Here is a 54,076-nt window from a genome sequence, read left to right on the forward strand (position 1 = left end):
CCTCCCCATATACCTTAAACATAATACCCAAGCCCGCTGGCATGGGCAAGGTTGAGCCGTGCTGTTTCTGTGGAATCACACCCCTATTGTGAATAGAGCCTTACCGATATGCCAAGTTCATATTTTTATATAAGTTTGATAGATATGTAAAACAAAATGTATATACCTACAGTATAGCTCATGTATGAAATTTGGTTTGAATGTAGACAAACAAAAGTTACACTACAACTGCCAGCACGAACTGTGTAACATCCTAACAGGGGAAAATGAACTCTAATCTCATACTATATCTTGCATGTATTTGCTTATATAAATCAATGCCATTCACAATTGTAGTTAACTACTAAGATACACATTAAAGAATTAGAAGATATTGCCAAATTTTATTAGAATTTTGCTTATAAAAAAATTGAATAATTGAACATTAAATTATACATTCAAGCCATTGAGTGCATTAGCAAGATTCTACAACGCATCTTACAATCGTCTGTGCCATTGGGTATTGCTGTGTTAAATTAGAACTTTCTTGTGTAAATAAAATGCAATGCTAGCATACCTTGGTTATAAACTGTACACTTATGTTTCTCTGTAAGCTATACTATACTGTTTGACTGCAGGTTTAGGCAGTTTGTGAATTTCTTATACATTTTTATTACAATCCATATATTTTTTCTCATTCGAAAATAAGTCATGTTCCTGATGACATCACTGACAGCTCCTTTATTGTTTAAAAACATATTATCATTGAGCCTCATGTACCAAAACTAACCAAAAACTGGCTTGTTGCCCACTGCATGAATAAAAATGTCCCTGTGATTGGTTGCTATGAGCAATAAGGGCAGTTTTAGCTATAGTTTTAGCTATCATTTTTGCAGGCTGCCATACAAATATTAAATGGCCTCAACAACTTCAATATGAAACTTAATAAAATATCCAACTAGTTTATTCTCTACATTACCAGCACGCACTGAACTATTTACAAGCACTGAACTGTTTACAAGTATTAGACTGGGGTTCACACACAGTATTTTGGTCAGTATTTTTAGCCAAAACCAGAAATGGAATTGACAGAAGTTGACAGAAGTGAGAAAAACTCTAATAAAAAAAAAAAAATTGCATTTTTTTCTATGTTTTGAATCAATTCCTGGTTTTGTACAAAAATATTGACCAAAATACCATGTGTCATTGGTTAGGGTGACACACAAGGCATTTTTCTGGAAAAATTAAAAAATCACATGGGCCACTAATTGAATTTTTTGTTGTGAAAAACGTCACATCCAGATGTTGGTTAGCATATGAATTAGTAGTAAATAGGGGGATATAAAACACCATATCTACAGTGCATTTTGTTTATGGTGTTTTTTTTTGATCAGGGACAGTTTTATGTTGTTTCTCTCACCTAGTTTGTGGTATTTTTCCTCCAATAGACCTCTATAGGTTAAAACGAGCATAGAAAAATCTAAGAGTGTGTCTGCGTTTTTTCAAGCATTTTTTTTCTTACATTCTTCTATAGAAATACTTCAATTACACAAAATTTAAAGAGATGTCTTATAATTTTGCGAAATCCGGAATCTCTGTGGCAGAATGTCCGCTGCGGAAATTCTGGTGTGTGAACATAGTCTTTGAATAAAAAAAACTGAAGGAAAAGCCACAAAAGCTGTTTGTGTGAATAGATTCAGGATAAAATGTGCCTGGTTCACACATGGGAGTTGTCTTATAATGTCTGTTGAGCAGAGCTGGGTATTCTTTTCTCCAGCTCAATCCACATGCCATCTTGTGGACGAAGAATGAGTTCTCCCACCAGACTGATATCTTCACGTTTCTGGCTTGCTTTCACAGTAAAATTTCTCAAAATAGCCGATAGCACCACTTTTTCCTCCATTAAAGCGAATCGCTGGCCTGTGTATGACAAGATATAAGCAAGAGATAAACATTAGTAATTTCATCAACATAAACACAAACATTTGTAAGCTTGACCAGAAAGAAGAACAGCACAGTAGACTCAGAGAGGAAGCAAATTCATGGTGAGTGAGGGTGACTGAGTGCTTGCCTTCGGACTTGTCCCTTCCTAAGCAGTTAATGTCAGAATGAGTGAGCAGCAGAATAGAGGGATTTGTGAGCTAAATACAACAGCTAGACACCTAGAAAAGACATGTAAAAAAATCTGTATATATATATATATATATAAAGGAGATTTTTTATTTACTTACCGTAAAATCTCTTTTTCGGAGGATCCATTGGGGGACACAGACCGTGGGTGTATGCTGCTGTCTCTAGGAGGTGTGACACTATGGTAATAAAAAAAAAGTCGGCTCCTCCCAGCAGGATATACCCGCCTCCAGGCCCTGAGCTAATCAGTTTTAGTTCCAGAGCAATAGGAGAGGACCGACAGGTCAAAGAAGAACCAAACTGTCCGAGAACCAGAAGAAAAAATACAACTGAACACACCCTCGGACAGAGAACCGAAGATAACCCCAAAAAAGGGTGGGAGCTGTGTCCCCCGATGGATCCTCCGAGAAAGAGATTTTACGGTAAGTAAATAAAAAATCTCCTTTTCTCTATCGTCTCCATTGGGGGACACAGACCGTGGGACGTACCAAAGCCGTCCCTTGGGTGGGCAGATAAACAGTCAGGCAGACGGCCGTTCCACTGCTGCCTGCAACACTTTACGGCCCAGACTAGCATCAGCCGATGCGAAGGTATGAACCCGGTAGAACCTCGAAAAAGTGTGCATAGATGACCAGGTAGCCGCCTTGCAAATCTGCGAGGCCGAGGCTCTGTTCTGGAGAGCCCAGGATGCCCCAACAGAACAGGGAGAATGAGCCACAACCCTGAAGGGAGGAATCTTCCCTTTACAGTGATAGGCTTCCAAAAAGGCAGACCGAATCCACCGAGAAATGGTGGCCTTAGAAGCAGGTTGTCCCCTATGACGACCTTCCGTGAGGACGAAAAAGGAATTACACTGACGAAACGAAGAAGTAATAGAGAGATAGGACCTAACAGCCCGAACCACATCCAGTTTGTGGAGTAAATGCTCCTTAGGATGAGAAGGAGCAGGACAAAAAGACGGGAGGACAATGTCCTCATTGAGATGAAAAGCCGGAACCACCTTAGGTAAAAAGGAAGGATCTGGCCGGAAAACAACCTTGTCCTGGTGGACCACCAGAAACGGAGACCGGCAGGAGAGAGCCGCCAATTCAGACACCCTCCGGATGGAGGTGATAGCAACAAGAAACGCCACCTCCCAAGAAAGTAAGCGCAGAGACACCTCTCTAAGGGGCTCAAAGGGTGCACCCTGGAGGGCACTCAGAACCAGATTCAAGTCCCAAGGGGGAGAGGGTGACCGGTAAGGAGGGACAGCATGCGCCACTCCTTGAAGGAAGGTCCGGACATGAGAATTAGAAGCCAGAGGACGCTGGAAAAGAAAAGAAAAGGTCGAAACCTGACCCTTAAGGGAACTGAGAGGCAACCCCAGTTCCAAACCCGACTGCAAAAAGGAGAGAAAACGGGGAACCGAGAAAGTCACAGGAGACAGGACCTGAGCTTCACACCAGCGAAAATAAGACCGCCAAGTACGGTGGTAAATTTTTGCAGAGGAGGGCTTACCAGCCCTGAGCATGGTGTGAATGACTTGGGAAGAGAACCTGCGGGCCCTCAAAACCGCGGTATCAACCGCCACGCCGTCAAATGCAGTGACTGTAAATTGGGGTGGCAAAGAGGACCCTGTGAGAGCAGGTCAGGACGAAGCGGAAGGCGCAGCGGAGCGTCGTCCAGGAGCCTGACTACGTCAGCGTACCACGACCTTCGGGGCCAATCTGGAGCTACCAGAATGGCGGAAACGCCCTCCGCTTTGAGCTTCCTCAGAACTCTGGGAAGGAGCAGATGGGGAGGGAACAGGTAGGGTAGGGCAAACCCCCCCCCAAGGAATCACTAGGGCATCCACGGCTAGAGCCTGAGGGTCCCTGGACTTGGACACAAAAGGAAGGATCTTTTGATTGTGCCGAGACGCGAAGAGGTCCACATCTGGAATGGCCCAGAGGTCGCAGACCCCCGGAATGAGAATCGCTGAAATGGCCGGAACCTTGCTTTACGCCCAGATGAGAATCTTTGTCACCTCGGCCATGGCTGCCAAGCTGCAAGTGCCGCCTTGACGATTTATGTACGCCACGGCTGTGGCATTGTCCGACTGGACGCGGACAGGACGGGACCGAAGCCGGGACTCCCAATGAAAAAGACAAAGAAGAATCGCCCGTAGTTCCAATATGTTTATCGGAAGAAGGGCTTCTCGGGGAGACCAGAGTCCCTGAACCGTCCAATCTCTGAACACACCGCCCCAGCTCAACAGACTGGCATCCGTTGTAACTACCTGCCAGTGAAGGGGAAGAAATGACCCACCCTGAAGAAGAAGGGGGGAGCGGAGCCACCAGAGACTGACGGATCCTGTGAGGGAGAACAATCTTGCGATTGAGGGACAGAGGAGATCTGTCCCATCGAGAGAGAATCGCCAGCTGAAGAGAGCGGTAATGAAACTGGGCAAAGGGTACGGCCTCCATGGCCGTCACCATCCGACCCAGGACTTTCATACAAGTGCGGATGGAAACTGGGACCTGAACCCGAAGGAAGCGGACTCCTGACATAAGAGTCAGACGTTTGTCCGGCGGAAGGCAAATTCCGGCAGAGGCCGTGTTGAAGTGAAGTCCCAAGAAGATCAGAGACTGGGTGGGAGAGAGGACTGACTTGTCCCGGTTGACCATCCACCCGAAGCGATCCAGAGTGTGAAGAGTGACATCCACATTCTCCAGAATCTGGGCTCTGGTGGGAGCCTTGATGAGAAGGACGTCCAGGTAGGGTATCACCGAGACTCCCCTTGACCGCAACAGGGCCATCACTGGCGCAAGGATCTTGGTAAAGACCCGAGGAGCTGTGGCCAGGCCAAAGGGGAGGGCTAAGAGTTGAAAATGCCCCTCCGGAATCGCAAAGCGAAGATACCGATGATGGCCTGGAAATATTGGCACATGGAGGTAGGCATCCTTGATGTCCACTGAAGAAAGAAACTCCCCTTGTTCTAGGTATGTCACTACCGAACGAGGAGATTCCATTCGGAAGTGGCGGATGAAAAGAGGACGGTTGAGACACTTGAGGTCTAGGATTAGTCGTACAGAACCGTCCTTCTTGGGGACCACAAAAAGATTGGAATAGAAACCCCGAAAATGTTCCCCTGGAGGAACGGGAATGATAACCCCCTGGAGAAGCAGAGACTGGAGAGCCTCTCAAAATTGTTTAGCCAGAGAAGGAGACCGGGGGGCCCGGGATCAAAAAAAGTGATCCCTTCGGGAGCGAGGCGAATTCGATTCGGTAACCGTTGGACACCACGTCCCTGACCCAGGAATCCTGAATGTGTGTGGTCCAGATGTCTCGAAAAAGTAAGAGACGACCTCCCACCCGAGAAAAAACTGCGGGTGGGGGCTTTACTTCATGCGGAAGTGGGTTTGCGGTTGCCTGATTTGGCTGCAAACCGGCCGGTACGGTTGGTGTCCGACTTCCAAGGGAGGGCGCGCCTGGAATGAGGGAGCCTTCTTGTCCCGCGAAGGTGCCTGCTCAGACCCCTTGCTGGGGCCAAGGGTCCAAAAGGACCAAAAGGACTTCCTTTGGGAAGTGGAGCCTGCCTTATTTTGAGGCAACAAGGAACTCTTACCCCCCGTCGCCTCAGAGATAATCTCGTCAAGGCGCTTGTAAAAAGACGGCCACCCTTAAAAGGAAGCTCAGTGAGAGACCTTTTGGAAGCGGCATCCGCATTCCAAGCTTTAAGCCACATAGAACGGCGGAGAGCAACTAGGTGACCTACAGCAAAAGCAGAACGGGCTGACTGCATGGAAGCTGTGCACAGAAATTCCCCAGCTTTAGGGCATTGGAGAACCAGAGCAGACAGATCCTCTGAGGGGGATCCCGCTAGGATACACTGACGGAGTTTTAGGCACCACTCCGATTGGGCCTTGCACGCCCATGTCGAGGCGAAGATGGGAAGAAGCGAAAAGCCAGCTGCTTCAGAGGCAAACTTCGCTAAGGACTCCACCTTCTTGTCCGTGGAATCCTTGAAGGCAGCCGCATCTGCCAGAGGCAGTGTAGTAGCCTTAGAGATTTGGGAGATTGGTGGATCCACTGAAGGAGGGGAAACCACCTTAGTGACAAGATCCTTGTCAAATGGATAATGTTCTTGAATCGTCTTTATTCCAGGGAACCTCTTGTCTGGATGTTTCCATGCAGATTCCAGAATGGTGTCAAAGTCAGCGTGAGAGCTGAACCTTTGAGGTGCTGGCTTAGCACGATGAAAGGATACTTCAGGAGTTACATCCAAAGATCCTGGGTGCTCTTAAGTGAAAGGTGTCTCTTATGGCTGAGACCAATGAGTTCACTGTTTCAACTGTACCCGAGCGGTCCTCTGAGTCAGATGCCGATTCGGAAACCTTGTTAGCCAGTCCACCAGGAGAATGTGAACGAGTGGAGGCAGTCCTGGAGGGTGGTGACCCTGACCGGCTACGCGGCTCTGGCGTGGCAGAGCGGCGACTCCGAGAACGTCCTCTGGAGGAGCGACATTAGTGACCAGATGACAGGGGGGCGGGACCCACGGGGGAAGCGCCCACGCCTATCTGAAGACTCAATGGAAGAGTTGAACAAGGCACCCCAGTATGCTTGTGAGAGCGTGAAGATGTGGGGAAGAGGAGCGGGCCCCCAGAGAGGGCCGGCGCAGGGCAGACCCCTTCAAGGCGGACGCCACTTCCCGGGAGGCCTCAGCCACCGAACGGGAGACTTGTATCAAGTCAGCCATATACTGGGTCAGAGAAGAAAGCCAGACTGGAGGGGTGGCTGAATCCACCAGAACCAAAAGGGTATCCGGGGGTACCATGGGGTCTGGGGGAGCAGTGGAGCAGGCAGAGCAAGTGGGCTCAGTAGAGCCAGGTATCTTAGCATTACAGTGCTTACAGACAAAATAAGACATTGACATTCCAGTTTTCTGTTTAGAGGGAGGAACAGCTCTGGGTACGGACATAATGAGAAAAAGACAGGAACTTTCTCACCCTAGTCTGTGTCCCCTGGCAGTTGCAGTGAGGAGAACTCGGCTCCGTGCAGCTAGAGTGTAAAACGGACCAGCCAATAGCCAGAGAGGGGCGTGCCTGAGGCAGAGGCACTAACTGATTGGCCCCTACTGAAATTCGCGCCCACGGCGCTGATTGGAGGCCACTTCGCGCCTCTAGGGAGCTCCGACAGCCCAGGGGGCAGAGCTATGAGAAGAGCGGAGAAGAAGCTGTAATGGCGCCCGCTCCTTGTCCAGAGCGCACATGTCAGCCGCATATGCGCTCGGGGGGAAGTGAGTGGGCGGCCAAACGCCAGCAGCGGCTGCCGGAGAAAACGAAAGTAAGCCGGCGCTCAGAGCGCCCGGCCAGAACGAGCGCCACGGCTGTCAACCGCATATAAGGCGCCGAGGTTATAGCCGCACAGTAAACACCACACACACAGTGAAGCAGTAAAAACACATTCACACAGTGTGAAAACAGAATGTATGCCCACTAAGATGCCACTGCTCGCCCCAGCTCAAGCCCCAGTATAAGCCAGCCCCATAAACCTGAAAAGATGGGCCAAAAACTGAGGGTCTCCAGAGGTTGCAAATCCGCACCTAAGGGAGAAAAGGGAAATGTACTTACCTCAGTCAGAAGAACTTACCTAATGGAGTCTTCCATGAAGTCTTCAGTCAGCTTTTTGTCGCCTGCATCACGTCTAGCTGCTATGCGCGAGTAAGGCTTGTCGGGGAATAGGGGGACCCGGACCCATGAGGTACCAACCCAGGCGCTGACAGTTGGCGAGAGGGGGGGGAACAGCGCATATATACGCAATGTCTGTGCCCCTTACTCGCAATGGGGAAACAGGGAACCGGAGTCCCCACCTGAAAACATGAAAGAAAAAGGAATAAAAAACTAACACGTCCCTATACTAGGAAAACAATAAATCAGAAGACCTGGTCTGGAGAATTCCAGACCATGTCCCCCTCCTGCAAGACACTAAGCTAAAACTGATTAGCTCAGGGCCTGGAGGCGGGTATATCCTGCTGGGAGGAGCCAACTTTTTTTATTACCATAGTGTCACACCTCCCAGAGACAGCAGCATACACCCACGGTCTGTGTCCCCCAATGGAGCCGATAGAGAAAGCATTTTTTTTTTCTGTGATATGACAGGTACGCATTTAGGTAACACCAATGGAGACCCATGATCTCAGACTACCACTCATTCCCAAAAGGAGGGCCCTGGGACAGAAGGAAACTGTATTTTTACAGCAATAGTTCAAAGCCAATATGTAATAATTTCTATAGTACTGAGTAGACACATTTCTGAAATTGAGAATTTCTTCAGTATGCAACAAATCGGCAATGAAATAAGCCCCTAAACACATTTATAACACTGCTTAACAGCTCTTAAAGGGGTACTCTGCCCCTAAATATCTTATCCCCTATCCAAAGGGTAGGGGATCAGATGTCTGATATCGGGGGTCCTGCCGCTGGGGACCCCCACAATTTCGGCTGTGGCACCCCAGACATCTGGTGCACGGAGCGAACTTCTCTCTGTGCCGGATCACTGGCGATGGTGGGCAGAGGCTTGTGATGTCACGATCATGCCCCGCTTGTGACTTTACGGCCACACCCCTCAATGCAAGTCTATGGGAGGGGGCATAACCACCGTCATTCCCCCTCCCATAGACATGCATTTAGGGGGCGTGGCCTTGATGTCATGAGCGAGGCGTGGCCTTGATGTCACGAGCGGGGTGTGGCCGTGACATCATGAGCGGGGCATGGCCGTGATGTCAAGAGCCTCCAGCGCTGCACCCTTTGCTCAAAAGGAACGCCCGGGCCACAGGAAGATCACTTGGGTCCCCAGAGTCAGGACCCTCACGATCCGACATCTTATCCCCTATCCGGTCAGGTGCTCGCATCATGTACATGACGTAAATGTACTTCATGGTGCAGTGGTACTTAACGCACCATGACTCGCATTTACGTCATGTGTCGTTAAGGGCTTAAATGGAGTTATCCAGCCTGTAAAAATCAATAATTTATCCTCCAGATATGCCAATAAATATTAGATCAGTAGGGTTCCAACTCCTGCCAGCCTTGCCAGTTTTTTTAAGGCCATGTGTTTGTGTGAGCTGGAGCTGGAGCCTCATTGTTTAACATTGTCAATGTTTACTTGTGCTCATCCCTGCACTTTACTTTTAGAAGCAACACTACAAGGAGCCGCTGCATTGTCCTGCTCACTTGATGGAGATAACACTGCAGTTTCCTGCACTGCCACTGCTAAAATATAGCACCGCAAGGATAAGGGCAGGGGGTGATGGGAGTCGGACCCTTGCTGATCTAATATTAATGGCATATACGAGAATAGGCCATAACCCCTTTAATCTAGATTAAGTAAACATTACACATCTATTCAACTCTAACAGCTTCAATGTAAACATATATGGGGAGAAGAAAAGGGGTGCAGTTGCCCATAGAAACCAATCACATTCCTTGTTTCATTTTAAAAAAGGCCTATGAAAAACGAAATAAGCAATCCATTGGTTGCTATGGGCAACTATTCCTCTGCACAGGTTATGAAAAATCCCCCCGACATAGTGTGACAACACACATTCAGGCTGCATCCAGTCAGTTGCCCATAGTAAGTAATGGAAAGATTCCTGTAAGAGCAGTGTCTCTTTAAATTTCCTGTTTGTTTCCTTTGTTCGGTTGCTGTGGTTACACCCTGATCCATCATGGCTCTGTTCCGCCCACCTATCAAATACCTGGTGTGACCACACATGTTTAGCTGGCTATTTAAGCCTTTACTGGCTATGTACTTTTGCCAGTGAAAGAAGATATTTTCTGTAGCTAGTGTTCTATATTGTATTTTGCTTTTTTGTATCTGACTTTGGCTCTGTTTTCCTGGATTAACCCCTTGCTTTCTGATTCGACATCTCTCTGGTTCTCTTGGTTTTGATTTCAGCTTGTTCATTCATCACTGATTTATATGTTGGTTTACTTGTCTCCCTCTGTATTGTTAATAGTACATTTACCTTTTGTATTTCTGACAATCCCCTGACCTGTGACTGAGTATTTTTGTAGTTATTTTGACTCTGAAGGCCCAGAATGTAGATAGACATGGACCGACTCTGTGGTTGAGGGCAGATACGCAATAGTAAGGCTAGGTTCAGACTACGGAATTTCCGTCTGCATTTCTGCTTTGAAATTGCAGGTGGAAATTCTGCTTGCTAAAATGTACTGTATAGTGAATGGGTTTCCAATCACAAATGCACACTTCGGAATTTGTGAAGCGGAATTTGTGAACGGAAAATCCGCTTGGAGATTTCAACCTGAAGAAAGGGGTTGCTCTTTCTTCAGGTGGAAATACTCGCGGAACACATTGCAGTCTATTGGAGACTGCAGTGTCCGCGTGGTCCTAACGCCGACTGATTCAGTCAACGCTGGCCGCACTCGGAATTTCCGGGCGGAAATTTTCTGCCTGGAGATTCCGTAGTCTGAACCTAGCCTAAGGGATAGAGGTTGTGGGCGAGGGTAGGACTTCACCTTTTCCCTGCCCATACATTACAATTTCCTTTTAGTATCAGAAACTGCAATGCTACCTGATCGTCTGCTTTCACCTATACTTTTACAAGCCTGCCTACATATTTGGCGTTTACTCCTGATTTTAGAGTGACATGTCACTTGCCACCTGCCGTGGCATTCCCCTTTTTTAATGTGCATGATTAAAAGTTAAGTTTTAGGATTTCTGCTTTTCACCAGGAGCTGGATTTTTTTCCCTACATATTTACACACAGACATTTTAGGTATTTTTCAACTTACCAATGCAATTCCTGAGTCCAGCAGAGAAAGGTATGTAGGCATATGGATTACGTCCACTTGCATTTTCAGGGAGAAATCTTTCTGGCTTAAATTCTTCAGGTTCAGGAAAATATTCTGGATCCCGATGCAGAGCATAAGGCACTATGACTACACTCACACCTTTTGGTACAGTTAAACCTCCTATGGTAGGAAACATAAGCACATAAGTCATATATAGCTATATTATAGTCATATGTGGACAGGGTCTTATAACAGCAAAGAAAATCTGCATCTTACTGTCGCTTCCTTTGCTAAAGGTTTCTAAGACATATCAGGTTTAAACACATGCAAATGCAACAATGTTTATTCCCACTTATAGGAACATTTCCTTGATAACAGACATTCCCATTAAGCTAAGGTTCCTTACTAATGATGCAATCTTCAGTAGTGGTCCGTGCAAAGAATGGCACTGAAGGGTAAAGTCGAAGAGCTTCTTTAACAACTGCTTCAAGATATCGTAACTTCTTCATATCATCCATAGTTACTGGACGGTCAGACTGACCTATTAAGGATAACATAAAGGAAATGGCTTTAGGGCATGAACATATAATGCACTGGTTGTCAGGTCAAGAGTGGAAGTAACTTTCATTACTTTAAGTGAATATTCAGTGAACAAAACCTAAAGAGCCATTTCTGTCAGATAGACACAAATCTATTCCATCTAAGTCCATGTTGTTGCCACCTGTAGTGTAGTTTGATCTGAAGAGCCAGGTAAGTATAGCTCACCTATATATGTTTCTTGGCACACATCATTTGGGACAGATTTTGTCACCCATTTGAACCAAACTTTGTCCAAAATCCTTGACCTCTCCCAAACCTGACAAGTTGGTGTGTTTTACACAGAATTATTGCCTCTCACAAAATGTATCAGTATACGTATACGTGGCACACATTTTGGCACACACCACACCAAAGCAAAAGAGGTAAAAACTCTTAGGGGACATTCACACTCTGCACATTTAAGTATAAAATACAGATTATTTTCCTTTTTATATTGTCATGTTATTTTAATTCCAATGTTTTTATATTTGTTTGCACTAGCTTGCTTTTATACATGCTGGACACTGAGAACAAATATGTGTTGCACTAGGTATGTGTCTCTCTAATAAATCTTTGGACACATACAGTATTCGACTCATTAAAAAAAAAAAAAAAAAAAAAAACATGTTCAAAAAGCCTTACCTGGGAGAAGCACAACACATTACCTGCAGGTCCTGTTACTGGCACTTAACTCATACTGAATAACAATTGACTAGTGAATTATAAGGAACACAACAGTAGACAAGAGTCTGTACTGGGGCTAAAAATATGAATGTCTACCAAGAAAAGAGCTTTCTGGACCCATGTTACTATCATATGCCACAAAAATGAGGCAACAAAAAAAAACATAATAAGAAGAGGAAGTTAGGTAAGTCTCCAGAGTATGGCAATTAAACTTTTTTTTTTTGCCTTAACTATAACTGTAATTTTTGTTCTTCGTTATACACAAAAATACCGTATATACTCGAGTATAAGCCGACCCGAGTATAAGCCGAGACCCCTAATTTCAACCCAAAATCCCAGGAAAAGTTATTGACTCGAGTATAAGCCTAGGGTGGGAAATACCTCATCCCCCCCGTCATCATCCAGACCCGTCATTAACATCCTCATCATCATCCCCTTGTCATCATCCCACACATCCCCCCTTCATCATCCCCTTATCATCCCACACATCCCCCCTTCATCATCCCCTTGTCATCATCCCACACATCCCCCCTTCATCATCCCCTTATCATCCCACACATCCCCCCTTCATCATCCCCTTATCATCCCGCACATCCCCCCTTCATCATCCCCTTATCATCCCACACATCCCCCTTTCATCATCACCTTGTAATCATCCCACACACCCCCTTCATCATCCCCACCCCCCTTCATCATCCTCTTCTCATCATTCGCCCTCAGTGGTCTTCAACCTGCGGACCTCCAGAGGTTTCAAAACTACAACTCCCAGCAAGCCCGGGCAGCCATCGGCTGTCCGGGCTTGCTGGGAGTTGTAGTTTTGAAACCTCCGGAGGTCCGCAGGTTGAAGACCACTGCGGCCTTCAACATCATCCAGCCCCCTCTCACCCCCTTTAGTTCTGAGTACTCACCTCCGCTCGGCACTGGTCCGGTCCTGCAGGGCTGTCCGGAGAGGAGGTGGTCCGGTGAGGAGGTGGTCCGGGCTGCTATCTTCACCGGGGGCGCCTCTTCTCCGCGCTTCCGGCCCGGAATAGAGGCGTTGCCTTGACAATGACGCAGGAGTACGTTGGCAATGAACGCACCTCTGCGTCGTTGTCACGGCAACGTGACTATTCTGAGGCCGGGCCCGAAGCGCTTAGAAGAGGCCTCCCCGGTGAAGATAGCAGCCCGGAACCACTATCCCACCGGACCACCTCCTCACCGGACAGTCCTGCAGGACCGGACCAGTGCCGAGCGGAGGTGAGTATTCAGAACTAAAGGGGGTGAGAGGGGGCTGGATGATGTTGAAGGCCGCAGTGGTCTTCAACCTGCGGACTTCCGGAGGTTTCAAAACTACAACTCCCAGCAAGCCCGGACAGCCGATGGCTGCCCGGGCTTGCTGGGAGATGTAGTTTTGAAACCTCTGGAAGTCCGCAGGTTGAAGACCACTGCGGGTGGGGGGAGTTCACTCGAGTATAAGCCGAGGGGGGTGTTTTCAGCACGAAAAATCGTGCTGAAAAACTCGGCTTATACTCGAGTATATACGGTACCATGCATAACAGGCTAAATTCAGCTGGTGAATCATTTTTTGGAGACAGGTCTTACCAAATGTGTCATCGAGCTCTTTGTGTACCTTTTCCTGAACCTCAGGATGAGATCCCATTAAAAACAAAGACCAGTTAAGGGCAGCAGCTGTGGTGTCATGACCCTAAATAGAAAAATATATAAATGTTAATGCTCTGTTTTACCATAATACCATCGACAAATTAAAGTGAGACCTTCAAATAGTTATAATAAGATATGTAATTGTATAATTTAATCAATTGTTAATATTACTTTTTGCTTTTGTTACTATGATTTACACTTGTGAACAGTAAATATTTACAGTGTCTATTTTGTTTAGCATTTCCAAACACTAATTAGCCAATCGTTGATTTAATTCCTTGGATTTTTTTGTTTTAGACAACCATTTGTTATATACTCCTTTGTGGCGTTCTTCCAAAACAATGGCACAGATTTACAAAAACTGTCTAAGCTAGTGCAAACTTAGGCAGGGAGTCTTAAACTGCACCAGATTTATTAAAGTGGCCCAGACTGATTAACCCCTTAAGGACGAAGCCCATTTTGACCTTAAAGGCCAGGCCAATTTTCAGTTTTGCACTTTTGATTTTTCCTCCTCCCCTTCTAAAAATCATAACACGTTAAATTTTGCACCTTCATACCTGTGAAGGGGCTTGTTTTTTGCGTCACCAATTTCACTTTGTAATGACAGCAATCATTTCATAACAAAATCTACCGCAAAAAATATATATATATATGTTTGTGGGGTGAAATTGAAAAAAAAACACCATTTTGTAACTTTTGGGGGTTTTCGTTTCTACACAGTGCAATTGTCAGTCAAAATGACACCCTATTTTTATTCTGTAGGCCCATACAGTCATAAAGATAGCCAATTTATGTAGGTTTTATTTTATTTTACAACTTAAAAAAAAAGGCTTGGACCATCAAATATCAATTCCGATGATCCATTAGTTATATGGGTAGCAAATATAAAGCTCAGATTTTATTTAACCAGAGCTTGTTAAGACATGAAAGCTGAGTTATGATTGGTTGTTATGGGCAAAACCAAACAGCTTTGGTTTTATGAAGATTGATAAATCTGGGCTATTGTATCACTAAATGAAAGTTTCCGCAGGAACCCTGCTTTCCTGTTTTTATTGTTCACTATTAACATTTATGATTGCTTTTTTTTTTTTTTTTACAAGATTTTAAACACTAACAGCTTGTATATAAGGGGCTCACAATATAAAGATGTTTTGTGGTCATCACATGTTATTATATAACAAGTTTTTACCTCAAACATGAATGTATCCACTTCTTCACGGATGTCCTTATGGCTCAATGTGTTGCCCGCCTCATCAGTTGCTTTCAGAAGCAAATCTAAGAAAGCGCTTCTTTTCTTGGTTTTCATCGTTTCTTCACCGTCCTTGTCAACTTGTTCAAAACTGGATTTAGTATTTTTTAGTTCTTGTGCTCTTTCTAAAATGGTCTAAAAACACAAAAATATGCAATAGGTTAAAGACTGTTACAGGCCAATTTTTTATGCAGTGTAACCAGAAAACTATCAAGCGAAAAGAGAATAGCGGAGCACTCACCAGGTCAGTAAATGGCTTCTTTATTGATCATCTCGATCAGTCGGGATACATGCAGGGGAGGATGGAATGGACGCGGGGGTACAAAGAGCCGTGACGGAGCGTTTACGCGCCGAAGCGCTTCGTCAGGCTGATGCAGCATCAGCCTGATGAAGCGTTTTGGCGTGTAAACGCTCCGTCGCCGCTCTTTGTACCCCCGCATCCATTCCATCCTCCCCTGCATGAATCCCGACTGATCGAGATGATCAATAAGCCATTTACTGACCTGGTGAGTGCTCCGCTATTCTCTTTTCGCTTGATATCATTTACTGGTGATGCTCGGCGTGGTAGCACTCAAGAGGTTGAATTTGCTGGTTTCCAGGGACTGTGTGGATCAGGTGTCCATTCATTTGGGTTCCATGCAATGTAAGGGAAGGTGCTGAGACCAATCCTCTATGTGTATGTAACCAGAAAACTACATAACTAAAGTCCTAGCCAGTATAATACCAAAGAAGTAATTCTACAACTTGTATTTACTTTCATATCTTACAATGATCTCTTTGGTAAGGACCAATTTATGACCTTAACTGCAGTATATACTGTTAAGTATAATAGCCCATCTGATGAAATTATTATAGAACATAATCTGCTGCATAATAGTTTTTCAGGCTTAAATGTTTATATATATATATATATACACTTTTTGTGGCTGAAACTAGGCAGGCTCCCAACTAAAGATAATAAAATCGAATCAGCACAAATTGCATTTATTCTAAATTTGTTCTGAATTTGTGCTCTATCCTGTCCCTCAATATAATGTCTTCTTCCTGCTTTAAAGACTGCCTCAGTGTCCCGCCTCTGCCAGTGATTCGCTGAGCTGGCAGGTCCTGCACTGAGGTCTTATCTCAGATGCAGGAAGAGAACAGAAAATAAGGGGACTTATCTCTATATACAAGCAAAAGGTTGTTACAGAGTAGGTACAGCCAGTTCACAGGAAAGTCACAAGGAACTTGAGTCTTAGGCTAGGTTCACACAGTATATTTTCATGTGTATTTCATTGCACAAAATGCATCCACAAAATTGCTGAAAATTTGAATCCGTTGTTTTTACATTATTGTACTCTATGTAAGTCTATGTGGAAATGGTTTTCTGTGCACATAATGGCTCTGAGTTACAAAGAATGTAGTTGTAATGTTAATTTTTTTTGTGTTTTGTGTTTGTCTAAACAGTTTCTGTGTTAATTCTCCTTGGGATGGGAAAAGTTAACCTTCCTCACTTCAGTACTGGGAGGATATATAAGGCCTCTTCAGCAGCTGTTCTGGGCTGGTTATTAGACCTATACTCTGACCATGTTGGCATGTTGTTCACTATGTCTGTGCACATATCCCGAGTTTTAACCATGGTTATCTGTTCTGTTTGATATATAGATTTTAGCCTGCTTTGTTTGTGTACTTTGTGGATAGGCAAGTTGGCCCAACTACTTTTTATTAGTACTGTATTTTTATATTGTGTTGAATAAAGTGTGTGTGTGTTTTTAACTTTTTTCAAATTTTTTTCTTTATTTTTTACATTTTATAGGTAGTACTACTACTCCCAGGATGGAACACACTGTTACATGATGGGAGTAGTAGTATCTGTACTAATTTACAGATCGCCCTGGGTGTCAATTCTGACAACCTCTGCAATCCTCCTGTATAATGTATAGATGTGGGCGGGCAGGCAGCCAACCGCTCTTCTCTGGTCCCCTGCAGTGCCGGATATATACACCTATTTATATTTCCCCCAGAGAGCTGTGATTGGCCGGATGGTTCCATATATGTCAGAAGTGACACCCGCTGCGATCTGTTTATTAATGCAAGTACTACAGCTCCCAGCATGGAGCAGAGTATGCTCCATGTTGGGAGTAGTAGTACCTGCAGTTAAGGACAGATCACAGTAGGTGTCACTCCTGACACCCGCTGCGATAATCCTTCATCCTTCTGAGATGCAGAGCAGCTTTTTCCTGCCCTCCGCATCTCTGCACTATACTCGGGCCGGCCAGTGATGTGAATAGAAATTCACATCACTGATTCGTATTTCCTGCTGAGAGCAGTGATTGGCTGGCACCATTCAGCCAATCACCACTCTGAGTGGAAAATATGAATGGGTGATGTGAATTCTATTCACATCCCTGGACGGAGTGAGATGTGAGCACTGTATAGAGCCGCTCCACATCTCTGATGTATTATGGACGATAGCATTGGGTGTCAGGAGTGACACCCGGGGCAATCTTTCTATTAGTACAGGAACTACTATTCCCATCATGGAACAGTGTGTTCCATACTAGGAGTAGTAGTACTACTAAAAAAAAATAAAGAAAAAAGAGTGAAAAACACACACTTTATTAAACACATTATTAAAAGACATTACTATTTTAATGTCAAAATTAATTTAAAAAAATATAGTATTATTACATTTAAATGGCCTTTTTCTACAATTTTATTATTGTCAGCTACATTTTTAGTTCCCTGCCCGCTCACATAAATTGATCCGTTCAAAAATTACAAAAAATTTTGCTAAAAAAAAAATATGATTTCCTTAAATACGTTTTTTCATCCCTACTGAATCCTTTATTTTTATTTTTTGGTACCCAACAAATTTTGAAAAAAACGTCAAAGGGGCCAGAAAAAAAACAAGTCGAAACTTAGCCTGAGGCAGACCCATGTCAGATACTAATGCTGGTATAGCAGATATGTGCTCATTTAAAGAGCCTTTTAGATGGCTCAATGACTGTGGGACCAGAGCTACCAGAACGGACACTAGAACATTTGTGTTATATTATTGGCCTCATGATTTCAGTGACCAGCCAATGAACAAGCCATTACTGATTTGTCGGCTCTTCGTTGGGTATTTTACACAGGGTAATAATGGGCCTGTTCAGCCAATAATTGTCCCAAATAAGTGGTCCTTCACTTTCACGTTGGTCAGATTCTCTCATTATATTACACCAACCTAAGATATAGCAACGTCACTAACCTGGTCAGTAAATGTATGGAGAATTTTCAGGTTTTTGGCATGTCTCTTTCCGGATCTTAAATGAGAATAAATAAAATCTGGCCACAGCCAGGGCTTCTTTTGACGGCGATGTATTAAATCACTCATTCTAACCGAAAAGATAAAAACATATGATATATTGAATGGATGGATATTAAATGACTAAGAAGGAAGTACATTACACTACACTACATTCTGTATAACAATTATCTAAACAACCATAAGAAAGTAACACTTTATCATCCTGTTACATTATGTAAACTGATTTCTTTAGTGACTCACAAAGTACAGTAACATTACTATTCCTGGTCATACTGTTTTCCAGATAACGTAAACTCTTCTGTATTCTATCAGCCTCAGCTACTGTCTAGATGGTTTTACTACAGATATTAAATGTTCAAATTCACATATTACACTAAACATACTCACTCATAAATAGCTTTTATATATTCTGAATCACTGTTGCTCTGTGCTTGAATTTTTCTTCCCATGGCTGTCTCTACGGAGCAGAAAATCCCATATTCAGAAGATGTCAGATTTAGAAAAATACTAGTATATATTATACAGAAGACTGATAGGGTACTGTACACCAGCTTTCTCTAGGGTCAAGAAGTTGGTGTGGTCTTCAACATGCATAGGTCTATTTGCTACTGGTTAGGACTCCCTACCAATATGTTGTTTTTATTGCATATGTAACATCTATTTTGTGAGGGGGGGGGGCACAATGTAATTAGAAAACACTACAGGAAAGGCAGTTTTGGGTACAATCTTTATTTCTCTAGTATGCTCGATGTCCTTAATAGAATGGCATCTAGTCCAATAAAAATATGGGACCTATAAGCTTAGGTAATATTGTCTACAAGTATACTTCATCTGGTGGCACAACATACCTTTCATTTCAAAATATTGTGGTTTTGTTAGATTAACCCTCTAGAGTGATAACAAAGTGATAATGGTACTTTCAATGCTCTTACTGAGCCCCTAAAAGTAACCATCATTGCGCACAGTTATTTCTTATTCTCTTCATTTCAGGGGCGGAACCAAAGTTGAGCTGTTTGCCTGCAGTATTCACACAGAAACTTCCTTTCCCTTACTTCCCTGGCTAATCATAGCACAGCACCTACACTGTTAAAGAAAATCTGTCACCAGTGTCATCTGCACTAACCTGTCAGTACCAACAGATAGTTCTCTAGCAGTGGGACCCAGCAGACAGCAGCAGTGACGTCACTAAGCTCCGCCCATGCCCCAAGCTGGGTGCCCAGAGCTGTAGCTAACAGACAAGATTACTGGAGATCCCCTGCACGGAACGGGACAAGGTAAGTACCCTTGTCATCAGTGTCACCTGCACTACCTGTCGGTACCGACAGGTTAGTGCAGGTGACACTGGTGACAGATTTCCTTTAAGCTATACCATGACATAGTTCTGGTAAAGTACTCTAAACAGGCTAGCACTGTGCTGAGGGATGATTTACATAGTACACTACTATAGATGGTATATGGAAGGAGAAGGGGTTTCTGATGCACTGAGTTTGCCAGGTGAGCAGCAGCAGCACAGCAAGATGATGATGATGATTACCCTGCAGCTTTCTGGACATACAGCAGTAGTTACACTGGTACAGCTGCCCAGTACTTTATGAGTGGTCAGAGAGGAGAGGAATGCCTTGATTTACCTTACAGGGACATTGAGAATCATATACACAGTCCAGTCTCTCTCTCTCTCTCTCCCAAATAAACAGGGTTATAGTACCGGTAAGCCTAATTAAAAAGAGGTATAACCGATTCCGGAGATCCTTGCTGTCTACAGGCACCATTGCTAATCCCCCTGTGCAATGGAGGAAAGAGCTGGAATACATAGCTTTCTTACTTCCGTCCACTTCTGCTCCCATATTCCTGCCCACCTTGCACTCATATGAGCAGATGGTCTATGAATATTTATGAGGTGGGCGTATATAGCCTGGATCTCTAGAATCAGACCATGGATCGGGGTGAGTTATACTTTTTAATCAGGTTCACCCATCCCTATAATCCTGTTTATTGGGTTTAGTGCGGGTGAACAAGATGTCAGATTCGCTTTAAGTGATTTACAAATATGTTAAGAATCACATTAGCTATCAATTGAAGGGAAGTTGTTTAAAGTGACAGGCCTATTTATTCATTCTGTACTTTGCTCCCATAAGAAGAATAGGTTTGATGGGAGAAAATAGAGCTCTGTGCATAATTTATAATTACAATTTAAAGGAAATCTGTCACCAGTGTCACCCGCACTAACCTGTCGGTACCGACTAGTAGTGCAGGTGACACTGATGACAACGGCGCTTACCTTGTCCCCTTCCATGCAGGGAATCTCTGATAATCTTCTCCGCTTGCTTCAGCTCCGGAACCAGCTTGGGGCACTGGCGGAGCTTACTGACATCACCGCTGCTACTCTCTGCTGGGTCCCGCTGCTAGAGCACAGCAGCGGTGATGTGACTAAGCTCACGGAACAGGACAGCAGGTTAATGAAGGTGACACTGGTGACAGATTTCCTTTAAAACCCCTTGCCGCAGAACGACGGGTATACCCGTCGCTGCGGCACGGGAAGGTTATGAAGCGAGCTCAGGAACTGAGCTTGCATCATACCCGCAAGGTCCCGGCTGCTATCAACAGCCAGGACCCGTGGCTAATGCCGGGACATCGCCGTTCCGGCAGATGTCCAGCATCAACTCTTTAGACACGGCGATCAAAGTTGATCGCCGCTTCTAAAAGTGAAAGTAAAAGCATCCCGGCAGCTCAGTCGGGCTGATCGGGACATTGCAATAAATTTGCGATGTCCCGATCAGCTAGGACGCAGCAGGAGGGTGCCTTACCTGCCTCCTGCGTGTCCGAATGGCGATTGATTGCTGCAAGCCTGAAATCCAGGCTTGAGCAATCAACCGCCGATAATACTGATAAATGCAAAGCTATGGCTTTGCAGTGATCTGTGTAAAAGATCAGTGTGTGCAGTGTTATAGCCCCCTATGGGAGCTATAACAATGCAAAAAAAAAGTGAACATAAAAAGTTAATAAAGATCATTTAACCCCTTCCCTATTAAAAGTTTGAATCACCCCCCTTTTCCCATAAAAAAAAAAACTGTGTAAATAAAAATAAACATATTTGGTATTGCCACGTGCAAAAATGTTCAAACCATAAAAATATATCATTAATTAAACTGCACGGTCAATGACGTACGCGCAAAAAAATTCCAAAGTCCAAAATAGCATATTTTTGGTCACTTTTTATAACATAAAAAAATGAATAAAAAGCGATCAAAAAGTCCTATCAAAACAATGAAAACATCAGATCACGGCGCAAAAAATGAGCCCTCATACCGCGCCGTACATGGAACAATAAAAAAGTTATAGGGGTTGGAAGATGACAATTTTTAGTTATGATATTTTTCCGAAGTAATACCAAATCAAACCTATATAATTAGGGTATCATTTTAATCGTATGGACCTACAGAATAAAGATAAGGGGTCATTTCTAATGAAAACATTACTGCGTAGAAACAGAAGCCCCCAAAATTTATAAAATGGCGTTTTTCTTCCATTTTGTTGCACAATGATTTTTTTTTTTTCCATTTCACAGTCGATGTTTGGGTAAAATGACTGATGTCATCACAAAGTAGAATTGGTGTCGCAAACAATAAGCCATCATATGGATTTTTAGGTGCAAAACTGAAAGGGTTATGATTTTTAAAAGGTAAGGAGGAAAAAACGAAAGTGCAAAAATGGAAAAACGCTATGTCCTTAAGGGGTTAAACTTATTTGGTTTAGTATTTTCACTTCAATGGTTGTTTAACTGCTGGAAAAGTCTGTGATTAGTACATAAAGCATTGTGTACCTGACAGAAGGGGAAACAGTGATAACCTTTGCTATTGTAGTTTTTATTTTTCGTTTCTGTACTTATCTATGTATTCTCAAGGATCTTGCAACAGGGAAACTAATGTATTATCACGTCTCTCACTTACCACATATTATATCCAAAGCGCAAAGAGTTACGTCCATGAAGCAGTTAAAAGATCCTTTTCCTACACGGCTGTGGAGCTTCTCCACCAGTATTTTTGACTGCTCATTCATAACTTCTAGGAATTCCGAGAGAATAGCAAAGTGGAATGAAGGTGTTATCATCTTTCTTCTGGATCGCCACTTCTCTCCAGTACTGGAAGTTTATAAATAAATCAATACTGTATAAATAAGCCATGACCAAACACAGGGGATATTTAAAAGGACATAGTTTATTTTTTGTTAATTTCTTCAAGGGGTACTCCGGTGAAAACCTTTTTTCTTTTAAATCAACTGGTGCCAGAAAGTTAAACATATTTGTAAATGACTTGAATTAAAAAATCTTAATCCTTCCAGTACTTATTAGCTGCTGAATGCTACAGAGGAAATTCCTTTCTTTTTGGAACACTGATGACATCACGAGCACAGTGCTCTCTGCTGACATCTCTGTCCATTTTAGCAACCATGCATAGCAGATGCATAGCAGATGCATAGTAGATGTATGCTAAGGGCAGCATGGTGGCTCAGTGGTTAGCACTGCTGCCTTGCAGTGCTCAGGCCTTGAGTTCAAATCCCACTAAGGACAACAATAAATAAAGAGTTATTATTATTATAATGACGTCAGCAAAGAGCACTGTGCTTGTGATGTCATCAGAGAGAATTCCAAAAAGAAAAGAATTTCCTCTGTAGTATTCAGCAGCTCATAAGTACAGGAAGGATTAAGATTTTTTAATAGAAGTAATTTACAAATCTGTTTAACTTTCTGGCACCAGTTGATTTAAAAGAAAAGTACCCCTTTAACCCCTTCCCGACCTATGACATACCTGTACGTCATGGGTGGCAAGGTGTTCCCGACCCATGACATACAGGTACGTCATGAACATTTCTGCCGCAGCTCGCGGCATCCCGCAGCACCCGGAAAGATGGTGGCTATCACTGATATCCAGCCATCTTACCATGCGACCCCCCCCCCCCCCCAGCGATCGCTGCTATCAGCTAGTCAAATCTGACTAGCTGATAGCAGCGTTTCGCTATGAGAATACTTAGCAGCGCAGTGTGTGAGTCCCTGACCCGTCCCCCGGCGTCGCTTACCTGTCCGAGCGGTGTCCCGAGCGGTCCCGGCGCGAGTGACGTCCTCCAGGCGGTCCCGGCGGCGCTGCGTCCCGGAGGTGAGTTTCCGGCAGCAGTGCGGCATCTTCATTGGCAGCAGTGAGATCGCCGTAAAGCGATCTCACTGCTGCCTCTGGGAGTTTAAAAACTGCAACTCCCAGCATGCCCAGACAGCCTTTGGCTTTCTGGGCATGCTGGGAGTTGTAGTTTTGCAACATCTGGAGGTCCACAGTTTGGAGACCACTGTATAATGGTCTCCAATCTGTGCTCTTCCAGATGTTGCAAAACTACAACTCCCAGCATGCTCAGTCTGTCCAGGCATGCTGGGAGTTGTAGTTTTGCAACATCTGGAAGAGCACAGATTGGAGACCATTATACAGTGGTCTCCAAACTGTGGACCTCCAGATGTTGCAAAACTACAACTCCCAGCATGCCCAGACTGCCCAAGCATGCTGAAAGTTGTAGTTCGGCAACATCTGATCCTTCAGATATTGCCGAACTACAACTTCCAGCATGCCTGGGCAGTCTGGGCATGCTGGGAGTTGTAGTTTTGCAACAACTGGAGGCACACTAGTTGGGAAACATTGTCCGTTTCCTACCTCAGTGCCTCCAGCTGTTGCAATTGTTGCAAAACTATAACTCCCAGCATGCACTGACAGACCATGCATGCTGGGAGTTGTAGTTTTGCAACAGCTGGAGGCACACTGGTTTGGAAACACTAAGTTTGGTTGCAAAACACTTGAAAGTTTATTACTTAACTTAGTGTTTCCAAACCAGTGTGCCTCCAGCTGTTGCAAAACTACAACTCCCAGCATGCACGGACAGCCAAAGGGCATGCTCGCAGTTTGCAACAACTGGATGTTTGCCCCCTCCCCCCAATGTGAATGTACAGGGTACACTCACATGGGCGGAGGTTTACAGTGAGTGCTGCAAGTTTGAGATGGCGCAAATTTTGCGCTGCAGCTCAAACTCCCAGCGGCAAACTTGCTGTGAACCTCTGCCCATGTGACTATACCCTATAAACACTACACTACACTAACACTAACCTAAAATAAAAAGTAAAAAACACTACATATACACATACCCCTACACAGCCCCCCCTCCCCCCCAAAAAATGAAAAACGTCTGGTACGCTACTGTTTCCAAAACGGAGCCTCCAGCTGTTGCAAAATAATAACTCCCAGTATTGCCGGACAGCCATTGACTGTCCAGGCGTGCTGGGAGTTTTGCAACAGCTGGAGGCACCCTGTTTGGGAATCATTGGCATAGAATACCCCTATGTCCACCCCTATGCAAATCCCTAATTCAGGCCTCAAATGCGCATGGCGCTCTCTCACTTTGGAGCCCTGTCGTATTTCAGGGCAACAGTTTTGGGCCACATATGGGGTATTACCGTACTCGGGAGAAATTGCCTTACAAATTTTGGGGGGCTTTTTCTTCTTTAACCCCTTATGAAAAGGTTAAGTTGGGGTCTACACCAGCATGTTAGTGTAAAAAAATAAATTTTTTACACTGACATGCTGGTGTTGCCCTATACTTTTCATTTTCACAAGAGGTAAAAGGGAAAAAAGACCCTCTAAATTTGTAATGCATTTTCTCCCGAGTACGGAGATACCCCATATGTGGGCGCAAAGTGCTTTGGGGGCGCACAACAAGGCCCAGAAGGGAGAGTGCACCATGTACATTTGAGGCGATTTGCACAGGGGTGGCTGATTGTTACAGCAGTTCTGACAAACGCAAAACAATAAATATCCATATGTGACCCCATTTTGGAAACTACACCCCTCACGGAATGTAATAAGGGGTGCAGTGAGAATTTAAACCCCACTGGTGTATGACAGATTTTTGGAACAGTGGTCTGTGAAAATGAAAAATAAAAATTTTCATTTGCACAGTCCACCGTTTCAAATATCTGTCAAACGCCAGTGGGGTGTAAATGCTCACTGCACCCCTTATTAAATTCCATGAGGGGTATAGTTTCCAAAATGGGGTCACATGTGGGGGGGGTCCACTGTTCTGGCACCATAGGGGCTTCTTAAATGGGACATGCCCCCCAAAAACCCTTTCAGAAAAACTCACTCTCCAAAATCCCATTGTCGCTCCTTCCTTCTGAGCCCTCTACTGCGCCCGCCGAACACTTTACATAGACATATGAGGTATGTGCTTACTCGAGAGAAATTGGGTTACAAATTTTAGGGTGATTTCTCTCCTTTTACCCCTTGTAAAAATGCAAAAATTGGGTCTACAAGAAAATGCGAGTGTAAAAAATGAAGATTTAGAATTTTCTCCTTCACTTTGCTGCTATTCCTGTGAAACACCTAAAGGGTTAAAACACTTACTGAATGTCATTTTGAATACTTTGGGGAGTGCAGTTTTTATAATTGGGTCATTTATGGGGTGTTTCTAATATGAAGACCCTTAAAATCCACTTCCAACCTGAACTGGGCCCTGAAAAATTACGATTTTGAAAATCTTGAGAAAAATTGGAAAATTGCTGCGGAACTTTGAAGCCCTCTGGTGTCTTCCAAAAGTAAAAACTTGTCAATTTTTTTATGCAAACACAAAGTAGACATATTGTATATGTGAATCAATATGTAATTTATTTGGAATATCCATTTTCCTTTCATGCAGAGACTTTCAAAGTTAGAAAAATGCTAAATTTTCTAAATTTTCATGAAATTTTTAGATTTTTTTACCAAGAAAGGATGCAAATATCAGTGACATTTTACCAATAACATAAAGTAGAATATGTCACGAAAAAACAATCTCGGAATCAGAATGATAAGTAAAAGCATTCCAGAGTTATTAATGTTTAAAGTGACAGTGGTCAGATTTTCAAAAAATGCCCAGGTCCTGAAGGTGAAAATGGGCTGGGTCATGAAGGGGTTAAGCAATGTTAACACCTGAGTTCATATCTGTTGTCCCTATGAGAGCAAAAGGACATCAGTGTCAGATATGTCACATAGGTGCCTGATGGACACAAAAGTGCTCTTTAGAATTTCTTTTGTGAGGTCTGATATGAAGGGTTTGTCCTATTCTTTTTATTTTCAATAGAAACCATTTTAATAGAAGTGTGGACACATGATCAGGAGCTCACTTATTCCAGGCAGCCAAGAACAATCAATGCAATACAAGCTGCTTTCTCCTATTATCACTGAACACATTCGGTATATGCTCTATAAAGGAATCAAAAGAACACTAGAGGCACCATAACATGCATGTCTTAACAATGTCAATACATAGGGGCATTCATTGTGTTTATTTATTTTATTTATGTATTTTTGTATGATGTTACAAACAAATAAGATGTCACATTGTAGGACAACACCTTTCAGAATTACTTGAACCCTTATGTCATTTTGCAGTTCACAATGTAACCACTAGATGTCCTCAACAACCAGGTTTTAAAAGAATCCCCTTTCTTTGCTGTGTATGTGCACAGTGACTGTACCAATGCATGCAAAGTACTGTGGTTCTCTAATGCTATCTAGTGCTCCCTGTAAATCAGTACTCAGCCTCTTTTTATCCCCATAAGGACACAGCAATTTCTCATTTTTATACTTATTTTTCCTCCTCACGTAATAGCCATCACGCTTAAAATTCTCCACATACAGACAAATATGAGGGCTTGTTTTTTGTGCCACTTATTGTACTGTGTTTACATTTTACCACAGAATCAACAGCGAAACATATATATATATATATATATATATATATATATATATATATATATATACACACAGTCATTGTAAAACAGTACATCCAGACAAAGGAAGGTGGGTGCAGGTACACTGGAACCTCGGTGCTCCGTTTCTTCTGGATAGGTAATAGATATAGGCAGCACACCAAATTAGTGTAAACAAAGAACTGTGTTTGTATTCCATGATGAGGTTGACGATGTTTCGGCGATCTCTCACCGCCATTTTCAAGTGAATACAGAGAGATCGCCGAAACGTTGTCAACCTCATCATGGAATAAAAACACAGTTCTCTGTTTACATTAATTTCGTGTGCTGCCTATATCTATTACATATATATATATATATATATATATTAGGGGCACAAAAGTGCAGTTTTGCTTAAAGTATGCTTAAAGGGGTACTCCACCCCTGTAGATCTTATCGCCTACATAAAGCCATCACATCCCCTCCCATAGACATGAATAGAGGAGGCATTCTGTGACAACCATGGTCCCTCGAAGCCGGCATTCTGAACATAAATGTTCAGAACACTGCAGTGCCAGCGGTCGGACCCTCAGCAACCAGATATCTTATCCCCTAACTTTAGGATAGGGGGTAAGATGTCTCAGGGCGGAGTACCCCTTTTATATTGTCTTTTTCTGACCCCTATAACACTTTTATTTTCTTATATACTGGGCTCAATTTTTTTGGGTCGTGACCTCTAGTTTATATCTGTATCATTTTTGTTTTGAGAGCTCTTTTTAATTGCTTTTCATAAAAAAAAATTCTGGTATATTTAGTAACCAAAAATCTGCAATTCTGGACTTTGGTAATTGTTTACCATAAAGCATTTCACCATGTGCATTGATTTCTAATATATTTTAATAGATTTGACATTTCAGCATGTGGCGATACCAAGTATGTTTATTTTAAAGGAGAACTGTAGAGCAATATAACTTATCCCCTATCCATGTCTGCCGTACAGGGCTTCCGTTTCTACGTAGTGCATTTTTTCGGTAAAAATAACACCTTATATTTATTCTGTAGGTCCATACGGTTAAAATAATACCCTACTTATATAGCTTGGATATTGTCGTACTTCGGAAAAAACATCATATCAAATGCAGGAAAATGTATATGTAAAAAATTCTCATATTCTGACCCCTATAACTTTTTTATTTTTCCGCATACGGGCCGGTATGTGGAGTTTTTTTGTGCCATGTTCTGAAGTTTTTATCGGTACCATTTTTGTATTGATTGGACTTTTTGATCGCTTTTTATTAATTTTTTCATGATATAAACAGTGACCAAAAATACACTATGTTGGACTTTGGAATTTCTTTGCACGTACGCCATTGACCGTGCGGTTTAAGTAACTATATATTTTTATAGTTCGGACATTTCCGCACGCGGCGATACCACATATGTTTATTTTTAATTTTTTATGGGAAAATTATATTCAAACTTTTATTAGGGAAGGGGTTAAATGACCTTTGTTAACTTTTTTTTTTACTTTTTTTTTTTGCAGTGTTATAGCTCCCATAGGGACTTATAACACTGCACACACTGATATTTTACCCTGATCCCTGCAAAGCCATAGCTTTGCATGGATCAGCAAGATAGAGGCTCGATTGCTCAAGCCTGTAGCTCAGGCTTGGAGCAATGAAACTCCAATCGGACGTGACGGAGCAAGGTAAGAGGGTCTCCGCTCCGTTCCTAGCTGATCGGGATGTCCCGATCAGCCTGACTGAGCTGCCGGGAAGCGTTTACTTTAATTTTTAGACGGGGCGATCAACTTTAATTGCCGCATTTGAAGGGTTAATAGCGCACGGCACGCTATTCGCCCAGGACCGACCCGGTGTGATGTGGTGCGTTTTAAACACCGGACGTAGGGCGTACAGGTACGCCCTTCGTTCTAAACGAGTTAAGTTGAAAAAATGGGAAAAGGAGGGGGGGGGGTGATATAGACCATTATCAGTGGAGGGATTTATTCACATTTACTAACACTTTTTTTTTTTTTGGTCTCCAGAGGGGACTATTACATGCAAACTTTTGATTGTAAACACTGTTCAATGCTATGCCATAGCATACCATTAATCAGTGTTATTAGTGCTCTGTCTGTATTTTTATTGCGCAGACCCTCTTGCCACTGTCTAGGCTGATGAAAACACAGGATAATTGTACGGCTTATCCTCTGCCCTTTCAAAATACTTCTCGGCAATGAAATACCATAAACCAAAAAAGAAGTGCCATTAAACCATACCTTATTTGGGTTTCATTAAAATATACCCCAAACAAAGTGTTACTGTAACTTACTGCTGCTTTGGGCATGTTCAATATGGTGCAAGATGTGCAATAATAAGTGTGGGATTGTTTACTGTGGATAATTTGTGCAATAATTACAACATTTTATGTGCAATAGATCTGATGTGCAATAGAAATTACTGAGTGCAATAACTATGTGCTAAGACTCACACTGCTAGGCACCTTATTAAAGCACTTTATTAAAGCTCCCTCTTACCTCACTATGGATAGAGATTGACATGTCCTTATGAATGCCAATTGTGCTGTGACACAGGGACATCTCTCCTGTGGAAGCCGACATAATAACCAGAAACGCGTGGAGAGATGACATTGATTTTGTGAGAGATCTTACTTCATCAGGCAGGCTACAAGCAAGGTGGCAGCCTGTGCACAGTAGTGTATATTTGGGTCCACAGGTTGTGCATTACAACTGTATGATCAGGCACTACCTGTTGGAGCTTCGTGGAGTAAATTTTAGAAACACTTTGTTTGGGGTGTATTTTAATGAAACTCAATAAAGGTATGTTTTAATGGCACTTCTGTTGTTGGTTTATGGCATTGTCTAGGCTGATCAGGAACCTGCAACTTTAGCACAGAGGTCCTGATTAACAAACCAGGAACTGCACTTTACAACTTTTAGATGCCACATTTAACTTTTATTACGCCTCATCAGTTACGTTCAGTATTAGCTGTGGGTCCAATGCTTCATACACCCATACACAAAGAGACTTGACACTAGAATAGAGATTATCAGCCAAACCAATATCTCCTCCAAAAGAAAAAATATCTGTAGACAGCTGATTCAGCATTCTTGCATGCATTTTACTAACCTGGAATATTGCTATCAAGAATGCTCACAAAAAATCTTTTCACTGAAATCCTGTGCAGCCCTAGAAGCATGAGGCCATGAAGCAGAGAGAGTGGTGACGTCGGCGGTGCCATGGCTGGAGTCCGCGTGAATAAAAAGACAGCACCACCGCAGTTCTCTCAATAAACAGACAAGGGTATTGGTTCTCCATATACCCCCCACATCTTCTAAAGACTTTGTAGATTTTATCCCAGCCAAAACTATTATATCTAGTGTTATAGCCAAAAAACTGCAGTATATAGAAAAATCCAACTGAATAGTCACACTGTTACCCAGATTTATCAATCTGTCTGGGACAAACACTGTCTTGCTTTCCCCATAACAACCAGTCACATTCATATTCATTCATATCTTAATAAGCTGTGGTATAAATAAAGCTGAGCTGCGATTGGTTACTCAGGGCATCTCTTTTTTAAGACTAAACAAATCTAATTCTTTTAACCCCTTAATTATGCAGCCCATTTTGGCCTTGCGGACACACTTCCCCCCCCCCCCCCCCCATTTTTTACTCCTTGCTAAGAGCCATAACTCGTTTAGTTTTCCATCCACAGACCCATATTTGTTTTTTTTTTTTGAGCTACAAATTGTACTTTGTAATGACATTTTCATTTCACCTTAAAATGTACAGCGCAATACAAAACAAAAAATATATATTATTTTTGGCGACAAAGAAAAAGCAATATTGCTAATTTTTGTGGGGTTTCATTTTTACGTAGTTCTCTTTACAGTAAAACTGACATATTCTATTCTGCTTTTCTATAATTGTACTACTTTTAAATAAAGTAAAACTTATTTTATTAAAAAAAAAAACTATGGTTAATTTGTCCTCTCCTGACCCCCTATAACATTCCTATTTTTCCATATATGGGGCAGTATGAGGGCTTATATTTTGCGCTATGATGTGTAGTTTTAAATAGAACCAATATTGCATATATCTAAGTTTTTAGTCACTTTTTATTGTGTTTTTTTTGGGGATGAGATGTGAGAAAAATGTGCAATTTTGGACTTTGGTATTTTTTTAGGTTTACGCCACTTACCGCATGGGATCATTAACATTTTATATTAGTAAGCAGAGCTCCGGCGGCCATTTTTACTCATTGGACCTGCACAATCATGATGCGAGTGGTGCAATGAGTACCGCTGAGCCCCGCAAATACTTCAGATGCCGTGATCAGTATTAATCACGGCATCTGAAGGGTTAATAGCAGACATCAGCAGGATCGCTGATGTTTGCCATTATCCATGAGGTCATGTGTCACTGATGCCAAGTACGTCTCTGTGCGCTAAGTACCAAGGCACAGAGATGTACATATACGTCGCGTTTCCTGTAGGGGTTAACCTTCCCTCATAACTAAGATGCTCCATGCCCCTTATTAGTTTGATTGCACGCCTTGTACCTTTTCCAGCTCCAGGACATTCTTGCCCAGAACTGAACAGCATATTCCAGGTGAGGCCAAGTGATATCAAGAGCAGAAGTCGAGATTCCTACATCTTCTAGAGTCACACATGTGCCCATTCACCCAATTCATTAGCTATGAAACTGAGAAAGGCGAGCGCTTAGCACTGCATACAGCACTGCATACACTGCTCCTTTCAGAAAACAGAATTGGGACCCGTTATTGACATTTTTCTGGGTCCCCATGGCTAGAGATGAGCAAATCGAATCTGACAAATCCAAATTCATTACAAATTTCATGAAAAATTTGATTGGAAACTAAAGAAAATATCACCGCGATTCTATCGCTTCATTAAACTTTATTTAGTGCGGTCCAAGCTCCTGACCATCTAAAATGGCAGATCCACTTATGAGGACATGGGGCAAGGAATCCTGGGAAGGCGGGATGACCCTGAATCAAATACAAGATGCAGCCTATCAGCAGCCAGTCACCCCTGTGATGTCACAGCCTTAAATAATCAGCAACCATATTGCGGCCAGTCACTTCATCCTTAAACTGCAGAGAAATAGATAGGGACAGACAGCCCTATATGTTGCACAGAAAAGCTTCTTCCAGCAGCGATTTACCTCCTTGTCACATCAGCATTCTGTTGGAAAGAGAGCAGTTTGTTTGTCACAGAAAAGAATGCTTACTGCAGCAATCCACCTCCCAGTCACTGTCTACAGCGTTCTATTATAGAGAGGATCAGAGAGCATTATGTTGCACAGAAGAACAGCAGCGATTCAGCTCAAGCACAAATCCTGCCTAGAAGCACTGATAGTGAAGGGAGTAAGAAAGTGCAATTTTGGCTGTAGTACACAGCGACTGTGTGCTGCAGCACTGGTATCTACTGCTGGTGTTGTGCACAAAAACTTTTTTAAGCGTACTGTTGGGTATTTTTCCACCCTCATAAGTGAATACAACATATGTACATCTAAGTGTTGTACCATTTTGTTCCTGATAAAGTCTTAAGGGCCTAGATACTGTGAAAGGACAGCCAAAAGTACTCACCGGGTGATGCTGTACACAAAAACTTTTTAAAGCGTGCTGTAGCGCATTTTTCTGCCCTCATAAGTGAATACAACATATGTACATCTGTACCATTTTGTTCCTGATGAAGTCTCAAGGGCCTAGATACTGTGGAAGGATAGCCAAAAGTACTCACCGGCTGGTGTAGTACATATACTTTTTTAAGCGTACTGTAGTTAATTTTTCTGTCCTCATAAGTGCATACCACATACGTATATCAAAGTGTTGTACCGTTTTGTTCCTGATAAAGTCTTAACCCCTTTTCCGTTTTTGCATTTTCGTTTTTTGCTCCTTTCCTTTAAAAAATCATAACTCTTTCAATTTTGCACCTAAAAATCCATATCAGGGCTTATTTTTTGCGCCACCAATTCTACTTTGTATTGACGTCAGTCATTTTGCCCAAAAATCTATGGTGAAACGGGAAAAAAATCATTGTGAGACAAAATATTTTAAAAAACGCAGTTTTGTAAATTTTGGGGGCTTCGATTTCTACGTAGTACATTTTTCGGAAAAAGGACACCTTATCTTTATTCTGTAGGTTCATACGATTAAAATGATACCCTACCTATATAGTTTTGATTTTTTCGTACTTCTGGAAAAAATCATAACTTCATGCAGGAAAATTAATACGTTTAAAATTGTCAATTCTGACCCCTATAACTTTTTTATTTTTCCTCGTATGGGGCGGTATGGGGGCTAATTTTTTGTGCCGTGATCTGAAGTTTTTAACTGTACCATCTTTGCATTGATGGGACTTATTGATCGCTTTTTATTCATTTTTTCATGATATAAAAAGTGACCAAAAATGCACTATTTTGGACTTTGGAATTTTTTTGCGCATACACCATTGACCGTGCGGTTTAATTAAGGATATATTTTTATAATTCGGACATTTCCGCATACGGCGATACCATATATGTTTATTTTTATTTACACTGTGTTTTTTTTTTTTATGGGAAAAGGGGGGTGATTCAAACTTTTAATAGAGGAGGGGTTAAATGATCTTTATTCACTTATTTTTTCACTTTTTTTTTGCAGTGTTATAGCTCCCATAGGGACCTATAACACTGCACACGCTGATCTTTTACATTGATCACTGGTTTCTCATAAGAAACCAGTGATCGATGATTCTGCCGCTTGACTGCTCATGCCTGGATCTCAGGCACTGAGCAGTCATTCGGCAATCGGACAGAGAGGAGGCAGGTAGGGACCCTCCTATTTCACCGCGGCTATCCCGAACAGCCCACTGAGCTAACCGGCATACTTTCACTTTCACTTTAGACGCGGCGTTCAACTTTGAACGCCGCGTCTAAAGGGTTAATAGCGCGCGGCACCCCGATCAATGCCGTGCGCTATAAGCCATGGCCCCGCATTATAGATCGGGAGCGGACACATGACGTTCCAGTACGTCATGTGTCCTTAAGGGGTTAAGGGCCTAGATATTGTAAAAGGCCAGCCAAAAGTACACACTTGCTGCTGTTTTAGACAAATACTGTTTTAAGCGTAGTGAAGCGTATTGTACATCCCTCATATATGCAATAAGTATGTCAGGCAGAGAGGTAGCATGGTTGGCAGTCAGCAAGGTGGCAGAAGTGGAAATTCTGGACCCAAACGCTCCCAGGGGAGACCACCTGCTTCGGGGCAGCCTACCTTCCCAGGAGGTAGTGGAACAGGGGTTCCTGGAGATGGCAGCAGTAGCAGTCAATTAGTGCGGACTGTTGGTGGGAAAATTAGCTACTCGGCGGTGTGGCAGTGTTTCATCAAGCATCCGGAGGAGGTTAACATAGACACATGCAAGATGTGTCGGCAGAAGGTGAAGCGTGGCCAGGGTCCCAATGTTGGCACCACGGCCCTGTGTCAACATATGCTGCGCCACCATAAAGCGGCCTGGGAGAACCGTGGCTCCAATGTGGTGGTCCAGCCTACTGCATCACCCAGTGGCACGCCAAACCCTCTTTCAGCCAACCAAGGCTTCACCACCTCAGCTGAAGGGAGCTGTGTCATACCCTCCTTCTGTCGCTCCAGATGCACCTGCTCCTCCTACTTTTAATCAGTCATTCCGCCAGCAATCCATCGGCGAAGCCATGTCAAAGAGACAACAGTATGCGCCCACTCCAAGTTGCTGTCCAAGTTGCTGGTGCTGCAGTCCCTCCCTTTTTAAGTGGTGGACTCTGCACCTTTCAGAGAACTGATAGCTTGTGCCGAGCTAAGGTGGAGAGTCCCAAGCCATCATTTCTTTGCGATGAAGGCAGTACCAGCCCTGCACAATTTTGAGGAAGAGAAGTTGGGCCACACAGGGGAGGAACTGCTAAAAGTAATTCGATAAAGAAATCGGAGCATGGCTTAGTCCACGAAAACTGGAAATGGGAACCATGGTGACTGACAACGGGAAGAACATCTTGTCTGCAGTGCGACAAGGAAGGCTGAGCCATGCGCCCTGCATGGCACACGTGTTCAATCTGCTTGTCAAGCAGTTCCTGAAGAGTTCCTCCATTTTCTAGACATCCTAGCAATGGGAAGGAAACTTTGCATGCACGTCAGCCACTTGTACACCGCAAACCACACCCTCCTTGAGCTGCAGCGTCAAAACGGTATCTCCCAACATAGTCTGATTTGCGACGTTGCAACACATTGGAATTCCGCCCTCCATATGTTGGACCGACTAAACAAACAGAGAAAAGCCATCACAGATTTCTTGATGATCCAAGCAGATTGGGGAACTCCCCTGTGTAACTTCAATGTCAACCAGTGGCAGCTCATACGTGACACCTGTCGTTTGCTCAGGCCCTTTGAGGAAGCCACATTATTAGTCAGTAGCCAGGATTATGGGATGAACTAGGTCATCCCACTGCTTCATTTCCTAAAACTCTTGTTGGAAATGATGGCTGGTCAGGGCACTGGAGACGTGGTGCCTACATCTCACGGCCACATGAGCCCTGGGGGCTGAACTAAAGGAGAAGGAGGGGCACAGTGGAGCACAGTTTAGGTTTCTCGAAATGGGCGGTTTTTCTAGTCATCTGACAGGAGAGGAGGAGCAGGAGCAGTTAGAGGAGCTATAGGGTTATAAGGAAGGCGAGACAGAGGACCCAGACACACTGTGGCAGTATGCAGTGGAGATGGAGGCAGGGAGTCCCTCCGAGTCTCTTGCACAAATGGCACAATGCATGCTCAGTTGCTTGCATAGTGATTGCCTAATTGTCCCCATTCGGCAGCAGAATGACTTCTGGCTCTCCACCTTATTGGCACAAAATGGGGGCCTTTTTTACCTTAACTTATTTCACCCACCTTCGTCACCGGGTACTGGTACTGCCACCCACCACACCACTCTGTCATCGGGTCACTTTCAGGACTCCTGATGCTGCTGCTGCCGCCACCTCCAGGCTGTTTCATTCAGCCACCATATGTTCTCCTCATGCTGCCACCACCTCCAGGCTGCGCTATTCAGCCACTATATGGTGTCCTCATGCTGCCGCCACCTCCAGTCTGTGCCATTCAGCCACTATATGATCTCCTCATGCTGCCGCCAATTCCAGGCTGTGCCATTCAGCCACTATATGGTCTCCTCATGCTTCTGCCACCTCCAGGCTGTGTCATTCTGCCACTTTATGGTTTACTCATGCTGCTGGGCCTGGACATTACCTAAAAAATATTATGGTAGCACTAGCTACCATAAATCTTCTATTTAAATTTGAAAATTCATCTTTTCATCTTGTGAAGCCCTATTGTCTCCTCATGCTGTTGCCAGCTCCAGGCTGTGTCATTCAGCCACTATATGGTTTACTCATGCAGCTGGGCCTGGGACATTACCTATAAATTATTTTTAACACTAGTTACCATAAATCCTCAATTTAAATTTTCATCTTTTAATCTTAGGGATTGTGAGGCCCTTTGGTCTCCTCATGCTGCCGCCAACTCCAGGCTGTGTTACTCAGCCACCATATGGTCTCCTCTTGCTGCCGCCAATTCCAGGCTGTGTCATTCAGCCAGATTATGGTCTCCTCATATTGCTGCCACCTCTAGGCTCTGTCATTGTGCCGCCATGTGATTCCTTGTTAGATTGGGTTTTGTGGTCATACAGTATTGGTTCAAAGTAAATGTCAGGACATTAAACTTGGGAATCTAATATAAATCTTAAATTTAAATTAAAAAAATCTATGTAATCTTTAAAAGGCTGAGGCCCTATGGTCGTCGATGTCATATTACCTGTGGAATTATCACAAGAATCCAATGAAACAGCTTGGAGCAATAACAATGAACCATAACTGATTAAAAGAAACATTCACACTTTCAGAGTCAAGGGGGTGCTGAGGGGCAGGTTCTGGAACATAAAAAAATCTGCCACATCCAGATGCTCTGCGGCAGTGATTCTAATAGCAATGCCTGTAATCTGCATGTCATACTGAATAACAGTTTTATTTCACTAACACAGCAGACTCCCTATGCGTGTTAGGACAAGGCAAAATGTTCTACACCCCTACTGAGGCTCTCTGTAGGCCAGAAATAGCCAGTTTTAATAACGATTCGCCACAAATAAATTCAGACCGAACCAAACTTTTTCAGAAATTCGCTCATCTCTTCCCATGGCCGAACCCCCAGTAATCATATGCTTATCTCCTATTGTGTAGATGTGGTTGTTAGCTGTGTTTGGTGGGACAATTTCTTAAAGCGAGCCAATACCATATACAGAAAACATATCTGGTCCAACTCTATCCACAAAACTGTGCAGGTTGCAGCTTTTAGTTAACAGAATAAGGAATCATATACATATATATTTACCTTGTTAGAAGACCTAAACCAAGCCAAGGATGAAGGAACTGATAAGCAAATGATTTGTCCATGTGTTTTGAAGTGCTCAGTATAGGCTAGAAAACAAGAGAAAAAAAACTGTAACAGCAGTATAACGGATTTTCTATTCTTACCTCTTTTTTCAAATATAAAGTTTGAATGTAGACTTCCTATGACAGAATTGCAGACAATGGGGGAGGTTTATCAAATCCTGTGTAGAGAAAGAAAGAGTGGTGCAGTTGCCTTTAGTAACCAATCAGATCACTTTTTTTAATTTCTCAGAGGCCTTTTCAGAAATGAAGGAAGTGATCTGATTGGTTGCTATGGTCAACTCAGCAACTTTTCCTCTAGACAGGTTTTGATACTTCTCCCTCAATGTATTTCTGACTGCACTTAACTGTAGAGGCACAGAAATGTTGTAATATGAACCGACAGAAGGTCCCTACAACAAATAGGTTTTATAGTTAGCTACTAGTACATCTAGAACAATTTCAAGCTTTAAATTCTATATGTAAGGTGATGGGCCCTTAGCTTGCATTGCATGTGAACAGGATTTGCTAGTAATGGAGGTGGATAGCTATCAGATTTTACCCTGTGTAAACCCTATCATACATGGTACTAGGGGAGTAATGTTTTTCCTTGAGGAAAGTATCATATAAACATAGACTTACAGGCCAGTCAAACGCTACTGGGGATTCTGGGAAGAAGGAGGTATCTTTCCCTTCAGGTCTGTGTTACAGAGGAGTCTTAGAACATGACTAGATGACTAGGGATATATGATTAGTGTTGAGCGGCATAGGCCATATTCGAATTCGCGAATATTCGCGAATATATGGACGAATATTCGTCATATATTCGCGAATATTCGCATATTCGTCATATTCTCGTTTTATTTTCGCATACGTGAAGATTCGCATATGCGAAAATTACCATATGTGAAAATTCGCGTATACAAAATTAGCGCGCGCTAAAATTCGCGTATTACGAATATTCGTAATTACGAATATATAGCGCTATATTCGCGAAATTCGCGAATTCGCGAATATGCGATATTCGCGAATAATATTCGAATTGCGAATATTCGCGAGCAACACTATATATGATAAGCCATAAATCTCTTTAGAAAGAAAGACTACCCTTCTGTACACAGCTCTTTTGGGATATTACATCTTGCCGGTTCATAGCAGGGTGCTGGCTGTCTGCAAAGAAGCCTATGAGCCATTGAGGTGAACATCAAAATGATTGTAATCTTTCCATCTGTAGAAATTTATGGATTGGCATGTATTACCAGCCATGTTCTAAGACTTGTAGTCAAGGCTGGCACCACCTATAGGTGCCGGCCTAGAGCGCCCTTTGGCTGAAGACACTGCGGAACAAACCAGGGGAGTTTAAACTTTAAATGAAATATAGTGATGGCAGATATGCAGAGTTTTCCACGCAGCAGCCTTAGGCTGGGTTCACACTACGTTTTCTCCCATACGGGAGCGCATACGGCAGGGGGGAGCTAAAAGCTCGCGCTCCCGTATGTCACCGTATGCGCTCCCGTATGTCATTCATTTCAATGAGCCGGCCGGAGTGAAACGTTCTGTCCGGTCGGCTCATTTTTGCGCCGTATGCGCTTTTACAACCGGACCTAAAACTGTGGTCAACCACGGTTTTAGGTCCGGTTGTAAAAGCGCATACGGCGCAAAAATGAGCCGACCGGACCGAACGTTTCACTCCGGCCGGCTCATTGAAATGAATGACATACGGGAGCGCATACGGTGACATACGGGAGCGCAAGCTTTTAGCTCCCCCCTGCCGTATGCGCTCCCGTATGGGAGAAAACGTAGTGTGAACCCAGCCTTAGTCTAGGCCAACTCCAAGTCCAGTTGGCTTGTTCATCAGGGCATTGTTCTGGGCTTGTGATATGAAATATTCTGCGCAGGGACACTGGCACTTTAACAGCAGCAGTGGCTGCTTTGAGCAGACGTGTTTGCTTGCAATGGGCACATCTGCTCCCAGCAGCCACTGCTGCTGTAAAAGTGCCAGTGTCCCTGTGCAGAATATTTTGGATCACTGTCCCAGAACAATCCCCTGTTGTGTCTCTGCCTGCGATTGCTAGGTCTCCGATCCTGCTACACCACCAGCACCTGACACTGATCTCCAGAAGGGTAAGTGGATTGAAGAAGACTGAGGATAGGGATGGGAAGGTGTATGTATGATATGTGTATGATAGATGTATGCATGTATGTATGATGTGTATGATAAACCTGTGTATCATACACACATCTATCATACATACACCAGTCATACACACCTCTATCATACACACATCTATCATACTAAACCAGTCATATACAGATCTATCATACATATATATAATGTACATCAGTCATACATCCATCATACATAAATATTAAGTATATCAATGCGGAGGGGTCGGGGGCAGTGGACATTTGGGTATGGGTCGGCCTAGGGCAGCACAAAACTAAAATACACTACTGATGGGTTAAGGATTATTGGTTTAGATTGGAGGACCATAGTTTGTAGCCCGGGACTAGATATGCAGGCTGTTTATCTGACAACAGGGGTGGAGCCAATGGTGGTGGCAAAAGAAGGTTTTGCCGAGGGTGGCAAAAATTCTTGCACCGTCCCTGCTTGTAATCAGAGTGAAACATAGACTTGAAGGGAAAGTTACCTCTAAAAAGTATTGTCAGAGAGCTGCTTTCCATATCCTTCCTCCCACATGGTACTAAACACAAAATAGCTTCCAGTAGGGGGCAGATTTATTAATAATGTTAGAAGAACAAGTTTAGTCATTCATTTGGGCACCTGCTCTTTAACATATTGTCCCTGATTTACTATTGTGAACCCAACTTGCTTTGTCGGGTTATGCGGCAAAATGTGTCTGTATTTGTGGTGCAATGCGACAGAAAAAACCTACAGAAAAGGGGCGTGATTGGCTGGAAAAGGGGCGGGGTGTGCTGGAAAAAGGGGCATGGTTTCACAACCTGACCTATTTACTATTGCATTCACAGAAAATCCTGTAAATAAATGGCTGGGAATTTCCACCTAGGAATAGCTGGTCAGAAAATGTTACCAACTTGTAAATCTGTGAATCCCCATAGTAAATAGAGTTAAATTCTGCAAGTCAGAAGCAACATTTCACACTAATAAAAATCTAACACTCTTAGTAAATGAGGGCCATTATGTAAGTTGGTAAGTCTCAAGATATGTCTAAGACAACGCCATGTGCACTGAGCCCATACAGAAGCACACCAAGTTACCCTGCAAGATAATATATTTGGTCACTCATATACATGGCTCATTCTTTTGGTCATTCAGATCAGTAATTGAAAGCATATGGAGGTGTAGCCATGTAATTCTATTGCTGTTGTATTACAGCTCCAAACAACTTGAAGTTTGTAAGAAGCTATAATATGTAATAGCTCTGATATGCCATACTGTACTCCTCTTTAGTCAATGAAAAGTTTAAAGGATATATTCACATCGCATTGGGTTGATATTCTGCTACAGATCCCTCTGCCCATTATCTTTCAGTAGGCCCAAACCTCTGTGTTTCCGTCAAATAAGTGACATGCCACTTATTTCTAAAGAAGGTTTTTCCCACCTCAGCAGCAAACATCCACACTGAAATTTTCTTCTACATGTGAACAGGATTGTGGTAACTCTATCCACTTGTGTTGGAGGCACACATAACTCAAGACACAAGTAAATACATGTCATAAATAGGCCAAAAATACACCATATGTTTAATAAACATAGGGTTAGTAACTATTTCCGGCCCCTGTATTTTTTTTATTTCAACCTTAGATCTTTGTCCAATGCTTTTGTGTTTCATCCAAGTTCTTCCATAGTTATATACATTCCTATGGGAAATTAATCTTGGTTACCTCTGTTGTGATGCAGCCTGGGTAAATATAAGTCTGCATACAAATATCATGCACTTGGTAACCAAAAGAAATCAACTATGTCTTTAAACTTTATAAACCTAAAAACCCCATTGACATCGTTTAAGGGGTATGTTGCTGGTATATGACTTAATAGTAGTAAAAATAGTAAAAAGGTACAATGCATTTGAAAAGTCTTTAGACCCTTCATGTTTTTTCACATTTTATTATGGTAATAAAATAAAAACCAAATGAAACAAAAAGTTTTCCCCCCAGTAATCTGCACTTAATGTGAAAACAGAATTTTAGAAATATTTCAAAATTTACTTTACTACCTTTACTATGACACTTGACATTTAGCTTGGGAGCCTCTCATTTCTCTTGATCATATCTGAGACCTAAATTGGAGTCACTTGTGGTAAATTCAGTTGATTGGACAGGTTTTGGAAAGACACAGTCCTGTGTACTGTATATATGGTCTTACAGCAGACAATGCTAAGACCAAGCCACGAGAAGGAAATTACTGCCTGTAGAGTTGAGAGACAGGATTGCATGGAGGCAAAGATCTGGAGAAGAGGACAAAAAATTTCTGCTGCACTGAAAGTTTCCTATCGCACAGGCGCCTCCATCAAGAACACACAGGAGGAGTTTAGGGACAACTTTGTGTATGTCCTTGAGTGGCCCTGCCAGATCCCTGACTTGAACCCAGTCGAACATCTTTGGAGAGACCTGAAAATGGTTTATATTGATGGTCCCCATCCAACCTGACAGAGCTTGAGAGGATCTGCAGAGAAGAAGGCAAAAAATCCCCCAATCACGGTGTGTAAACCTTGTGGCATCATACCCAAGGAGACTGGGGGCTGTAACATCTGCCAAAAGGGTAGATACTAAGGAAAGGGTCTAAATACATATTTGAAAGCAATATGTAAATATTTTATTTTTATTAACTTTGTAAAGATTTGTAACATTCTGCTTTCACTTTGTCATTTTGGAAAATTGAGTGCAGAATGATAGGGGAAACTTGATTTTTTTTTATATAAACATATGGTTACAACATAACAAAATATGAAAAATTGTGAAAGGGTCTGAACACTCTCGGAATGCATTGTATCATGGGATATGTGTCATAGATCCCACATTTCAGTCCTGCAAAAATAGTGCTGTAAAGAAAATTGCATATCTGTACATGACCAGCCTACCTATGGATTAAAGTTCCCTATACACTTGAGACAAAAGTCAGCCAAACCCAACAATTTTGGCAGAGCTGGCCCCTGACTTTCCCCCGACAGAGATTGTGAAGGTACATAAGGGCCAGGCATTTTAAATTTCAACTGCCCAACCCTATTGTTCTGGGAGAGATAAACTGCCTCTAGAGTTGCCTGGCAAGCAGCTTAAAATCCACCTCTATGTAAAGAGCGCATGAAGATTTGGGTGTGCTGAATTCTCAAGTGTATGGGGAGATTAGGAAAGATAGCTGTAAGCCAAATGAACAATCCACCAAAAGCTATTGAAAGTGCATGGCCATCTTAAAGGAGAAGTATCATGAAAAAAAAATTATCGTATAGGGGATACGTTTTCAGATCGCGGGGGGAGGCAGGGGTCCGACTACTGGGACCCCCACAATCTCCTGTACAAGGACCCTGGCTCCCTCAAGGCAGCCACCACACCCCCTCCATATATTTCTGTGTGAGAGCCAAAGATAGCAGAACGGCTCTCCCATAGAGATATATTGAGGGGGCATGTAGGTCACTGCTTCGTGCAGATATGACATGTCCGGTTCCCTGAGGGAATTGGGCCAACCTACAGGATATTGCTGGGGCTCCCAGCAGTCGGACCCCCCTGCGATCTAAAACGTATCCCCTATCCTGCAAATAGGGGATACGTTTTTTGTGCATGATATATCTCCTTTAACACAGAGAGTTGTGGGTTTTGGAAATTTTTCAAAGCCAAAAACACTGCCCCCAAGTGTCTGTGGAACATATAAATATCCGTACACACATAGCATTGTGGTTTCTTTATTTGTTTTTCTTTGTTTCTTTATTTGTTAAACCAAGAAAAGGGCTCAATAGTATGTACAGTAACCCCCCGACATGCGATGGCCCCGACATATGATCAAATCGACATACGATGGCCTCTCAGAGGCCATCGCATGTCGATGTCAGCATTGACATACGATGCTTTTATATGTCGGGGCCATCGCATTAACTGCTATCCGACAGCGCAAAATGCTTAAGCTGCTGTCGGATAGCAGATTAAGCATCCCGGACAGGTTCACTTACCTATCCCCGCTGCTCCGGGTCCACTTCGCGATCCACCGACGTCTTCTGCATCTTCTCCGGGGTCCGGGCCTCGCTTTCCGGCGTCGTTTTTACGTCGCTGCGCACGCCGTCCCGGCGCAGCAATGTAATAACGTCACCAGAAAGCGAGGCCCAGACACCGGAGAAGATGCGGAAGAAGCCAGAGTATCCTGAAGAAGACACCGGAGCAGCGAGACAGCATCGGGAGCGGTGAGGACGCGGTCCGGAGCGGCAGTAACAGATGAGTATTAAATGCACTTTTTACATTGCACGAGTCCCTCAACATATGATGGGTTCGACAAACGATGGGTCGTTTGGAACTAATTACCATCGTATGTTGAGGGACCACTGTACTGGTACTTAATAATGTCTCTAGTGTAGACATATAAGATCATAAATACCCAAAAGAGTTACAATGAGACAAAATGATTCATAAACAAATGTGCATAGGCTTTATTAATAGTGACTGTGGTTAAACCCAGAATTTAAAAGGGAACGGCAACAGACAGACTACTACGGTGTCTGAGCAAGGGGCATAGGGTAATGGGGATACAGTACATCAATCGAACTATGTAAAAATGGGGATAAAAATCACCAGTCCTGATGTATACAAACATAGAATAGTATAGGTTGTATAAAAAATACTAGCAAATATATACCTGCAAGAAAAATCATACACCCATAACAAGTTAAAAGTGCATAATGCGGATGTCTTACCCTCACTCAGAATGCCACCCCATTAATGTGAGGGTAAGACGTCCGCATTATGCACTTGCAACTTGTTATGGGTATTTGATTTTTCTTGAGCTTCTTATTGCAGGATTGTGGTGATTGCTGGCTACGGCCGTACATTTCCAATCCCTATTCCTGTGCCCTTTTCCTTTGTTCACCCATTAACACTGTGACAACTGCATATAATATGCATTTTCCATTTACGGTCATCTCTACTGGGGCATTGTGCAATATTCTATTTTTGATGTTTTCCGTGTGTATATCTTTACATATGCAAGTATATATTTGCTAGTATTTTATATACAGCCTATACTATTCTATGTGTGTATACATCAGGACTGGTGATTTTTATCCCCATTTTTACATAGTTCAATTGATGTACTGTATCCCCATTACCCTATGCCCCTTGTTCAGACGCCGTAGTAGTCTGTCTGTTGCCGTTCCCTTTTAAATTCTGGTTTTAACCACAGTCACAATTAATAAAGTCTATGCACATTTGTTTACAAATCATTTTGTCTCAGTGTAACTCTTTTGGGTATTTTTCTTTCTAGTAGCATCTGTTTAAAATGTGGCATGTAAGTGGTATTTTCATGGCATATTTCCTTATAAAATTCAATAGGCTTTTTATTACCGATTAAACAAGCATGTATAAAAAGGCTCAATTTAAGAGATAACATAAAAAAGTTATGAATATGCTTACCTCGCCTTAACACAAACAGCTAAACTATGAATTCAGCACAATCGAATTACAAACTCAGCTCTGCTACTTACAATATAATTTATTGATGTGTCAACACAACATATAAGTAACCATTAGTATGTCATAATTTGTATACATAAATATTAAATAAAAAGAAAACTGTGCTCATTATGAAATATTCTATTTGCACTAGTTTATCAAGAAGAGGCAGACAGTAATGTTACGCCTACATTTTATCCATACCACTCAGTAACAAGTAGTTCTGCTCCGATTACTAGTATCAGTAATAAACAGCATATGATAGCATGTGAACAGCACTACCAAAATATTGTAACAGCAAATACTAAAACAGCCTTCTGCCACTACAACAGGAAAAATAAATAGACTTTGGATACTATGTTTAATAAGTTCTCTTTTACGCTTACTGCAAGAGGAGAGATGGACATGGAGACCCCATATCACCATTAGTGGGTAGATTCCTTGGTACTAGAGATAAGTAAAATTTTCAAAAACTCAGTTCTGCCGAACTCTGGCAAAACATTTGGTTCTGACTGAACTAGTTCTATCTGAACCAGTTATTTACCAATAGCCCACTCTGGTGTCCCAGCACAGGATGTCGTCCTGTGGGCTTAAGAATGCCTTGGGCATCAGAGCAGTCTCTGTGTTGGGCCCACTGCTCCATTGTGTAATTTATTATACTCTGTTGTATTCCTGTGTTATGTTATCCTGAAAGGTTGAACTGTTACTTTAAGGGATTGTGAAACAGGTGAATCTGAAGCCCCAATGGGGTACCCCCAAACCTAGCCCTATAGTGTAGGGAGGGGAAATCTGTGGTACGCTTGTGAAATGCGCCATTGTGCTGGACTATGCTTTGTGGGAGAACGTGAAAAGAACTAGAGAGGGAGAAGTTTATTGTTGGCCATTGGTCTGCTGAAACAGCGATAGGAGACTGTTATCTAATGTTCTCATCATATGCAAGCAGTGAGGAGAGTTTATGCTGCACCACAGAGTCTGCTGCCCTCCCAGCAGGGGTTAACCAAGTCTGCAGAAAGCACGTGGAAAAAGCCAGCAAAAGTCTCCGCCCTGCCCCCAGGGGAACCAAGATTCAATTCCTAGCCCTAGAAGGAACCAAGGGGACCGCTCCCTTGTTGCATCGGGGACAGTTTAAGAGGCCATTTAGGATGCCGACCAGTATTCTGAGTGAACAGCGAAGTAGCAAGATGGAGGGTGCACCCAGTGAAGTCAGCATACGCATCAAGATGGCAACCAGCGTGCAACATGTAGTTGTGGCGGCTGCCGCAGAAGTCTTTGCGTGATTGGCTGGTCGTCTGGCATCCATACCGGAGGAGGATCTGTGCCTCTAAGCCTCGCTGCCGGACGACAGCGACGAAAGTTGTCCTCCCACTCCACCAAACGGCACCTCCCCTTGTGATCAACATGCATCCGGAAGTGTCTCCCAGGCAAGCGGGTCCCCCATGTAGCACACATGGGGATCATTGGCGGATCTCACCCTGAGCAGCGCTGCCTCAGCCTCTGAAACCACCCGAGAACCAAAAGTAGCACTGGAGCCACCAAGAGTTATCGGGTGTCCCCCAATATCTCCATCTAGTTCACCGGAGTGGTACTTCGGTAACAAGCCTCAGCTGCTTCAATATGTCATGGAACTCCAGCCAGGGAAACTGCAGCTTACTGCAAAAGAAGCAGAAGGTGAAAGGCTGCCTTACTCCGAGAAGGCCCACCTGTGTTACAGTGGTGTCAGCAGCAGGAGACAGCTGCCATGAAACAGGACTATGGAGAAGCCCCAACCTGGTGATTAACCCTTTGAAAGGCGCAGTCACAGTGATCAAATTTGATAAGTTCCGGAGGTATGCCTTACTGCAGGATAGCTATTGTGTGGGCCAAGTGTTTGTCAACCGAAGGGCATTGAAGAGAGATTACAGCTGTCACCTATCCTATCAACCCCAAGCAAAAACCCTTCATCTCGTTTCACTCCAAAGAATAGGATAGTAACCAATCAGAGGATTACTGTCCAACCCGGCAAGGGCAGGGACCTGTCCCCACACAAGTTCTCAGGCCTTCTACTGTAACTCCAGAAGTTCTGCCTAACCAGCAGGCACCAATCAATACAGTACCGGCATCAGCCACCACTGCAGCTACCATACCTGTGACTGCAAGTACAGCACCTACATCTATTGGCTCCCAGTGGCGAGTGCTGAACCAGCCTATGTATGTATCAAAACTTTTTTGGGGAAAGAAATAAAAACAAGTACCTAATACAGTATGTTACTCACCTCTACGGTTTCTGCATGATATGTGATCACAAAAGGCATAGGACCAATCCAAAGTTTTATTAGAGGAAGATGTCTCAGCATCTCAGTGTATTCAATTATTTGCAGAAAGAAATCTGAAAAAACACAAGGTTTATTTTTTTTTTTTAAAAAGATCAGTGTCAGTCAGTCTTTAAGTGTTACTGTCACTTTATAAAAAAAAAAAAAAACTTTTGACACATACAAAAACATGTTTAAGTGGAACCTGACCACTGCAAGTGAGTGAAGGGCTCAGCCATGAACATCCAGACCTTCAACGATCATAACTTTTGACATATCTGTGTGACATATCAGAAGTATTTTAAAGGGACAGTAACACTTTAAGGCAAAGTGTGCCAAAGCAACATACTTTTATTTTAGTAAGAGGTGCCTCATTAGGTCCAACTGTGGCTGTCCTTGTGCAACATGCTGATATCTAGGCCAGTTAAGAGCTGGCATAAATCTACATGTATTACAGAATGCAACACTCATTGCATTGGTATGCTCTTAATATTAAAAATATTCCATCTGCAAATACTCTACTTATTCAATTTGTGCTGCCAAAGTCATTGAAGTTAAGTGTTTGCAGAAAATGATACAGCCCTAGAATATGTAACAAAAGTAGTTGACAGCAAAAGAGACGCTGTGGCCACATTTATTAAAATTGGTGTAAGTTGAAACTTGGCTACTTTAATAAACTACCTTATGTCAAATGTATGACTGAACTTGTCCTAACTGATAAATTTGTTACAAAATTAATTATTCACCTCTGTATTTCATACTTATTATTGCAATAGATTCCATCAACAAATGTAACCGTTCTTCAACATAATGATTAGTGTTGGGCGCAAATATTCGCATTTCAAATTTTTATTGCGAATATTGCAAATTCGCAAATATTGCGAATATATTCGCTATATATTCGAAATTGTGAATATATGCTTTTTTCACATATGCAGATATGTGAATATTCGCATATTCCTTCTTTTCACTTGTGGGCCGATTAGAATGATGCAAATACACTTGTCAGAGGTTATCAACAACATCCATAGCAACCAATAGTAAAGTTGCCCATCCCCACACTGTTTTCTTCCTCGAATATGCGAATATTCACATATGCGAATATGCGAATATACCGAATATGCGAAATTCACGAATATTGGACGAAGATTTGTCTATATATCCGTGATGCTGCTCATCAATAATAACGATGGTTTCAAATGGGTGTAATACAGTTGGTTGCACTTTTGCATTTTGTATCACAGTCGTAGGTTCCTCCCTGCCCTACTACTGGTCTGATGACCAAAACTAGTTCGGGTCATCAGAAGTACAGTTGGGCTCTGATTTGTGGTGGTAAAACAGATGTGTAATGTGGCAACATCTTATCTGTGTGAAAATGGCCAAAACGTAACAGGGCATAAAATACAGGGTGCAAAGGTAACTGTATTCCATGAGCTGTGGTGCATAAGAGGTCCCAGTGATTGCACTGCCACATAATAAGTAATTCCAGTATAATAAGTATCATATGGTAGGTGGAGCCCTGTTACAGAGTTTGTAATGGGATCCAGAAGCTTTAAATTAGGGATGTTCCCACAACAGATTTATCATAGGATAAAAACATGCAGGTTCTGTTTAAAAAACAATGGGATGTGGATTTCTGCTTTACTCAACAGTTTGTTACAGTACTGGATTCTGATTAGGTCCTACTCTATGAAGCTAATCTACATCCTAGTTACGCAGCATGGTTTCCACACAGAAACTATATGAATAGGTGCCATGTCAATTTCAATTTATAAGGCATTTGGATCCTCATTGAAAATAATGGGATGTGGATTCAAGGCAGAAATTGTGCAGGGATTTTGCTATGCCCATGGTGTAACAGTTGGAAAAGTTTATAGAGCCAGAAACTCCTTATGTATTATTTTTAACTGTTGTTTATTGTTGTTTAAACTGTTGTTTATAACAACGTTAGCTTTCAAAAACATTCAGGCAGCATTTACACACAATATTTTGGAACCAGAAATGGGTTCAAAACACAGAAAACGCTACAAATCTTTCCATTATAGTTTCTCTCTGTGTTTGTTTCTCTCCTGGTTTTGGCTAGAGACCAACTCTAATGTTTACGTATAAGTGAGAAGAGCTCCATGTAAAACCGTAACCTCTGGATACCGGCCAATACAATTATGTAGCAGCATATGTAAGAGTGAACTGTAATATACAGGTTACACACTCTGCTATCTCATTCAGTACAGGAGCAGAGCTGAATTGCTTATCTGAACTTATTACCTCTATGTGGTTTTACGTAGGACTAATAACAACTAATAACATTGTTTTAGTATAATAACTACAACAAACTAAACAGCTGAAAACATTTAAATGACTAATTCAGCTCTGCTACATCTGTAAAATCCCCACCACATTCTGTTTCTGCACAAATACTCTACCTTCACCACTTGACTTCATAAAAAGTGCGTTCCCCACCAGTGGATAGTTGGGGCCTACTCCTGGGATTGGCCTCATAATTTTCAATTTCTGAATATAGTCAACAAAGAAAGGGCCAGTAGAGAAGAGAAGGAAGGTGAGCAGCACAACAGCTGCAGTGACCCAGACCAGCAGATGCACATCTCCCTTCAGAATCTCCATGTCTTCCTGCACAGCAATGCCAGGGGGTACTAGATTGATGTTGGCGATGGTGGTAAGTGTGCCTTGTTGTGTTTGTATGATCCCAGCTTCTTCTATTGTGCTTCCCCTTGTTGTACACTCAGCATTCGGCCTGTGCTTCCTCATAACAATACAGCACTGGAGGGGCGGGCTAAAACATTGCTGCAAGACATGCCTCTCCTCCAGTGTCACATATCCCTGTCTTCTGTACACCGAGAGCTCTGTAAGGAAAAGCACTTGTAGCTGTTTAGCTAAACTCTCAATCCAGAGTAAAATCCTGCTAGGTAAGTATAAGCCTTCTGCTACTTAATATCCCTGTAAAATCATTTTCAGGAACAATGGCCCACATTTACTACCACTGTCTAATCTTACATAGTGGTACTTGTGGACTTGCCATAGGCGGACCCAGAAATTGTACACGGGGTCACGAACACTGTGGTAAGTGTTGTGCGCTATGTAATTTATGAAGCTGAAAAATAAAAGCTTTACAAACTATTTAAGACTCACATTACTGTGATAGCTTTTATTTCCACACTAAACCACCATGTAATGTATAGGGCCAGGCTTATATAAATATATACCTGGCACATAAACATACTTGGCAACAACAGGGTCACCATGTAGATACATAACTTTGCAAGAACTAGTAGCAAAGCAAGCTCAGGGACAAGGGTGTATGGGGTATGGATCTGTTAATCCTATAAGGGTGCTTCAACTAACAGACTCTCTATCAATTCCAATACCAGTCACCTACTGCTTTTGAGCTACTTACTATTTACATTAGGAATATTGCTAAAGTCTTAAAGGGCTACTCCGCCCCTAGACATGTTATCTATAACATGTCTGATCATGGGGGATCCGGCCGCAGGGACCCCCTGCAATTTCCAGGCAGGTGCTGCAGCGTTTCAGTCATGGAAGCCTGGGACGTCACGATACGACCCTTCCATTCATGTCTATGGAAGGGGGCGTGAAGGCTAGTACACAGCTGTCATGCCTCCTCCCAAAGACATGAATGGAGGGGGTGTGGCAGCTGTGTTCGCAAGTCATCCGGCACGGAGCAGAGTTAACTCCATGCACAGGATAACTGTGGTGCTACTGCAGAGATCGCGAGGTCCCCAGCAGCCAGGCCTCCATGATCAGATATGTTATATCCTATCCTTTGGATAGGGGATAATATGTCTAGCAACAGAGTACACCTTTAAAGGGAATCTGTTAGCTCTTTACCAGGAACAGAGCTGGGGATACCTGCCAGTACCTAGTACAAGGCTAACAGATTATCAAAGATCAGAAATGCAGGCCCCAATGTACATCTTTCTTTGCACAAAAAAACTGAGTTATATATAGTTATCATTAGAGATGAGGAAACTTTTGAAAAGTTGACTCGTAGGGGTCGCGGAACTTTCACGAAATGTTTCGTTCTGGTCAAACTAGTTTGTCACGAACCGGCAATTAAATAAGCCCCTAAACACATTTATAACACTGTCTAATACCTCTGAAGCCCTGTATAACACTGCTGAATTTATTCAACTAATTTTAAAGTGGTTTTAAGGCTCAGTTACTATTTAAAGGGGTACTCCGCCCCTAGACATCTTATCCCCTATCCAAAGGATAGGGGATAAGATGTCAGATCGCCACGGTGCCACTGATGGGGACCTCCGGGATTCCCGCTGCAGCACCCTGCTATCATTACTGCACAGAGCGAGTTCGCTCTGTGCGTAATGACGGGCGATACAGGGGATGGAGCCGTGTGACGTCATGGCTCCACCCCTCGTGACATCACAGCCCGTCCCCTTAATGCAAGTCTATGGCAGGGGGTGTGGCGACTGCCGCGCCCCCTCCCATAGACTTGTATTGAAAGGGGCGGGCCGTGACATCACGAGGGGCGGAGCCGTGACGTAACGATGCTCCGGACCCTGTATTGCGCGTCATTACTTGCAGAGCGAACTCGCTCTGTGCAGTAATGATAGTGGGGTGCCGCAGCGGGGATCCCGGGGCTCCCCAGCAGCGGCACCGCGGCAATCTGACATCTTATCCCCTATCCTTTGGATAGGGGATAAGATGTCTAGGGGCGGAGTACCCCTTTAAGGCTAACTAACAGCTTGTTTAATGCGCTCACAGATGTTTTAGGCTTATTCACACTAAAATAAAGCTGCATAAATTGTCCTTGGTTGTCAGATGCCTGCCAGTGTTTAACTGCACTGGCTTTTTCCAAGTGTTTCAAAAGTTATCCCTTTTTCGGGAGTAGCAACGGGTTTTCAGTCTGACAAGTGAAGAAGCCAGCATAGATTTTTCAAAATGTCCCAAGAATTATCCCTTTTTTTTGACTTGAAACAGGATTGGTGTCCCAAAATAGTAAAGGAGAATTAGCTTTTGTATAAAAAGTTGAAAAAAATTATCCCTTATTTGAGAATCATTGGTTGTGCATGTATAGGCCTGGTTGAAAGTAGCCGCAGAAAGTGTGATAGCAGACTGGTGGGACTTGTACTTTCGAGAGTATGGCAAGAGGAGGAGGAACTTAGTAGCCAGTGTACAGCAGGAGGTTTGAAAATGTAGGTTTTTCACATTTTTAAGGCCAAGCTGAACTTAGCAACAGCAAAGATGATGGACATATGGGGCTGCCCACAAGCCAGCGTACAGTAGGAGGAGCAGACTGGTAAGAGTTGTAATAGCCAGCGGACAGCAGGGTGTTTTCAAACTGAGGTTTTTAAAATGTGTTTAAAAACAAGGTTTTTCAAATTTATCATGGTATAGCTCAAAGTAGCGATCTTAGACTAGAGAGAATTGTAGTAGCAATTGGAAAGAAGAAGTTTTAAAAATGTAGGTTTTTCAAATTTTTCAAGGGCTGGCTGGAAGTAGAAGCAGCAAGGGTGAGGCCAGACTACAGGGTATACTACTAGTAAGGATTTTTCATTTTTCAAGGCCTTGATGGAAGTAACAGCAGCAAGGGTGAGGCCAGACAAGAGGGACTTATAGTAGCCAGCGGACAGTAGGAGGTCTAAAAATGTAGGTGTTTAAAATTTTGCATTGCATGCACTGTGCTGCACACCGACAACGACATGAAGTGGCTCACCCTCTGCACCACATTATTGTGCACAGCAGGGACTACTGTTGCTGTAGCCAGAGGACAGAAGACAGTGTAAAGTACTTGTAGCTGTAGCCACCAGTCAACAGGCATTGGTGGATTAGGGATACTTGTAGCCAGGCTTTTTGATGACTCTCCCTGTGCTTATGTAGAGGCATAATTGCCAATGTCGGACCATGGCTGTGCCTTACTTTCTCTCTGCAGATATTGCCTGATGAAGCGGAAATTCCGCGAAATGCGTTGCATTGTGGGTAATAAAACCATTTTCTACTGACAAGATTCCCAGTGACTGTTTTGATGCAGCCTAAACCTGCTAAGGTTCGTCGTCTTTGGTCTCTGCAGATATGGGACTGTGCCTTGTTTCTGCTTCTGGTAACATAGTAAAACATTGCAAGAGCTAAGTACACCACTACCCGACTGTGCCCCCATTCTAGAAGTTTTTTTTTTAGCCTGCAGATGTAGCAGCAGCGTCGCCATCACCTGCTCATGAGCTGCTCAGACACACAGACCTGCTGACACCCTCATCTTTAGACAGACAAAAATTAGGAAACAGTCTGTCTAGGACAGACATTTCCACCGCACTATGTAACTGTAGACGAGGAGAAATCCACAGACAGCTGGCTTACCATCAGACTTTCCATCCTCCTCCTGAAAAAAACTCAAATGAGTCAACCAGTCCACAAGGGCAGTACTAGCCTTTGAAATCCACACAACCTCTGGCAGACAGTTAGAACTTGGGATTGCTGAAATGGCTGCTACTACTACCACTAGGCACTTGGCTGCTACTGTTGCTGCTATTAGTACTGGTGCTGATACTGCCACCAACATTTTTACTGGCAGAGGATATGGCAGAGGTCTTCTGTCCTCTACCACGTCCAACAATTA

The 54,076-nt window shown here is 43.0% G+C and overlaps 1 protein-coding gene across 1 annotated transcript; it reads right to left on the minus strand.

Annotated features, from left to right (window-relative positions):
- Positions 1-363: 363 nt before the first annotated feature.
- LOC130357070 (cytochrome P450 4V2-like) lies at positions 364-50,282 on the minus strand. Its single transcript, XM_056559425.1, has 11 exons — positions 49,893-50,282; positions 47,434-47,546; positions 37,512-37,597; positions 22,276-22,466; positions 18,716-18,785; positions 18,269-18,395; positions 14,977-15,171; positions 13,728-13,830; positions 11,290-11,424; positions 10,884-11,063; positions 364-1,899 (listed from the first exon to the last, which is right to left on the minus strand). The coding sequence occupies exons 1-11, from the start codon at positions 50,233-50,235 to the stop codon at positions 1,715-1,717; spliced, it is 1,728 nt and encodes a 575-aa protein (XP_056415400.1). The 5' UTR covers positions 50,236-50,282; the 3' UTR covers positions 364-1,714.
- Positions 50,283-54,076: the final 3,794 nt, after the last annotated feature.

This window comes from Hyla sarda, chromosome 1, assembly GCF_029499605.1.
Source record: "Hyla sarda isolate aHylSar1 chromosome 1, aHylSar1.hap1, whole genome shotgun sequence".
NCBI classification, from domain to species: Eukaryota; Metazoa; Chordata; class Amphibia; order Anura; family Hylidae; genus Hyla; species Hyla sarda.

Coding starts and splice junctions, on each gene's coding strand:
- LOC130357070 (XM_056559425.1), bottom strand. CDS start 50,235: ATGAGGAAGCACAGGCCGAATGCTGAGTGTACAACAAGGGGAAGCACA. Junction 37,598..47,433: donor ATCATGCAGAAACCGTAGAG/GTGAGTAACATA, acceptor CTTGTTTTCTAG/CCTATACTGAGCACTTCAAA. Junction 18,786..22,275: donor CGCTTTGGATATAATATGTG/GTAAGTGAGAGA, acceptor TCTGCTCCGTAG/AGACAGCCATGGGAAGAAAA.